Below are 72,089 nucleotides of genomic sequence, written 5' to 3' on the forward strand. Positions count from 1 at the left end.
AGGCCCCCCGCCGTGAGACGGGGGAAGGTGTGGTCGGCCCCGTTCACGTGGCTCATCGAGTGCGTCGCGGCCTTCGCCCTCCTGCCTGTGCCAGACCCTCAGATTTGAAGGGTTTTCAAAAAAGCTTGACTCATCCTGAGGTTGATCATCAACTTTTTGTTGCTCTTTGATGTGTCGATTCTGTCCTTTTTGTACATCAAGTCTAATATCCAGTGTGCCGTTTGTGGAATATGTTCTACAATGTAAAAAAAAAAATCATGAAACACAAAATAAAGACTTGTAACACCAGCGTTGTATTTATGAGGTTTGTTTTATTTTTAATTGTGAAAGAACTTTACCTGTAAAATGAAACGCTAAAGTGACTTTTCAGTATAACTGAGCGTCCTCTGCCTTCAAGCCCGTCTCAGACAAGGTCGTACAGTGCTGATTAATCCGACCGCCGCCAGGTGACGGACCTAATCGCTGTATTTCACAATAAACTGAGGCTTTAAATCTGTCTTGTGGGTCACTTTCTGCTCTCTGGCTGATTTCCAGGGTGGGGAATGTGTATCCGTAGCAGACTGCCTCATGCTTTCCTGAAGCGGAAAATCGAAATCAAAATCAGGTTCTGATTTTTTTTTAATGATGATTGTGGGGTTTTAAGCATGACTGGATAGACGACAGGAGGGAAAAACTAAACAGCTGAACTTTAAATTTAGATGACAAAGTGTGGAGGAGAAGAAAGCTCAGACTCGGAGACAAACCATATGACTACCGACCATTTCAAGGTGAGAAAAATGTCGGCATGAATTCATGTTTAGTGAAACAGTTGTGGCAGAGTTTCTCAACTCATTCCAACCCGTCTAACTTGTGACCAGCTCGCTGAAACTTCAATCGAACATGCGTTATTGACTTTATGGGTGTTATCACTTCAGTTTAGTGTTAAAATCACTGCACAGATTTTAGCACCTTATAAAAACCTTTATGCCTCAGTGAGCCAAGTAAAGTGAAACCTAACATTTTGCGGAACTGTCGTCGGGTGTGATCGAACAACCTGCAGGAGGTTAAAGATCAGAGATTTTGAACTCCTGGTTCATGGTTCTACAGTATTCCTGCTTTGGTAAAGCCGCTGGAGAAGAGCTTACCTCGGTTCCAGATGACCGATCCAGAGGGCTTTGTTGATTTCCCATTAAATCCTAACATGACACAGAAGGATTGACAGATAACCACGCTCGTAGTCATTTGGATTTGTGCCACCGTTTTCATCTGATCTCATCTACTCTTTCAAGCAAACTTCACGGTAGCTGGAGGCCGAGTCACTCCAGATGCGCCTCGTCTCAGTGATGTCCTTTTGCTCTTTGTGGGGGAAACTCTAAAAGGTTCCAGGCCAGATTGTGCTTAGTATATAATCCCTCTAACATTTTCTGGCTCTGCACTCGGGTCGGTGACTTTTACTTGCCTTGAAAACCACCATGGGGGAAGTGTCCAGGAATAATCCTAATGAGATGCTCCAAATCACCTTAACTGAGTGACCTTTTCGTGTGAAGGAACAGCAGTTCAGCTCCGGACTGCTCGTCCCGTGGCTCAGAGGGGGAGCCCCGGCACCCTGCGCCACAAACTCCAGTCCATAGGTGACGGGCGGGAGATAAGACGGGCTGAAATTATAATGAATTAAGTTGCAATTCCATGTTGATGCGGCAACTTGCCTTCGGGTAATGAACTCTCTTCACATTTCCAGCTTCAGCTTGGCTGTTTCAGTCGTGTCGCACCAATTTGTTGTCATACGCGAAAAACCTCAAGTGTTTTTAAAGCAGGACAACGTTCAATAATGTGCATCGGGTGACCGGGAAGAGATAATGATCTAATTGAGGATGCCCATTTGATACAATCGCAGAGTGGCTCCCTGAAAAAGACTGATGGAAATTCAATATTAAGTGTAGAATAGGAAAACAAAGCAATTAATTGTTCCGTCACAGCACTGGCGCATAGTGTGGAGGCGAAGCTAAAGTTTAGGAGGTATATGTGCTTTAGGAGGTCTTCTCCTGGCCATCTCCCAAGATGCCATTTTCAATGGGATTAGTCAGGGATGCACCTAATTGCTATTGATTGCTATGTGCTGCATAAAATTGCTTCCCCTTTCTTGTCCACGGCAGGAGGTGGGAGAAGGCAATTAGCAGTGAGGATGAGATAGAAGCTGGACTGACTTGTAATGAAATGGAATGGAGGAATGAACCTGTGAGTAATGCCCTTGAACTCAGTGTGCGTTTCAAAACCATTAAGCGCCCGTATCTACTTTTTCCTTTCCTTTTTTTTTCCCTTCTTTTGCAAGCCCAAGCTAAAAAAAAAATATTCTATTCATTCTAAAGTGGTCTGTTTACAAACCTTTTCCCCGGAGTATTGTCGTGTCCTCGCTCGCCGCATTGTTTGTTGTTTTCCTCATGCCGACTGCATGGCTGGATCCAAGATTTGTCCCGCAGCATTCCGTTTCAACTGAATTTCACTCCTGCACATGCAGGCCCCCCCCCCCCCCCCCCCCCCCCCCAACCCCCAACCAACGACTCCCGCCGCCATCGATTCAGGTGCTGAGAAACGCTGTGCTTTTCACAGCGAAGACCTGCACATGTTAAAGCTGTTAATGGCGTGTTTCCATGCTTTCTTCAGTGATCTGTTGTCCACAAATGTCAGCACTCTCCTGAGGGAGCGCAAATGAACAGCAGAGGGGAAAAAATAAAAATCCAAAACTCACTTTTGCCGAATAACACTTCTTTTTTTAAAGTCTATTTAACAAAATATTTTTGTCTCGATGAATAATACACATTTTCTTAATTCTTGAGTCATTTTTTTTTTCTTTACTCCACCTCAGTTTTTAGAATACACATTATACGTTTGAAGATATTTACATATGAACAATACACGGAGCGCCAGGGGTCTTTGAACTATTTGAAATTTGGACCGTTCAATATAAACCTGTGTGAGTACGAATTCATATACAATCAAAGAAGTTCCTGATTTTTAAACAAATTCCAATTATCACCAACAGACCCTTGGTGCCCCTTGGCAGAAAAAAAAAAATACATCTGATTGTATAATAACAGCGTCTCTCTCTTCCTTTATCAGATAGTACTCTGGTTTTCAGGCACACTTTATGTAACAGTTTTGTTGCTGGAAAAAGAAGAAAAAAAAACAAAGGAGAGGGGGAAAAACAAAACAAAACAATCTTCCATTGTCTCCAGCTACAGTAAGTCGGTGTCTCGTGGAAAAAGCGACCGTGTGTATCTTTACAAAATGCCCATGTACAAGCCTGCGGTTTGACTGATGGTAGGACAGGTGGAGCCATTCGGAGAGACATTCACAGACAGAAAGTTTCTTGGCAGAAAATGAACAAAGACAGACGGCGCAGTGGATCTGTCCTTGAAACTGTGCGGCTTCGCGTGTTTGCAAGGGGAAATGTAATTTCCTCCCCGGTTCGCCCGGATAGAGCCTCTCGGAGATGCATGCGGCGGAGGGCAGTTGATGTATGCTGGAATAACACTTCAGGAAAAAAAAAAAGAAAAGAAAGACAGCCTGTTCTTTCACATAGCACAAACACTTCTCTACTGTCGGGCAACACACGTGGTTTCAGATCCATCCAGCTTTTTTGTGTTTGGAAAAAAAAAATAAAAAATCAATTGTAGAAATTTTCAGTGTGAGTCATCCAACTTACTAGGGGAAGAACATTTGCACTAATACAGTCCTGCTGCATGCTGGGATCCAGTTTTTATACCGCTCTTCAACTGGGCTGCAAAGTTTGGGTAAACAGTTTCAATTCATGTGTGTTATTTGGCTCCCCACCAGCAGCTTGGATCAAAACTCAGCTCCTTAACGTGCAGACTTCACTATTCAGCTCTGGAATGAAACTCACTTTGCCCTGAAAACAGCTCACAATATCAAAAAATGAGCAGCGTTCGTCCAGATTAGACTCTCGCAGTGGTTGAGAACCGAGCGTATTGAATGTTTAGCACTCAAGTAAAACTGCATTCAGACTACCATGAGCCGCAATGTCACCGTAGCACAATGATCAAGGTGCTTGAAAATCCAGTCTGCCCTCTTTGTAGCTTCATATTCACCTTGTAATAAGTGAGACATTGTATTTCTAGAGCTATCTTTGGATTAAATTATGCACTTTCAGCTGCGATTGAACCCCCCCTTGTCCTTGTTCTCCTCAGTCATCCTGCTTGGCTTTTTTTTTTTTTTTCTGGAATGTCATGGGATAAAATAATAAGCAGTTTTAGATAATGCATAACAGTAAACCCCTGCGCAGAGAAGTGAAACAAAGTAGCACTTAAAGCAGTCTGGGCCGTTCAGTCGGGAGGATGCCAAAGGCCATGCTTTGTGAATCTTATCTGGAGCAGTAGCAATAAGGCATCTGCGGTGGCAGCGATGCCTTTGAGCCCTGTCAGCCGGCGCGCTCGCTTCAGTCTCTCTCTCTCCGTCGCTACTCAATAAAGTAATTCAAATATTTTTTTTCCTCCTCTTTTGGATGCATGTATAGGCTGAATAATTACGTGGCATTTAAAGTAATTAAGATGAACGACGCTCTTTTATTAATTCTAAAATGTGCGGACCGACGAGGCCGTGACTGATAAACCTTTCACGTCAGTTTTGTTTTATGAGCCTGCAGACCTCAGGCCAGATAGATGAGGTCTGTCGTTTCACGCTGAAGGATACTAAATCACTGCAGCTTAATAATGAAAATTATTCAAACCCCTCTGTTGCACCTAAAGACTGAGATTCGCTCGTATTATTTAAATTTTCTGACTTCTCCGTCACCCACGTCCTGCCGTTTTGCAGCGAGCTTTGCAGTTGTGCAAATTCTTCCAAAAATTAGTTTTAGAGCCTTTCAGGGTAACGCAGCTCTTTCGTCATTGGTCTTTATCCTATGTTCATTTCTGTCTCATTACAAAGTGCTGGGAGCTGCTATTAAACAGCTCATCCATCACCGCCCAGGAATCAGGTCTTAAAGGTTAACGGGAGCAGATTTTCTGGAAATGGAAAAAATTCTCGTGATGAATGGCACGAGCTTACGGAAATTCACCTTTGGATTAATGAGTGGTATTTATCATCTCAAAAACATGGTGTTGTGGGACCTGGTTGGCCACTTTTTCTTTCAGACTGGGCTACTTGAGGACTGCTCTGGTCTGGAAAAATGTCAGAGCAATACATTAACCTGTCTCTATGTTGCCGGCTCGGCCGTAGCTACACCAGAACATCTGATCCATTTTACTATACTCAGAAGGAGAGGAACTAAAAAAAAAAAAAAAAAATCTATGTGGTAATCTATAGGAGTGGTGTAATGCAGAAACTCCGGGTCCTAACGAGCCGTGTGGGTTTAAGTGCCTCACCGGGGGCAGAGCGGCACGCTGTGCCTGAGTCGCAGATAAATGGCGTGCTTGTGAACGCTCCCATGCACAATATGTTTGTGAATGCTGCTTAAAAGCGTTTAGACATATGCACCATTTCCTCCCTTTGTCTGCCGGTTCTGAGTGAATGTGCCCAGCATGCCGGCTGCAGCAGCGCCAAGCACCCAGCTGGATGATTTATCACAGAATACTCCTTGATTAAGGAAAATTAAAGCGGGCTGCTCTTGGCTTGCTAATTGCTTTGATAGCAAGTTCAAGCAGTTAGTTAGGAGGAATATTTAGGGGGGATATGGACCTCCGAGAGAAAACAATAAAACCAGTTGAGCTGGAAAAGACGGCCTGAAGTTTTGCTTCTGATGCGGCATTGCAGCAGTTCGTACCCGACTCTCTTCAGGCGATAGAATGAAATCTGCAGAGTTTCTATGAGGTGTTCATGAAACAGGAAATGCGTCACTGTTCCAATGAGTTGATAGTTGTGTGTTTATGAAGTTATCGGACGACATATCAATGAAGCTCCATTTTTTCTGGATGCGGTTGTTTTTGTGTTCTCGTTCCTCATGTTTAATTCAATCTGGGAAGCTCCTGCAACGATGCGTTGCTCACACTGTCGCACTCCACCCCGCCAAACACACAGAGACCTCTTCTTCAGCTCGGTGTTCATACCTGCTCTGCCACGCTGAACTCAATCCCATAACTAAACAGTGCTAACCAGTTAAAAAAAATAAATAAATAGAAAAAAAAAATCCGGTGTGAAAGCATCCTGAATAAAATCAAGTTTTGAGTTTTTATAGCAGTTTGGAAAATAAGACCAGAGCATTAAGTGTTCGAGGTGATCGCCTGCCATAAAAAAGTCTCATGAGGACACGTGTGAATCTTGTAAACAAGCTCTTAGAGTGAAGTTGTGAAACTCAACAGACACTTCTGCAGTGCTTTCGCCGGCGCCACTCCTCTGTGAAAAAGAAAAAGTCGGCTAAGTGTGCTTACTGTTTTGTTTTTCCTGCTCTCGAAATTTTACAACACCTGCATGATTGTGACAGACACGTACAACAAGCCGATGACATACAGACAGAAAACGATGTGAGCAATTCGACATTGCCAGTGGTTAGGAAAAGAGTTCAAGGAGCATAGAAACTTTTTCGTGAGAGAGCAGCAAGTCAAGCAAGTCAACTTCTGAAAATATATAGGACGATTAAAACTGGAGGGTGAAAAGGGCCGAGAGAGAAGTTCCGTCTTCCTCTCACTGGCTAAATTTTGTATTTGTGTGAAAGCTTGTGAGAGCATCTCCTTGAATCTATGCTGTCTCAGGTTGTTTCTTCTTCTTCTTCTTTTTTTTTTAAGGAATTGTGCTCCTGCCTTGTCAATCATACAAAATGGCGCAGTAGGCAGAGCCTTTGCCTGAGCTTTCCCACCATCCCGGTGGAGTCTCTCTATGACAACGACTGGCCGTTGAGGCACTCCCGCCGCAAGCACTGCGCCGGCTTCCACCAGTCTCCGTTGTGGCAGCGGCAGATGGTGCAGTCGTCCACCTTCACTTCGATTCCGGCTGGGATGATCGTCGTTCCAGCAAAGCAATTTGGACCTGCCACATGGGAAGGGAGAGAGAGAGAGAGAGAGAGACAGGAAAAGGGGGAATGAGAACGACAAGAAATGGATGTGTATCTCCTGAGAGCGTCTCTTTGCAGAGAGGGATGGTGGAGTGATGCGGAGAGCTGCAGGGAGTTAGAGGGAGTCAGAGCAGACGTACAGATCTTTTCACGGGCATGCACCGATGGGCTTGTTTTTGCAACACTAAAGCGCTTTTGTTAGTCTCCCCTTCTCCCTCGACATGGAGCGCTTTGCATCCTAATGCACCGCGAGCGGAGAAGCCTGCCAGGCGCTGGCTTGGCAGTACAGAAAGGCTGGAGTACAGAGAGAGACGGAGGAAGAGAGAGAGAGAGAGAGAGAGAGAAAGCTGCTTTGAGAGGCAGCAGGCAGGACGGTGTTAATCACTCCCGTCTGTATGGAAAGGCCACAGAACTTCTTACAGTTCCTACACACATACAACACCAGCAGCATCAGCAGTAAACCAATAAAGAACTCAGATTAATTTTTGACATCAGACAAAAACACAACAGGATTTAGGCATGTCTATCCCCATTTTTGCCGATAAGAAGTCCTTTGACTGTGTGCGCGGTGCGCTGTGCACCGGTACACCTCATCCCCGCGTTTTTGATAATCACGGCGGATAGAGACACAGATTAGCTTAGGTACATTTTAGGATTTGCTCGGCGGGGAGCGAACACACACTGTTACCTTTGAGCAGAAGCGGGGCAGTTACACGCAAATGCCTCGTTAAATTATTTGATCTAATTTGTTTCTTTCTGCCTCCTGGGAGATGCGAGGAGTGGTATCTGTTCCCCTGCCTCTTGAAACAGAAGAGCCAGAAGGTGCGACAAATTCACCCTAGTTTTAATCATTTAAATGAAGCAATCAGCAGCGCAATTGGTGTGACGGTGACTTTGGATTGCTCTCAGTGTTCGGCTCTGTAAAAGCTGCCAGATTCAAGACTCTTCTACGAGCAGTCATAAAAGCTCATATGTCCCATAACTCTTGAAGACACAGTAGCTTTCACGGCTAATGTTCATGGACATCTTAGTGCCCCAGTGAATTTGATTTAGTACAGCCTCACTTAATGCTTGCAACCTAAGCAGGAAACAGTCAACCCGAAAAGCTGCACAGGGTACGATTTGGCACAGTGGCCTGCTGACTGAAAATCTGCACAATCACTCGACTATATATAGCTCATTTTCAGTTTTTTTTTTTTTCCCCCAAATATTATGGAGCTCCACTTGAGAAGCTTTTTGTGATTGTCCTTTTGAGGAAAAAAAAAAAAGCTTTGTATTGGTCCTTTGTGCAACATCTCAGTTCATCATCTGCCTAAAAGCCCACTTGTTTTTGATTGGGTTGCGGCAGATGTCTTACTTTTAACAGCACGGAGCCTGCTGACATTCATCAAGTGATTGGTTGCCTTTGTGTTGTACACTTGTCCAATATATGAAGCACTTTACAGGGTTTTCCATTTTGTAGTTTTGAATTATAATCAGAACTTTTGTATCCTGTATCCTGAAATGCACTCAGAGTAACAGTAACTCTGCCCCAGTGCAGGTTGGGTCGAGCTTGACTTTTACCTAGTGATCACTCTAGTGATCAGTCTGATACCAGATGTCCGCTGTGACGCAAACCCAAGCTGTGGCAGTGGGAATTGAACCACAAAACATGTGGCTAAAAGCTTGCTTCGCATACCCCTGGGCCAATACGGCTCTTGAATTTTAATCTGCTGTGCCTCTGAATAATATATATATATATATATATATACTCTCTTTGTTTTTAAGTCACGTTAACTAACCTCATTCACCTCTGTGGTGGATATTTGGAGAAAGGCACAGCTGCGCAATATGGTGGCAGCATGTGTATCTGGTAGCTTACAATGCATAATTAATCTGGATGGAAATCTGTGTTTGTTTTTGCACCTGACAAAAAGTGAATTCAAATATTAGTAATTTCTGCCAGTCTTAATGCTAATTGTCTGAAAACCCTCTGTTTTTGTGATCTACCCTCATTCCTCTGTCAGTCTGGTGACAGGTGCGGCCGACTTTCACGGTGTTCATACTAATGAAGGACAATGAAGAGCTAAAATCGATGGTGGATAACCTTGTTCACCATTATGAGGACAAGAGGAGTCACTTTAGTTTGATACTTGTTCGTATTTATTGACGATGATGGATGAGGAATAAATCTAATAGAAGACCCAAAAGACCGAGGCCTCTAAGAAAAGGTACCTTGGTGAAACGGTGAAGATTCACATGAACCCCTACTCTGAATATGTGACATGTTAAGGACAAATTGAAGTGAAGTGGAGGATCATTTGTCCGTACTGCAATCAGAGTCGCTGTGAATTGTCCTGGATGAGGCTTTACAATCTCTCATACTGCTGAGTCAGGCTTTGCATCTGCGGTGCTGCTTTGTTCTGCCCTCCTCATGTTTCTCAATTCCCTGTGGCAACGTTTGAAAAGTGGAGCATGCTGCCTACATGACTCGCTCATTCAGGGATTTGTCTTTTGCTTTTGGGGCACTGAACATAACTGGAGACAAAAGCAGAAACCAAAACAAGGTTGTACACTTTGTTTTTCTTTGAAGGTTTTCTGAACTCTTCATCGCTCCAGAATCCTAAAGAAACGACTAATACTACCTTCACCAAATATACAGTAACAAACTCATATCAGCTCTGTGGAGGTTACTGAAAGATACTGTGGTGAAGCTACGTAGCATTAGCACCATTTCAGGTAGCTGATATCTCTTCACCTTTGGTCAGACTCAGGAAGCGAAGGCTTAGAAATGTCAGATGGAGGGCGATCTTTGCCCAAACACACACTAAGACCTGACTTCATGCTTTTCTGAATCAATGTGTAAGAAGTGAAGAGTGAAAGTTAGCTCACGTTTCAGGGATACTGTGTATGAGGGCAAACATCAGTATGATATTAAGTTTCCTGGATTGACACTGAAATATCACTTTCGGCCCGTCATATCTTCGTGCCACTTTTGGATGCCTTCTATTCCCATCCCTTTCCTCTGCATGGATGAGTCCCTGGCTTTATTTGGACCCGGTAAAAGCCCTTTGATCTGAGCTTAGAGGAGATATTGAGAGCACTTGCCAAGTCTTAACTCTCATTGATCTGCCTCCGGACAGCTGGCACAGGTTATAGGACAAATTCAGAGGAGGTTGATGAGGTAAGGGGGCGACCGGCGCCGCTGCCAAGTGTGATTGTTTATGGCCAGATAGGTTTGGAGACACAAGGACACAGTTTCAGTTTCCTGTCACCACGTGAAGGACGTGTGGTCGCTCGTCCAGGCCTCCGATCGTTTGCCGGCCAATAAAATTTTGTGAAGTCAGAAAACGTTTGTCCTGCTTTAAAACTGTCCGAGTACATCAACCTGAGCACAGGTCGAAAAGGCACGCATATTTAGCCTGGTTCAGATCGAAACAGCAGTTTTGCTCGCAGAAATGTCAGCTCAGATATACTGCTTGTACTCTAATCAACACTCAAGGACTGCTTCTCTCCGATGTCTCTTTAAGAAACAGAAATGACAACCTTTGGGCAGATAAGACATGGCAGCTCTAGAAATGGATTAATCCAATTACACTTAGGAAACACTGGTCATTTTCAGACTACCACTCATTATCACTGACTTCCTGAGAATTATGTAATTACATTGTTACTCCCTGATGTATTTACAGTATAGGAGCCATGATAAAGATTACAGCTGAATCAGTTGGACGCAATGAATGTGGAGCTCAGAGATAAGCACTCCCACTTGCTGGTGATTCTGCTATTGTGCCGCTTGGTGTTTTTCAGGGAGAAACATCAAGAAAAGAGATGGGCTGAAAATCTTCGCTCTAATAATGAAAGCGGTTGACAAAAAAACTCAGCAGCCATGAGCATTTCTGTGTGAATGTATAAGCCGAAACACATTAAAGTTATTCCTAGTGTTTGTTTGGGATGTTAAAATCGAGTGATGCTTCTGAAATGTAGCCGTTTCTTCTGTTAAATGCTCTTCAAACCCATGTAACCACATTATACCCCAGATATCCTGCTCTACTTTGACCTTCAAACCAGTGATTAATTGGAGCTAATTAGTTAAAACATTCATCAGTAACGCCTCAGCCTTTCAGCTGCACTTGACGTCTCCAGTTGGTTTCTAAAAAATTAAACAGCCCTTGTCTTTAGGGCTTTACAGACGCAAACCTTTTAAATCTTTGCAAAAAGAAAATGCGCTATTGCGATGTCTTGATACACTTGTACCTTGACCGCTGCAGCTCGTCTGCAGGTGCAGCAGCCCTTTGAGCCACAAAACAATTTGTCATGCATTGTCCTGCTTTCTGTCTGCACTCGAAAAGAAAGCCACTGCCCTGCATGTCTGAAACGTCTTCCTGCTCCAGTGCACCTGATTCGAATGAATGGCTGGATGTCACACTTCTGCAGCTCAACCAGGACTTATCTGACCCAGGTGTGTTCGAGCACAGGGGTTTCAAAAACATGCCGGTCAGTCACTTCAGCAGAGGCTGGAGAACTCTGCTGACGCGACACGGCGTACTACTGGTGGGAATTGCCGGCTCGCAACAACCGAACCAAAGTTCGTTTCAAGGTCAGAACACGGATGAGTGTTTGCTCTGAATCCACGCTTGTTGGGCTTCTGGCGACTCTCAAACCGCCGTCAACTGGTCAGGCGCCGTTTACAAGATGTTATCAGGTGGAAATGGAAAACTTCTGTCGTGTTATTGAAATCGTTTCTCCTCTGTCTCTGTTTAGACGGAAGAAACACAGCTACTGTGCATCTGCACCTTCGCCGTAGGACATAGTTCTTCTGTACATGGTAGATGGAAAATAACAACCCTGAAGGTCGGCAACACGGGAGAATTTTTTCTTTCAGGGCTGGGAATCACGATTCTTCTGACAATAGCTGTTTTTTTAGTTGTTGTTTGTGTGTCTGTAAATGACTGTATGATTGCTTGGAAAATTGAAGTGTGTGTGAAAGTTCTTGTTTTTAACGCCTCAAGAAAACAGAAAAAAATCTTTTTTTTTTTATATCTTAGTTTAAATTCACCGTCAATAATAATTCAGACGCATTCGGCACAGGGACTCCGGGGATGGTCTAATGATGGTAACCTGGTAAATATTATAGAACATGTTTTTTTTTTCTCTCATCCAACCTGATGTGGTTACATCAAATTTGTTAAAACTGCATGATCTGAAAAAAAAAAAAGCGAGGACTGTGAATTTGTCCTTGGCTAAAAGAGAAAAAATGTGAAAATGAAATTAAAAGCAAATACCTACTGAGTAGTTCATTAATTACAAAATCTTTTTTTTTTTTTTTTTTTGGACTCTTCTTTATTTCACTGCCAGGTTTGGAAAATGACACAATAGATAAATTTGAAAAACATTTTGCACAGCAAATTGAATCATTTCAGGGAAATGTGAAGTTTTCCCACAGGAATATTTTGCTCCTGACAACAGGTTTTTCTTTGATTTAATTAGAAATACATCTATTTCCTCTCTTCAGAATGGTCCCCTTTTAGAATGAGTGACAGATTAAGAGAAGTAGTCAATGGAAACCAAATTATTCTGTCAGATAAATAAAAATTGGATGACATGGTCTGCGTTAGATTTTTGATAATGTTTTTATGATTACTGTTGTTGTTAATGTCTTTGTCAGACTTGGTCACATAGCTCTTAGTGCCAGAATTACTGGAGCTCATCAAGCTCCAGACAGGGGTCCGCCGTTATGCTGCTGTGTCGTCTTTTTGCTGGATTTAAATAAAATCTTATCACATCATTATGTTGGCAAGAAACCAACAAGCTTGATGACCTTATTGATGCCTCGTAGCTGAGCTGAACTTTTACATCAGGGGTTCTGGGAGATCTTATTATCCTATTTGAATGAAGTATGAAAAGGCTGAGTTTATAAATAGATCCTGGAGGTGAGACATTTCTGACAGAGAGGTCTTATATTTGATCAATGAACCAATGCTGATATGTTGGAAGTTTATTTTTAAAGTCCTTCAGATCTTATTCTTGCCTCAAGAGCTGACTGAATGAAAGCAGGCGTAATTAAAGAGAACAACAATGACTGTAACTGTTTGCTCTTTCTCAGGAAGTGAGGTTATAAAGTGAAAGGATGTGATCAAAATCTAAGACGATTAAGAGTTTCAACTGACAACAACCAAAAAGAGATATTGTTAGCACCAGTTTTCCTTTGAGAGGTTTGGGAATATTTTTCCTTATTGTTTGGTTTATTTATTTACGGTTGACTACGAAATCAATATTAAAAACACCTGAATAATGCCCCGTGTTTTCTAACGTCACCGTGAGAACAAACCCTGCTTCTGCTGTTAATTCACTGCCATTTGAACCTTGATGACCGAGAGCATTTGGAAACTGCGCCTCAGTCCACCCCCAAACCAACTCCTGTGTGGCGCGATTGAAGAATAAAGTTAACACGGGCCAGTAACCTGTAAACAGACCGAATACGGGACATGACAGCTGTCAGGAGTCTTTTCTCAGGCAGCAGATCTTCTCCTTTAGTGTTGGTTCACACAGGAGATGAATCTCTGACAGTGTTTTGACTCTTATACATTTTTTAAGCTGTTTGTGACCGAAAAACAAACGCGCCACATCTAATCCCACATGAATTAAACTCAGGACCGAAGCACAGCAGTAGAAGGTTTTGGAGTTTTGAGGCACAACATGCATCATACCAACTCCTACCCAGCCTTTTCTTTATAACTAAGTTAAAAATATTAGCGTGGACTGGAGTGTAATGCAAACGTTTTTCAGTTCGAAGAGATAACTTTCTTTCTCAGCTTCAGCTGATCAATAAACATCTTGTGTTTTTCAGGTTTTGAAAAATTCAATTTTGAAAGATTGTAAAGCCCCCAGAAGAATACATTCTCAACACAAATCCGATCACAAATGGACAAGAGATTGTGGCTCAATGTCAGTGAAATGATCAAAGGATAGGTGAACAGGTGAAAGCCAACAACACACAAGACTTGTGAGAACGGCACAAAAAGGAAATCCTGATTTCTCCAAAAACCTTTGATCGATAAGCCAGCGGCTTACTAGAATAATGTTCTGTGGCTGAATGAAACCCAAGTAGAGCAGGGCATCAATTTGTTTACAGGCAATTATACCGATAAGAAATCCAACCGACCAATAATAAACCTTGGTGGAGCTTGTATCTTGGTCTTTGCCTGCTGCGCTGTCCCTGGTGCTGGAAGCATTTTGAAGGAATATGCAGATGATTGCCTGAACATTATGTGAATGAATGAATTAATGAATGCCTCTATTAGCCCCATGAAGGGAAATGTACAGGTGTGTCGGAAAACTTCTGATGGCAATAAATAGCAGAGGCCTCCTAGAAGCAAAACTGACAAATGCAGTTGTGCTGAGCAGCACGAAAGAAATCTTCGAAAAGAACAGATGGATTGTTTTTAACTGTCCGGCCTGAGTCCTGACCTACATTCAACCAAAACATTGGGGGGAAACTGAAACTGAAATCTGCCAGTGCAGAAAGCAGACCTGCAAACCTGAATGAACCTGAAAGCATCACATTTTAAAAATGTCATCAACAAACGAGAGCAAGTCCCTTCGAGACGTAACGTGATATTTACAGGTTGTCAAAACATCAGCAATCAAATCCTGAAGAAGGTTGTTTTTTTAATGTTAAATTTTCTTGTTTCAGTCAGTAATTATTTGTGAAGAAACTAAATCCTGTACTTCAGAATTAAATATGCCACTTACTCTTAAGAGTACTGTAGCTGCTCTGAGGTAATTCAACTTTAATTTGAGGCAAGATCAATATGAGAGACTGTAAATGTACTTCCAATATGCAGAGCTGAGCACGTGTGTGATCTTAACAGACTATCGATCTGCGTCCAGTCTGTCCCGTCTCTTCAAAATCCAAGAATCATTCGTCAGCTGACTGGCTGGCTTCTGAAGGACAATAATGTTCTTCAGTCATCGTCGACCTGCTCATACGATCACTCTCATCTCTCCCATTGGATTGTACTTGAGAACTAATTGATATATTTGAATGCTGTCATGTCATGCAAGACAATAGAAACAATAAAATTCTCCCTGCAATTAATCCACCATGCTCACATTATAATTAGGACTGCAGTGGGATACTCTTAAAAATGAGACAAATGTTGATGTAAAATGAAGAAATACTCAATGCTCGTCCCAGACTGAGAGAGAAAGTCGGCCTGTTATCTCATCATCTTTAATTAGGGACCGAGCCCCGGAGGGCAAGGTGGCCGTAGGGCAAGGTCTCTATTGTATTTCGTTTGTTTATTGTCGTCGTTCTCCTATATTATTATTATTATACTAACGCCCAAATAAACGCGAATTTGACCCCCTAAACATGCACGAAAACTCACCAAATTTGGCACGCACATCATGACCGGCGAAAAATTTGATAAATTACAAAAACGAACACCATCGGCTCTCTAGCGCCACCTATATCCCAAAAAACGTCTCAAACAGTCGCCACGACCCATAGGAATGTCGTAGACAGATCAAACCAACACTCACGCGTTCGTCTCATCATGATCTACATTTCACGCGCTGACACCCCTGACCTAAATCCAACAGGAAGTCCGCTATTTCCCTTTCAAATTAAAATTTTGATCAAAATCACTCCTCACGAAAAAATTATCTCCTCCGAGACCGTTTGTCGCACAGACATAAGAGTCACACGACGTGAAAGAGGACAAATTTCTCTACAAAAGTTGTGAACAACTTTGTCAAAAGTCCCACGGTGTGGATTTTATTAGCGTACAAAGTTGGAAGTCTGAAATCCTGCCTTGCTCCGGCCCTCATCCGTTATAATGGGGAAAAAAGGAAAAAAGTCGCCTTTTTTCAGCACCTCGAACAAGTGGCGACTGCGGCTAAACCGTGACTCCTATCAACAAACCGAGCACACGGAAAGTTCCAGCAGGTTCTCCCGAACAAGATGATGTAACATAAGTGGGGAAAATATCATGTTATATGTATGTTTTCACAGGTAAGAAAAGGTGTGCGCTCTGCATTTTTTTTGCTCTCAGGTATAATGGAGCCGGATGGGGAAAAATCTCGCGCTTCTCACAAACTGAGGCCTCTATAGTCCAAACTAAAAGTCTGACTGCTCTGAAAGCCTCACCAACTGAAAGACAACAAATTTTCCTGTCAAACGTGATATTTTTTGTTCAGTTTTGCCAAACAGCAAAGGAACAAGGAGCAGTTGTTTCCCCAAAAAAGACTTTAATTTTCTCCTCTCTCCACTCTAACTCACATTACCATATATGGGCATGCATTGCAGTTACACAGCTGACAGCAGCTGTCAATCAAACTGCCACTGATTGCCTTCATTCAGTGACTCTCAAAAGCAGCTGGGAGAAGCTAACAACTCCATGTTAGTGGATGGAACATGCTAACAACTCCATGTTAGTGGATGACTGATGCCACCAGCTCCATGTTAATGGATGGAACATGCTAAGAACTCCATGTTAGTGGATGACTGATGCCACCAGCTCCATGTTAATGGATGGAACATGCTAAGAACTCCATGTTAGTGGATGGGAGATGCTAACTCCTCCATGTTAGTGGATGGGAGATGCTAACTACTCCATGTTAGTGGATGGAACATGCTAACAACTCCATGTTAGTGGATGACTGATGCCACCAGCTCCATGTTAATGGATGGAACATGCTAAGAACTCCATGTTAGTGGATAGGAGATGCTAACTACTTCATGTTAGTGGATGGGAGACGCTAACTACTCCATGTTAGTGGATGAGAGATGCTAACTACTCCATGTTAGTGGATGCAAGATGCTAACTACTCCATGTTAGTTGATGGGAGATGCTAACAGCTTGATGTTAGTGGACGGGAGATGCTAACTACTCCATGTTAGTGGATGGGAGATGCTAACTACTCCATGTTAGTGGATGGGAGATGCTAACTACTCCATGTTAGTGGATGGGAGATGCTAACTACTCCATGTTAGTGGATGGGAGATGCTAACTACTCCATGTTAGTGGATGGGAGATGCTAACTACTCCGTGTTAGTGGATGGGGGATGCTAACTACTCCATGTTAGTGGATGGGGGATGCTAACTACTCCATGTTAGTGGATGGGAGATGCTAACTACTCCATGTTAGTGGATGCAAGATGCTAACTACTCCATGTTAGTGGATGCAAGATGCTAACTACGGCTAACAAGTCCACTATTGCAGATGCAAACAGCTACATGTTAGTGGACGGGACATGCTAACAACTCTATGCTAGTGGATGACAGATGCTAACAGCTACATGTTAGTGGGTGGACGTCTCAGTCGCTGGCCGTCGGGGAGGCTCGGTCCCGACCAATGCCGCTTGCGGCTTTAATTTTATTTGAATTTTACTTGAGGTAAAACAGATTACATATAGAGAGGACTGCATTGCAAAAAGGTGAAATGTGAGCCAGTGAATATGGACGTATGAGCATCTCAGCCTCAAGCTCTTTGAATTTTGACACACTATTAAATGGTTTCTGAGAGAATGAAGTTTCAACATTGAGTTGAGCAGTAATTTATCATTTTAGGGCTTGTAAGAGACAAAAGTCAACATAACATCACAGAAAATAAAACCGCTATGCTAGAGAGAAACCTTGCCCTCTCTCTCTCTTTTTTTTTTTTTTTTTTTTTTTAGTTGAGTCATTAAAAAGTTATGCTTTCATTGTGAATCCAAAAACTCTTTTCGATTGACCTGCTTCAGTCACAAATTAATTTGTCTGGAAAACCACACCACACAGCAGCCCTGAAGGTCGGTGTGCGTCGGGATCTTTGGGCGTTTTTGTTTCTCAATCATTTCAACTCTCTACTGCACAGTGTTGCCCTCGGGCAACACAAAGTTTTTCATCCCCATTTTTAATACATGTGTGGTTAAATCATTTACACCCATGTATTTACTACAAAAAAATATCAAAGAACAGTCCAATGAGGTGAGGGTGTCGCTTCGTTGCATCATTTGATGGACTCGACTTTTTGACATGCACCAGATCACATAAACTGAGAAGGTAACGTAGCCACGAATCTTATTTCGAATGATCTGAAGATCTTGCTGTGAAGGCCAGAGTTGTGAGCCACTACAGCACTAAGCGGCACCATACTGGGTCATTACGGGGCTGCAATTATGATGTTGTACCACTTTCTGTTCAGCTCTAATCAGCGCCTAATGATCTGTAAACTGATTATTTTCTCTGTGATTCCTGACTAGGATTGTAGAATAAAAGATGTCCAAGTAATATTTGGGGTTTTTCCCACCAATAAAATGTCCCCACTATCTGGCGTTTTCCTTAATTGTTGAAGAAACCTTGAAAAGAAAAGAGGGAAAAATGCCTTGGATAAGCGTTGAGCCCCTGGCTTAATCGCCACACGACAGAGTAACTCTGAAGTCAGGTCAGCAGTGAGGTACATTTAGGTTTCACCCATTTCTTTAAAGGACCGACAGGAAGCCTGCACAACACAGAAAGGCCACATCTTGGGATTGGATTGTAGGGGAGGCGCAGGGAGCATGTGCAGAGCGTGCACGTCTCCTTGAGCCCGTCTGCACGTCGTCTATCTTTTCATATAGTTACTTCTGTTCTCAGGCTAAAAAATGAGAGCCAAACAGTGTTTCCTTAACGTCCCTTCTAATTAGCCCTCAGCCATGTACTCCCATGGAGATTTCTCAGGCTTCGAGATCCTGACCAGGCTCCCCCAGGGAACAGCGGGCCTTCCCTGAAATGCCAAGGGTGTCACTGTGTCCTGTCAGCCTGGATTAGTTCTCTGCTAGCAGCTTCTGCGGCCTCGTTACTGCAGACATCCGCGTGTGTGCGTGTGTGCGTGTGTGTGTGTGTGTGTTGGAAAAGAAAGAAGGCGACCAAAGAGAAAAAGGCGGAAGTGTGAAAGGAAATGCGAGTAGTTGTGGTGAAATGGCCATTTAGCATCTGCCGCAAACCAAATTGCTCTCTTCAGATTTATGGGTCAGCTGCTGCTTGAATGAAAAAAAGAAAAAAAAAAAAAAAAGAAGAAAAAAGAGGACATTTAGTTTGTCCCTTTTTAAACCAAATCCTCTGGAACAACATTCTGATGGTTCTCATTTGAGGTGAGGTGAATGTAAAAGGAAAAAAAAAAAATATGTAAAAATCTCCAGTTTGGCTGAATCAAACTTAGACCTTGGATTTGATATTACCCAAAGACACCCCATCGCCGACGGTCGTTCCAGTCAAATTCACAATGCAGACGCACAGTTACTGTACTTTTCCTCGTAAACCTCCATCTGTCCCTCAGGATCGGTGCTGGCAAAGGGAAATCTCCCACCTCGCCTTGTAAATAGTCAATGAACCATCGGAATCCTATAATTCTAATTTAGGGATTGGCTGCGTGTGACAAGGGCGTCGGGGCACTGGGAGATAAAAGGCTCTCCGAGGACCCATTAGTCCCTCCTACCATGCCTTTAATCAATGGGCTAATGTTTACTCTGCTTAGTGTGTCATTTATAATTAAAACTAGTACTGCTCATTAGTGTCCAACGGGCCCAAGGTAATAATTTTAATTCATAAAACATCAATTACATCCTCATCGTCTAAAGGCGCGGCCATCAAAGAGGGATCCCACAGATAAACTCGCTGTCACTGGTTAAATGAAAATTTAATGGTGTCCAAGGAATGCGCGTTGAATTCCAGAGGAGACGAGTGTTTACCGTTTTTACAGATGGGGCAGCATTGCTCCGGCTCGTACACAGGGTTGACACACTCTGGGACGGCGCAGTCGGACACCACACAGTGCACCTCATTATTTGGTTCGCAGCGGCACCATTCACAGGGTGACGGCTGTGGACAGAAGCAGCGAGAGAGAGAAAGAGAAAGATGCGTAAATCTGGATAGGGATAAGGTGATTCAGCAAAGTTTCACTCTCTGTGAATGTGCGCATGTGTACATGACTACCACTGGTCATCTGAAGAAACATTTTGCCCCGACACACAAGACTTTCATATTTTCAAAAAGACAACAGGCGCTTTATATGGACCCCGTGTTTCCTGGATAAACAAAGAAAAGAAGTTAATAAATTATTCACAACCCTGGTTTTATTACTCGCATCCTAACAAACATAGCCCATAGGTGACTTTGAAGGAAAATTCCTAGAAATACCTAATGAAGGAGTCCACAAAGTGGCGTTCATGCTTTTTTGGTGTGTTTTGCTGCATTTTGCTGCTGCCTGCCTCAGGAAACGGTTCAGAGGCTTATCTCACCACCTCTGCAACATGTAAATCAGTCCTATGCAGCTCTCTGAGCCGCCTCCTTGGACTCCACTCTATCTTTGCAGTCTCTTGACCGTAAAATGAACTGTAATGCAATTACATGGAGTGGAAAAATACAAACAGTTTCCAAATCACTAAAGGTCAACTGTTCATCATGTTGGATTTTCTTTATGCTCATCAAAGTAAACAGCCTTCCGAGGGCGTCTCCACGCTGGCGTTGTTTTATCATCGAGCCAGTGCTCACGAGAATCCTCAGAGGGCGTGACTGTTTCTCATTTCGTGTCCCCGTTTTTTTACATTCTGGTTCAGCAGACGAACCCAGACGAGTAGCGTGAAAGTGTGAGTAATTCTATTGAAGCATCTGAAATCCCAAACCTTCTTCAGATTGGTACAGTCAGTGTTTTTAAAGCACATCGAGTCATCTTCAAAAACAAGTTTGTGCATAAAACATTTTTTTTTGCATCAAAAGTATATTTGCCTCAAGTTGAGAATTGCACAAACATGTAAGATGTCTAATTGTATTTCTAAAACTCGCCAATTAACAGATTACAATAAATCTTGCATATTTAATTCCCAGATAACCAATGGAAACTTGTTGGTACAAATCTCATAGCCAGCCTAAACAATGATGAACTGAAATGGCAACACTTTCTTCCTCATCATTTGTTTTTTGTCATAAAACAGTTTAGATTTAGAGGTGGAGGAGGAGGAGTTTGTTGAATTTTACAGGCTTCTTGTTAAGCTAAAATTCCACTAAAAGCTCCACTTGGCAAAACGCATGCTTGAAAATGATCAGTAAACTCGTTAAACGCCGGTTGCAGTACTTCTGCAGTCATGCTTTTTTTTTTGTTCCGGCAACATTAGTTCCAGCAAAATTGCTCCAGTTAGATTTGTTGTCACAACAACAGCAGCTCCCCGGTTTATAATCCAGTTTTATGTATAGCTAAATGGAAGAGCCACAGTAATACTTGATGATTCAACATGACTTTATCAACCCATTTTCCAGAATGCATTAAGTGATACAAACATGAAGTGATCGGACTTGTGTTTTTATGAGAATTTATTGCCATCCGCAAGCAATGCAGCCACAAATTGAATCTCTGCAACATTAAACGTGGTAGGAAAACAGTACGCGCTCCTTCTGAAAACTGCATTCAAGAGATTATTATTTTGCCGTTTCTCCTGAAGACAGAACGTATAATGATTTGCTTCACACACACTTGTGCTGATATTGTTGATGGACATGAATTCAATAAATAATCAGAAAAAAATATTAATTAAGAAATCATACTTCATCCATTTATCTATTATGCCAGTTTCTCCGATTTTGGGTTGTAGGGTGCTGATCCCAGCTGACAATTTGTGAAGGCAGTGTACATCCTGGACAGGCTGTCAGTCCATTAGAGAGCAAATAATGACGGACAGATACACACACACACACACACTCTTATTCACACCCACAGTCAATTAGAGTCACACTTCCACCTCAAGCACATGATTCTGAACTGTGGGAGGAATCCAGAGAAACCCAAAGAGAAAATGTAAACTCTCCATCAAGGACCTCAAGCTCTATCAGAACTTGAATGCTAACTGCTACAACACTGTGCTGCCTTTTCATTAAAATGCAGATGAGATTAGTACCAATTACAGTTCAAAAAGCCTCCGTCCAGAGGGCAGACATATATTAATCACCCCAAACGCTGCCTTAAAACCTTCATGGCAGGCATGTGAGAGATCAAAACCTGGAATGCCAAAGATCTCCGCAGGCAGGCAGCATGCTGAGTACAACAGTGGTCGGCTCGGCAAATGCAGTGTTTTAGTTTCACATATTTTTTTCTCCCTTTATTTAGATCTCTTAGTCAATAGATAAATTATTTTAAGCTGTTAAGTTACTCCACATGTACAAAATGTGTGTGCTTATCCGTTGGTCTGCATTACAGCGAATCCCAAGTGTATTGAAAAGCAAAAGCAATATCTGAAAGCAGGGGGGTCAAACTGCATTCCTGCAGGGCCGCAGATCCAACACACCTGAATCTCATGAAGGTTCATCACCGAGGTCAGCTGAATAACGAGCCTCGTCACAATCAGCTGTGTTGAAGCAGAGACAAAACATGCAGCTCTGCAGCTCTCCAGGTTTTTAATTTAGGTGAAAATATGAACAAGCTTATTTTTAAAGTGGCACATACAAGAAAGAGAAACCAAACTCGTCTCTTATTGTTAAGTCTGGTACAGTTTGTTTGATGGTAAACTTGAAGCAACAATAGTTTGTTACAATGACTAACATATAAAGTGTTTCTGACAATGTTTAGATAGATTACAGTCAGAAAAGTTTGCATCAGTGCACAGTGGTAAAGACACAAAGACTGTTCAGAATGTGGTAAAAACTAAATGTTAAAACTATCTACTCACAAGTAAAATGATGCAGTGATAATCACCTGGTAAAATCAAACAGTGATCTCTTCATAGTCAAGGTGGAGTAAAAACTCATGACTCTAAAACAAAGACTTTGCCGAAGCCGTCAAGCCAGGATCAAATGAGAATTGATACGTAAAGACCAAACTGATGCTCAGTGTTTTTTGTGCGCAGGGGAGCGCAGATAAAATATTAAACATAGAGCGTGAAATATGAAAGCAGAACAATTGTAAACAAAGCAAACAAGAAGTTTTGGCAGCGAGCTGTAAACACCTTGGGCTACAGCGCTTTGCCAAGAGTTGAGCTGCAAACAAGCTGAGCTCAGACTTTGATGAAAAAGGAGACAAAGTTTCTTCCATTGTTCTGCTTGTTTCACACTGTAGCGGGTTCAATTCCCATCTGAGAATAGCATGTTTTTGTGGGATCGTCTACAGTCAGTTAATGACTTTGAATCCCAGCCACGTTTCGTCATGTCATGTTTCATCTGGTTGAAATCAGGGTTCGTGGAGAAGCGAATGCTGCCATCTGCCCTCTGGTGTAGGCAGAGGAAGACCTTGCTATAGTTTGTACTTTAATTGAATTCAGTGTGATTGAAATGTGATCGGATCGCAGATCAAACACAGACCCTGGCAGGCCGGAGAATCGTTGCATCCTCACTGTTTTCTGAAATCAATGTGCACAAAGAGGGAATGTTTTAAAGGCTGTTTTAAATCCTTCACACAATTTATTATGTCGGCGAAATCTTAACTGTAAAAATCCCCCCACAGTAACCCGACATCTACTATACAGCATTTACCAGAACACAGCATATTGTAGCTACATTGTAGAATAATGATACAGCTGATATATAGCAGACTTTGGTAAACACTAACACTGATGGGAATAATATAGATTTTTTTTTCTTTGACACAGTATATAATTTATATCTTGTATCTATATAATCTTAGTATTTAACTTTAATTTCATTTGAAAAAATGACAAGTGGGTCTTACTGTGGCCACAGGTATGTTCAAATCAATCAGTTAAGAAAACACAACAAAACAAAGAATTGTCGAATTTAATACGTGGGTGTGCTACACTAGGAACCCGAGGTCTAAAGAGGAAAAGGAGGTATATCCTTATCCAGTCTATCTATCTTTCCCTCTGCAGTATTATTGTCATCATAGGTGAGATAAAATCTCTTCTTCTTTCACTGTATTTAAAGCAATTTCACCAGAAAACACGAGATAATTATTTAAATATCTCAACAAAACAGAGCTGCCAGCTTCCTCACACTGAAAGGAAAACATAACTATAAAATCCAGCATACAAGATCAGCATTGTGTGTTTCGTAATGAAGAACTGTCATGGTTTTCTGAATTCAACGGCAGTTAACAGTTTGTAAACAACTTTTATATTCAAATTTATCTCCACTGTACATGCTGCTGGTTTTACACCACAGCTCATTTTATGTGGAATTTCTCCACAAAAGATTAAATACAATTCTAAGATAAACTTCTATCTTGATAGTCTGACAAACCAGCAGCTGGGGGAGCAGGTGTGGAGCAGGTCGGTGAGGTACGGAGGAGCCAGTGGAGTTATATGATGCAAACAGCTATACCTGTTTATTACTGATAAAACGTCTCATATGTTATGTATTGTTCGAGCAAAGAATCTTCAGCAGCACAAACTTTTGTGAGTTTTTAATAACAATAACGATGGTTCAAAACAAAACACAAATATGAAAGGGACATCATGGTTACTGAGTCTGAAAACTATCTTCACTCAGAGTCTACAGAATTCAAAGTGTTTTTTTTTTTCTCCCTTCTTCAGCTGTGTTTGGTTTTTCCTTGTTGTTGAACAGAAGCAAACTTTCTGAACCCACTGTGAGAAGACATTGATCTTTAATCCTGAAGTGTTTCTTTAACTCTCAGGTTTAACTTTATCCATGTTGTAATAGAGTCCAAACTAGAAAACCGGCTTTGACGGTCATGTTTATTCAATACCACACCTGGCCTTTAAAAAGTAAATCATTTCAGAGCTGTAGTGGCATTTCTCTGTAGGTTAATCTGCCAGATTGTCTGATATACGTAGCTGCTCAAGGATAGAAACCTGCCAAGGCAAACACCCTATGCGACAGAGTATATTAAAAATACAATCTGAAAAGGAGAACTACTTTATGCACCTATGAAACACGCAGCAGAAAATCCTGCGACGTATTCAGCAGGCGCTGGCGCTTTCAGTGCGTCCTTTTGTGTGAGGTCTACCGTGAAGAGGATCAGTCATGCCTTAGCCTGGGCTCACAAAAGAAAATGGAGCACCAGCACTGAATTTAGACGTGCTGCCAGATGTTTTGGTGGAAGAAAGACTCCTGTTGTCCCCCGTCTTATTGGCTGGGTATTAGAGTGAATCGGCTGTCATGCTCTCCGTCCCCACACCGAGACAAACAGAGACGGGGGCCTGGAAGCCATGAATAGTCAAATAACCTTCAGCAGGGCAAAATGGTAATGCAAAATACTTTGAGGCTGGACAACAGGGTCACAGGAAACTCACTCATGCAGTTAATGGGACTGACAAGAATGAGTTTGACAGTCGAACTCCATGCTGCTGAAGCCCGAGTCAAAACAATATTTTTCCGGTGGTCAGGAGAAAACAGAGAAAGAGGCGAGGGAAGATTTCAGGAAGGGCATTCGTACAGCAATCCCGCAACTGCCATTTGGTTGAAAAACAGAGTGTTTGAGCAATACTTGACACCAAATTGGTTTAATTTCTTAAACTCTGTTACTGCCTTTGGCAGGAAATTGAAATCAATTTTTACAATTATTTTTACAGCTTTACTGCTGTTTTCTCCCACAGATAAAAACAGAGACACACTAATGCTGTCTGATGTGCGTGCACGTGAAGCTACAATGCACACGTGCTCTCATTGCACGTTCTTATAATTTCTCCGCTAGATAAATACATGAACTGTATTGATAAACCAGTCTAAAGCAAGCACAGTGTTTTGCAGCATTTGTATTGACCGATACAGCAAAGTGGTAACAATTAATGTGTTTGTGAAATTCTCTGAACGATCAAACATTACAGAGAAGCAGGATTTCACTGCACTGTACTGCTAATCTTTCCAATAACTGGTTACTATTATTTACCTGGCAACACAGCTACAGCTACTCAAGTGTCACTGGGATTATTATTTTTGTCTTGCAGGACAACGGTTGAGCTACAGATTCGCCGTCTCTCTCTTTTCTGCCAGGGGAGACTGAACTTGAGCATCATTGTTAAATAAAGCTAATGGGACATAAGAAAGCATCAGCATTAAAAAAAATATGCACAAATATAAGCAAAGTTACAATCACTTTCTACTTCATGATTACTTCATAGTACCTTCAAAAGGCTTCTATAAATATGAATTATCTGTAACAGCTGACTGTATGTTTGTTCTTCTTAACTTTTTCCTGATTTTTGCTGTTTGCGGTTATTTCTGCTTCTTTCAGGAGCTGCAGATGTCCCAACAGTGCTTAAAGCTCAGCTGTGTCGCAGCAACATCACAATAACAAAAGTTACTTTTCCATTTTGTCACAGGTGTTCAATAGAGAAGCTGTATACCACTGTTCAATGCGGGAATCATCAACATTTTTGTATTAAACTGGGTAAATGTCCCTTTTCTTATTGAGCATCCAATATTATAATGTCATGGTTCATGTTTCTTCTGTTCTTTTTTGAGATTCTAACTCTCTCTTGTATTGGGCTCCTTGACTTCCAGCTGATTGCTGTTTCCTCCATGATGTCTTTCACCTGTGCCTGATTGTGTGATTATCTTCACCAGGTGGCTGTGGTATAAACTGGGCATTTTCTCTTGGTCTGTCTGGGTATCTCTCCTGCCTCAGTCTGTGTTTGTGGATCCTGGTTTTCAGCATCTCATTAATTATCTGCTGTGATTTTGGTCATTTGGATTTTTAGTTTATTTTGGTTGGAATAAATATGAGCTCCTGCTTTACTTACAGCCGTGTTTGGCGTCTTGAGTTTTCCTCTCAGCCAAGTGCAACATACGATTCATTAATATTTATACATCATCCTTATCAACTGACACCGGTGTCAGTATCGGCACTATCTTCCCCCGACTTTATAATCAAGCACACAAGCTGCTGAAATACATGATTCCACTGAAAACATAGAGGTTAAACTAAGGTGGGAGATGTCACAGAATGTGCACTTTTTTAACAGAAAGAAAAGTTCCGTCTCCTTTTATCAATTTTCCACAATAGTCTATTTTTTTTTTAATGTATATTCAAAAAAAAAAGTAGTTTGTTGGGAAAATATGTAATAAATATTGAAGAAGTTGTATAACAAACCAGAAATGTCACACCTCCCCTGCAGTTCCTCTGCAAGCTCCCTCAAGGTGACAACCCCGGTTAAAGAACTCTGTTGTGATGACTTTAGCAAACTCCAAGCCTCTTAGAATTTTTGGATTTTATGTCTGTAGAACTGTCTACAGAAAGAGCAGCTTCCCCTTTTACCTCATTCACTGTTATTGTGCATTTCCGAGTGTCCTTGTGACAAATGTGTGATATGCTGTGAATCAGAAACAATATTTCTATGCTTTGTTGTAGTTTTGAGGTTTTTTCAAAAACATAATGAGTCTATGAGTTATGAATACGAGAAGTCGGCATGCCGGGGTTAATTTACTGTCAACTGTAATCACTGACTTTCTGCGAGACAATGCTGTTGGATAGTGACTGTCTTGAAGGGATTAAAGGAAAGATGTGTGGGAATTACCCATTAAAGGCACATGGTTCCGCTTGCAAATTTACCATTTAACAATTACAAGAATTGCCAATTACTGAAAATGTCAGAGCACTCCCACCTTTCTCCAACTCTGTATCTCTTCTCTGGGGGAGGAGGAGGATCACAGGAAACATCTGAATTCATGTCCCAGCCTGAATATGAATGCACTGTCTTGCATATGAACTCACTTTACATCTCCTGGTTATTGATGGCTGTTGCAGTGAGGCTAAAGACACATCTGATGGGAAACCTGTTCGCGAAACTCCCTCCAAGGCTGAGTGGCATGAAGCAGTCATGCAAAATTTGGAAAACAGAAAAGTTCTGATTTACTGAGACACTGCACACAGTGTGCTAATTTGCACACTCACACAGCAGATTGCACTTTCAGTTTGTATGCATTTTATGGGCGATCTAACACCGTGTGCAGACAGGTACATTTAAATGAGCATTTTGGCTGCTTCAGACTGATCAGCTGGAGACGGGATCGCTTCAATCTTAGTTTGCTTGCAGTGTGAGTGGATGGGGCTGTGAGCGTCTTCCAGCACAAAAATGTGGAGTCGGATAAAGAAGTTATAAAACATATTGGAGCCTTCTGGCATATAAATCTGTTAGATGATCGGCTGCCAAGTCAAATTTGAGGTATAATAAAGCTTAAGCTTACACATTATCCACATATCGTATTTCTATATGCTAAAACATTTATTAGATCAACTCTCCTTTTGGGAATTGCTTATTCTAGTTTGAACTTATTTGATGGATGACTACTTGATGAGCACTTGAATTAAGCAATGACGACCTGTCATTCCACTGCAGTCAGCTGAATTGGGCTGAATGAATACACACACACGTGCATGATGATGACTTAATTCACCAGCATGATGGCACTTTCATCACTGGGAAGGTAAAAATCAAGGAAGCATTAATGGATGCCAATTTATATAATAAAAATCGTATAAAACAGTTCTTAGTGAACATAAACATTCACGTTTTTAGAAACTCAAATCCCCTGCTGCTTTTCCGAGAAGCTGCATCTTTTCCCTTCCGCTTCATCATCGCCTACTGAATATAAATGCAAACGTCTGCACAACGCAACACAATCATCGCAAAGGAAATGCCAATGAGGCCCACACCAAAGGTTAACCTGTCGGCATCTCTAAACAGAGGTCTGCATAGCAGATCCTGACGGCCTTTGATTTCCTTGAACACTGCGGGGTTCCTCGGCTTTCATGTCCTCGCTGAAGAGACCCAACCTTTACTTCTACACTTACTTGTGTGGTCTTAGACGAGGGAGGATGATAATTTTTGCATCGCACATTTTCCCTCTCTGTCTTCCTGTCAGATTGATTTACTAGGGATGATCGATCAAAAACCAAACCTTGTTCTTCTGCCCTGAAGTTCATGCAAATCTGCTTTCTTCCTCAGGCCCCTAGTCAAGGTTAGCTGGTGGGTGATCGGCACGATTGATGGACTTGATCTTTCGTCAAATTCAAAAGCTTTATCCAGTCAGACCGGCCCTCACAAAATCTGTGAGCCTGCATCCCAGGGCAGGACTGAACTTGATTCTGTGTGACGCGCAAACACACCTATCAGCACAGATTAAGTATTCAGCTTTTTAATGGGCAGCTCCCACGCAACCCTTAATGGCAACACTTCAACGCTGTGGTGTCACAATAGATGTTAATTTCATGATTTCTAATTATTATTATTGTTATTATTGTTATTTTGTTGTGTAAAACCTGTAGTTTTCAGGAGAGCCATTCTACATTTGCAAAATACTTGTTTTGTCAATGTTGTAATTTAAACTGAATGCCATTTAATTAACATTAATTTCCAAAAACACAGAAAAGCTGCAATTGAGCCAGTTAGAAATGACAATATGTTGACATTTCTGCACAATGATTAATTGCACAATTTATTTATTCATTTTCTAATGTTGACTGAGGAAACTGTTAATCAGTTGTTTCAGCATGAGTGAAATCAGGCCTCACCAAACCAGGGTGGCTCCCAACGGGGGGGGAAACCCCGATGCAATGCCCCTCTCCTTAAGCAGTACAGTACAACGTGATCAAATATATCCCGGTGAGAATGAACATAAATTAAAAATAGATTTTGGATTGCAGACTACTGACTGAATAGATTTTTTTTCTTTTTGTAATCAGATAAGCTGCGGCAGGGTAACAAAAATGATGTCTGTCTCCCCACCTATCTAGCTTAGCTCACTGTTAGCCCCCCTGCCTGCTTCAATTTGTTTCAGTGACATGACATGCTGATTTTCACAGGTGCACAATGTTCCCAGGTTTCTCCCTTCACCTCGGAGACATAATGAAAGAGACCTAAACCAAACATGTGACATGCTCTCCTGGTGTTTCACATGATGAGTAATAAAACACAGATGATTGCGTTTTCATTGTTGAGGCATGTATAGACTGAAAATGAAAATATTTGCTATGTAAGGCACATACCAGAACTGAAACAGGTTACATCCTTCACCAGAAGCTGCAGTCACTATAAAATTATATCACGGAAATTCAGGAGCTGGGCAAGGTCACATGGAATGAACAGGACAGCCTTTGCGGTTGGTGGTGGAACTTCTGTTGTGGAGAATCGTGTTTTTGCTTTTAATGTCCTTACATTGATGAGAGTATATCTGAAATGAAGCTTGATCCTGTAAATTTAGGATTTTTCATCAGTGTTTTTAACATTCTGCTGAAATATTTCAGTTGCAAATATTTGTTCACCCTCCTACCCTCATGCAAATCTTATAAAAAAGTTTCCCTAACTTAGCAACATTCACTCATCCATTCTTCTTCTCCTTCATTTAATTTCAGTTTAACACATCTGATATCACTAAAAAGCACAGAATGTCTTTTTCCCCTCAATATAACAAATAGGTAGAGTATCTCTAATGAGCAAAGATGGCTTTGGATTACATTATCATCACACAGAGCAAAGTCAATATAGCCTGCATGCAGGAATATGTAGCTGAAACAACAATAAATTATTGGATTCTTGGATCCCAGTGGGAAATCATATACCACAAATAATTGGGCAGCGTTATTGCATACCCATGCTGTATTTATGGGGCTCGAAACTGGGGTAGTTTCCAGCTGGGAAGATCCCATTCCCAGTTCTCACATTTTTTTTTTCCACATGACAATAACAAGCAGGCAACATGGCCGCCTCCAGCAGTGCTGCTTCACTGCGTTTGTCAGAATAGAAACGAGACTCTTCATCGCATACATCAACCCAGAAGGGGGAATAAATGAAGCTCAGGAGATCCCATTTTTCATGCACATTTGCTGTGCAGCCATTTCTTTGTTTTCTCTTGTTAGCATTTCTCACAAACATGAGGACAGTTTCTATAAAGCGTTGTAGTTATAAAAAGCAACTCTGTTTCAATCAAGTGCCATGTGTTGTAATTTATTCTCATGGGTATGATCCCGACTAGCACAAAAATAAGCAACTTTGTGTGTGGAGCAAGTGCATTTCTGAACTTTCACCAACAACTGCTGCAATATTGAGTGAATTCCAACGTGCTTCAGGGAGCTCTTTGAAATCTCCCACTCTTACTGTGGGCTTTCCAGCTTGATCACGTTAAGATGCATCTTTCCCACTGGGGAAGGGAGATCTTTCCCATTGAACTGCAGGAGCTCACAATGGTTACGTACACTATGGTTCACTTCCTTCCCCACATCTGGCAAGAGCACCAACCCTCAAGGTCTTACATGCTGGAGAATGGGAGGTGACACTGCAGCGGCACATGCTACCCTGCAGATAGTATTATTCCGGTTATAGCACACATTGCCCAGAATATAGCTGAAGTGAATGATGGGCTCATCGGCAGATCAGGTTTTGTTCTTTTCTCAAATCTTCAGTGATCAAGGATCTCACAAAGCAGGTCACCCTTTGAGAATAATATTTCAACAAACCACGACTTGGAGTTATGTGATGAGCGACATCAAACTAACTCTGCTCATCTAAATCTCACTTGTGATTAAGTTGCTGGTTTTGAACGAACTATCAGCCACCCTTTCTCTTTATTTTGACAGAACACAGTTTACACTCTGCCTCATTAATAATAAAGACTCTCCAAACCGCGGACATCGCTCCTGCTCTCTTTCATAGCTCTGAGTCATGTTGCTGACACATGAAAACACGTACTACTTGCCAGGTTGTAACTGAGATCTTTTTCTGAGTATAAGTACTCCGTGCAGTGTTGGACCTGATGCTGGTATCCTTAAAATTTTACTTTGCAATTCCAAATCTGCTGCTTTTAAATGGCCATGAAGGGAATAGGAAATGGAAATACGAATAATATTCTGATACTTGAAAGATATTTGCTGCATGTTTATGCATGTGCATATGCTTAAAAAGCTCAGAGAGAGGCCTGAAAAAACTTGCAATTGAGTTTCAGCTGAAAAAGTTCCAAAGCAACTCAACAAATAAGTGTTTTTGCTTTTTTTGTGAGTATTTGTATTTTCCCTTTATTACAGAGCTGGGAAACATATAAGATGACCCCTGAATGGATGTGACACATAAATACACACACATTTGTTTGTCCTGATTTCCAGAGCACTGATATTTACATATCAACACTGCAGAGCAATCCACTAAACCAGTGGTTCCCAATCTTTTTCTTGAGGTGGAAATATTTTGAATTAAATCAATGTAAATGCATAAACTGCATAGCTTTGTGACATAAGTGAATTAAATGATGACTCAGCTATTTTTAGGACATAAAAACATAAAATCATGTACCCCTTAAAATCAAGACGACTCCATGACGCCCCCACATGAATCTTTTGGTGCTTGTCTGCTAATATCACACTATTGTGAAATCCAGAGCAGGATAAATTTGGAGCTACAACAAAATAACAAGAGGCTTCAATCAAACTACCATTCCAGATCCTCTTAATTCAGATCAACACCACACAGCTTAAAACATGCAGATTTTGTATTTTTTATTTTTTTGTTCTGTTGGAGGCTTATCATATTTGGCTGACACAACTAGGATGAAACCGCCTAACCGCTTACTGATATATTTGCACAAACACAAACAAATGCCATGATTACCACCGAGCTATACCCCTGTTTAGGCCATTTTGTGTCATATTATATTTCAATCACCCACAGCCTCAACCCACTGGAGAGGAATCTGAATGAGGAGGTTTCCTCGTGGGCAGCAACAGTTTAAACACAGACTGTAGTTGTCATGCTCCTAGTGTCATTCATAATCATGCTGCACTGTCATGCCTTATATATCTGTGACCGAGACACTGGTCTGATGGGTGGAAACTCTTACAGGAGACACAGAGAAACTGCCAGGAATGAGTCAGAGTCTGCAAATCAGACTATCAAGAAACGGTTATAGCATGTGTCAGCTTGATAAAGCTCGGTGAATGTTTAGTTGATGAGACAGGGAGGGATGACATCACTCTGGGAAGCAGCCATCACGGTGCCCTCGGCCAATAAACACATTTTGATGATACTTTCTGTTCCAGTATGTCAAGTAATAATTTAAACCCAATCTCAAATTCTCTCTTATGTTAACCTTCCAAGGCAGCTTCTTGTTACGGCATTGTGTTTCCTTTTTGGAAGATTTCAAATAAGAAGTATAAGCATAGAGAGTTGCTGTCAACAAGTTTCAAGGCCAAAACAGCAGTGTGTAGGTGTTTGATCTGCTGTATATTCCCTCAGACTTATTTTGTTGCTATGAGACCTGGAGATCGCCACCAAGGTTAGACGACTTTGACTTTTAACATTATGACGGCTGTCAGTTTTCATCATGAGCTCACAAAGATAAAATATATGACTATAACTGTGACTTACATGCTGTGTGGCTACTTTACATTGAGACACTTAAACGGTTCAGTGCTTCTTCACTTATCTTTGCTGTTTCTTAGTGCCATTCTTAGTGTTTCTCCACCATGGACATGCGGCGACCCAAATGTTGCTCTTTAATTTGCTCCATTACTTCAGTCAAAGCCAGTATTAGAGGACTCAAGCTAAGAAACCAGATGAACTCATGAGTTTGAATTGAGGCAGTTTTAGCCCCATTAGTTGACATTTCCAATATTGGACACTGAGTCCCTCATCTTGACCTGTCCATGTGTTGAAGTAAACCCAAGTTGTTTTCAATGGAAACCGAGCACAATGTGTGGCAGTAATTCACAGTGGAGTGTGAGTGTGGGTGTAAATGTGTGAATGTGACTATTCATGTGGAGCATGCTGGAAGTCCATTTATAATTTTTCGAATAACCTTTCATTTCACAATTTTATGTAAAAAAAAAAAAAAAAAAAAAGCTTTAGTCTGATCCATGACAAGATAGTAACATCTGACAGATGATGGGGCAAATTGTGGAGTGGACAAAAGTTGAGATGTATATAGCACCTCTTTGACACCACGCAATTTTTTTTTAACATTGTGTTTTTGTAAAGGGATGATGCATGATAAACAATTTCTCTTTTCTTACCTTGAATTCTTCCAGAATTTTATAGGTCTTCGACCGGTACTCGCAAAAGTTTTTAACCTCCTTGCACTCGGGGCAGCATCCATTGTGCTCCACTTTGGTGCACTTTGGGTGCAGTTTGGGGCACTCGGGCTGGTCGCACACCGGCCCGTCCTCCGTGCACACGCACGGACAGTTCGAGTGTCCAGGGTAGAAGCGCTCCCCGAGTTTGTACACGAAGCCACTGTCGTCCACGCACCCTTTCCCCCGGTAGTCATCGAAGACAATGTTCTCCCCGGCGGTCCGCTCCGCCTCGTCCGCGGTGTAATCCTCTGGGTTTCCCACCGTGGCCGGAGACACGGCGCTCAGGGCCAGCACGAGCACGACAGCGGGCGAAAGGAGAGGGCCCATCCTCCGCCGCAGCACTGGCATCCACATTCAACACGACTGTGTGGATGTCATCCCTAGGCTCCCGATATTCTCTCCGGATCTGTCCAGCGCTTCATTATCACCACCATCATCATCACAAGGAAATGGGCTGCAGAGGAGAAAAAAAACCACACACACACACACACACACACGCACACATACATGGTATGATGGATAATGATTCCACTGCTGTTATTTTTCTAAGTAAACAGACCTCACCTTTCACTACTTTTCATTATTATTCTGTCCCCGGAGACAAATGAGGCTTGCTCTGTTCAATGAGCTAATTCATTATTCTCAGGAGCAAATAACATTGTTTAACATGTGGAGTATGGAGTCTATATGCGCCTTCCAGGTGGTTTTGGTGCGGCGTCGGATGCAAATTATTCCTTTCTTCCAAAATCACAGCGGCAGCAAGACATCCAACAACGGAGGACAGGGTTCTAACATTCATGGTCTGGAGTGGGTGGGGAGGCTCCTCACAGCCATCCTTGTCTTCATACATTGAAAACAGGCTCATCATTCGCTACAAATTAAAACTTTATAAAAGGGGCCAGCGACAACAGGTACCTTTAAGTCTGTCTCAGATTGCTTTCGATCCAATAGCGCATTGATCCATCGGGCACATGTTTTATGGTCACCTCAGTCACCTGCTCTCATCAATTCAACCGTGTTACATGCAAAAAACTGATAAATGCGCCACGATTTAACCCAAAATGAATCACACCTTTGGAATATGACAGTACAGCCCGAATCATTATCCGAAGACATGTTTTTTTAATGTTGGGTTTGAAGGAGTTTGTGTGTGTGTGTGTGTTTAGCAGATGAGTTGAATACCGGCGATTATACGAAGCAACAACTCACCGCGTTCAGATTGCTTGATATCCACTTAGTGTGAAGCCAGGAAGCCCAGCACATACACAGATCACAGATAGTCGTTTACGCAATCGAAAACTTCACTCCATCCACAAGGTGCAAGAAATATCCAGGAGATATTGTAATCCCCCCTCTCTCGCGTCGTGACGAGGGTCTTAAAAGCAATTAAGCGCCAGCCTTTTTGAGATTTGACTCCGGTTTCCCAGCGCAAAGAAAAATGACATCCACGTAAAAGTAGGTCTGCTTCATGATTATCCTCTGCGGATTCACCTTTTGGAGACAAATTCGCAGTTCACGTCCAACGGCATGCAGTGCAGAGAGAAAGACACAGACAAAAAGAAGAAAAAAACAACACAACAATAGTAAGACAAATCCTCTGTAGCGTTCCCTGAGATCAGTATTTCCCAACGATGCAGGTAAATATTAGAAAGCAGCAGTCATGTGTGGATACATCCAGCGGTTGCGTGACAAATCAAAAAAGCAAAACAAAAAAATCCACATCGGAAGAAGTTAAAGAGTGTAAAAAAAATAAAAATAAGATCACTGTAGATTGAAGCCAGTCAGTATTTGGGTGTTGCGACCGAGCCTGCGTTTCGCGTCAGTGGGCGAGACTGAGGAGGGAAGCGCTCCGACTTCAGCACCTTGGAGAGCGACTGTCTCCTGCGTCCTGCGTCCTGCGCGGAGCGGAGCGGAGCAGAGCGCCCCCCCGGTCCCTCCCGTCACCCACTGTCACAGCAGCTCCCAGCAACGCGGCACGCACATCCCCACCATCCGCATATCTGGAAGTCGGAGGCTTAAATAACGACGCAGGCGGACGGCTTGTGTCGGGGTTACACCGGGAGCGGCTGCTACACGGATGGGATGCGGGCTGAACGAGTGCGGGTTTGGCTCGTTACACGGCCCCTCTCGCTGTCTGTGTACCTGCGTGTGTGCTGGTGCGTGGTTGTTGCTTCACACATGACCTGCAGCATGTTTCCCTGAGTCACTCATTACAGTTTACAGAAACCTATTAGTATTCCGTGGTGCAACGCAGAGGGGAGCCTGACTTCTTAGCCCCCGGAACAAGAGGAAACAAAACACAGCGAGGCTTTGCAGAGCAACAACAGCTTTATTTTACAGATGATAGCCCATAGGAGCCACTGCCTGACTGCATTCATTTTAAACACATGTGACCCAGAAGACCATCGCCTAATTAGACATCTCCACAAGGAATCATAAACAGCTTATCAGCTGCAGACTTATGACCCAGCTTCCTCAAATATAACGGTGCACTCCTGATCTTTGCTGAGTAACCTGATATTTTATGGGAGCTCTTTGGACTCAAAACACCTGTTAGTCCTGAGGGTAACCCAATTTCAAACTCTCCCTAGAAACCTGTAGCATGCACCGACATCTGCTGCTACTTGACCCAACATGAGAGAACCAATACAACAAACTGATTTAAACATGCATTTGGGGTATTTTCTTTCTTTCTTTCTATTCTTCACCTTTTTTTTAAGATAACATATCAAGATTGACCCCAAAGTATCAGGGGCAAACGTGTTAGTTGCGGGGCATCACATTCCCATTTGATCTCAACTGGGCTCCACCAGTAAATTAATATACCATGAATGACATTTTCTTTTTTCTTTTTTAGAAAAAAAGATTACTCAGAGAATTGTCAGTACATTCTGAAAATGTTCACATTTGATGCACACTTCACAAAACTATCTTGTTGAAGTTGCTGACTCAATCGTCAGTCTCAATGTTCCATTATACATGCTTCACAAACCAGAGTGAACAAAACAGAAAATCGAAGATGCTTTAAAACATTTTATGCTTTTAGCTGTTTGTATTTTTTTTTTTACAAAATGCAACATAATCTGGTGTCTTTTCGAAACATGTTAACCTTATTGTCAAGTCATCTTTGATGTGAAGCAAAAATAGTTGAATCGATGGATGCAAGCAGTCACCAATATAAAGAGACTAATTTGTGCAAATAGTCTGTCTCTTAATGCTCTCATCACCCATAATTTATTGTCCACATGATGGAAAGACACATTCTTAGTAAATGAAGCATTTCTTTACTCTGTCACATGTCAGAAAAATAGGACTTTTTCTTTGTCTGGAACCCTTCAAGATCCCTTTAGATCTTGGCATTATGACGCTGAATACTTCAACAACAAAGAGAACAACAAATCCCAGCTGTCACATTCTGACATAAGACAAGTTCCACCTGTCACTCCCTGGAAATTCCAATTATAGAGACCACGTCAGCGACATATCATTCTTATCTGATGAACGTGAACTGTGTTTGAAGTGTTATGTTATGTGTCAGTTCACATGTATGTACACTCTTAAAGTAAATAATCATGATTAATTTTTTTCAAGTTATAAAGAAAAAATTAATAAGTAAAATAAAATGGCTGAAGTCACACTCTTGACACAGACTGTTATCCTTTGGGGATCAAACAACATGATCCATTTTACCAGAGAGGTTCAACATCAATAGCTAAGGCTAAAAAAAAAACAGTCTGAAGAGTGACTTAGGTTGTTCATTTAAGAAGTCAGCTGTTGACTTGTCTGAAAGTACCTTATTAAGAAAACTTTTTTAATTGTCACAAATTATTTGAAGATTCAGTTTTCATTTAATATAGTATTTACTTTTCCACATGGCTGTGTAAGGTTTTCAAAATGAAGGAATGTTTTATTCTTTGATGAGATGACTCTAAATTTACTCAACATTTTACATTCATCCCCTTTATCAAATATTTACAAATCGCGGGAGAGGATATAAACAGAAAAGAAAAAAAAAAAACATTTCAGAAGCAGCAGTTTGAGACATTGACATATAGCCTGTGCAAGGAATGCTGCCACTCAACATTAGAAAGATGTCCAAAATAGATCAAGTGTTTACACTCATTAATGCACTGACATATCCTGGGCTTCTCCAAACAGCGAGTCTGTTCTCTGGTGACATTGCTGAAGTAAATTCGGCGTTAGTCTTATGCCTGATGGCATTCATCCTCAGGAAATACTACTCTGTCACAGGAGCAGTGTGTTAGCAAGCTCCTGTCAGCTCAGCTACAGCAATTATTTTCTAATCTCGGGGAATCTAAAAGCGCAGACTAAAGTATATATGATCATTATGATTAGACTTTAATGATACAGTGTCTGAATGAAGCACGGAGTCATCCAGGTTCGCAAGACAGTGAAACCAGAGATGACAGAGATCAGGCGGGGGCTATTTTTTTTTTTTTTTCGAAAAAGAAAAACATGGCAGGACTTTGAAATGCAGATACTGGCAAAGCTGTAATCATAACAAAAGCTGTGGCAAGCAGGGCTTTGTCAAACTCCGGGTAACATGCACAAAGTGGATAATTACTGTTCCAGCTGCAGTGCTTAGCATGCACACATACAAGGGCGAACAGAGGTTAACGTAAGTTAACTTTTCTCTTTCAGCAGATGCACAAATGGAGAAGCCTTCTTCACTTTAATTTGGACAGCGCTGTTCTCTGATCATTAACGTCATAAAGTTGCATGTGTGGGTTGTGTTTTTCCTCTCACTGACCCTGTTCTCGTTCTGACCGTTTCCACTTTAATGTCACCTCTCTCCCACACACACACACACACATGCATTTTGCAACAGAGGAGGAAACACACGGCTCTTTGTGGGTTCCATGTGCTTGTTTTGCTACCAGACATTGTGCGACGGATGCATTTTAATCCAAGACAGAAACATGCACCTTCTCGCATGCACATCGCTGTCTGTTCAGTCATGCACCACAAAGCCCATCCCCTCCCACCCCCACTCTCTGAGCAGAAGCTTCTTGGCTGTTGACCTGGTTACGAAAAAAAGAAGAAAAAAAAGGAACACTTACGGTTTGTGAAGCCTCTCATGTTCCTTTCTCTTCTCACACCACTCTCCACAACAGTCGGTACAACTATATATAAATATATATATATATATATATATATATATATATATATAATTTATTGAATCTGACACCGCACTTGAGTAAATGTTGGATCCTAATGTAAGATGTGTTGTTTAAGACAGCCGGCCTGCTACTCCAGCATGCTATGGTCCATTAGGCCTTCACTCTGGCTCACGAAAAACATGGGGTGGATGATACAAAACATCACCAGTACTGAGAATTGTACTAGAGCAACCACTTCGGTTGACAGACTACCTCCGTGTCTCTCTCTGCCAGGTGGGGAAGTAGTCTTGTTGGTGGAACGATGGGTTCATATGACATTTTCCTGAGCTTCCTATCAGAGACGTTTACATCTCCCCCTTGTATTTGATGTCAGCCAAGCAATTGCCAGTGCACAGGACTGGGGTTTCAATTCAATCAGCTAATGGAGAGGGACCTCTTCATCCCTCCCCTCCACTTCCACCTCCAGCCATCCACCACCTCCGTTCTCCTGCAGCAACATATTCACTACAGCAAAGTCTGAGCCGAATGTTATAATGGTTTTGCCATTAGGGCTGCATTTATAGCCTGCTAGCAGGTCTTAGGCATTATATTCGGTCACAGCTATTCACGCTAACTTATTAAACTGAATGCCAGTGAGGGAGAGAGAAGAGTGAGCAAAAGGGAAAGAGGAAAGAAAAAAAAAGAGAAGACAAGAAATAGCCTGTGGTTGGAGGGGGAGGAGGGTTGGGGGCGGGTCCTCGAGTGAATCAAGACCTTTGTGTATGTGCGGCATGTATTTTTCTTCTTCCATGGAAATTAGGGTTATGGTTGATAAACGGGAGCTTTTTGTTCATGTCTCCAGGAGGGCATTTTACATTTCACAATGCAGTATGCCTCTCAATTCTTCAGTATTCTGTTGGAAGGGAAATTAACACTAGTAGTACCATTTCACTGTGACAAATGTAATCCTTGGCTTGAGCTCCTGCAATCCTCTGCTGATTTGACAGCATAATAATACGAATCCACGTCTCTCTGTAAGATCCACACACTACTCTCAAAAAAGTTCTCCAAAACCAGCTCTGAGTCGTTCAGTCTCCGCTCTGTGACGAATGCATTAGAATGATGATTAATCTTGATTCAAACATAGTAGGTGCAGCACTTTGAAAATGAAAAGCCTTCCTATTTATAGTAACTTGTTTTAGCAGTGGTTAGCTCTTATCTCACAGTGAGAACATTTCTGGTTCAATTTTGAGCTTGAGGACCTTATGTGGAGTTTTCATGTTCTCTCTGATATTTCCCTCAATTTGCCTATAGATGAAACCTGTCCATGGTACACACTGCCTTATTATCGGCAGGTGTTGATTATCTCAGGCTGAATGTGGGGGGAAATATGTAAAATGCAGTTACTTACACATGTATTTATCATGAAACTCACAACGCTGACTCTCAACTGGCAAAATTAAGGCTTTTCTAACATTGAAGCTGCAGTTTTCAGCTCAATTCACATTAAAGGATGATGGTTTAAGTGCAGTATTCAATCGAGTAAAACAGCTATTTGAAAGCTTTTTTTTTTTTTTTTTAAGAGATGGTCTTTCTGCATTTATTGCCCGCAACAGTCATGTGAACAACACTGATGATAATGGCTTATTTTATGGCTTTTAATATGTCCTCGCTACGCTTTTATATTTCTTTTACTTGCAAATAATTCTGATTTAAAGCAGTGTGTTTTATTAGAAACAAACATCAGTCCTACCCTGCAGTTGAAACTTATTTAGCATGACTTCTTCTCGTCAAGAGATTTCATTTGGTCAGGAATTTTGTGCGCTTGTGCGTGTTCTTGTTCCTCGCTGAAATGCCAGTGTACAGTAACATGAAGGTCCACAGCATGGAACAAGCACTGAACCATTTCAAAGCCATGTAATGCATCACAAAATGTATAAATTCAAGCGTTAAATGGTTTAGAACTGTAGAACAGCGCAATAATTTAAAAAGACTAACTTTCTGTGTGTGCAATATGACGTGCGCGTCTAAGAGTTTCAGTTCAAGCCTGATTCACGGGGAGTGCGTCCCACAGCTCCACATTGTTTCACCCCATTCACTATGCCCTGTGGTCCTATAAACCCCATCCTGTATTACATGGCACAGTGATTCAGACATTCAAATAGCCCCGTTACAGCGCGGGGAAAGAGATTCATTGGCTTTTTGGGATGAGTCAGCTTGGCGCAAATGGTGAATGGGGAAGAAATACGCACGGTGGTTTCAGTTTGCTGGTGGATTGTGGGTCTCCCTGTGATACTTTATGTCCCAGCTGTGTGTAACAGTGCCCCTGTGGGTGCTGGCATTTTCCGCCAAGTTAGAATAAGAGCTCTTTTCTCCTCCCATAGGGGACCTGTACAGACTCTCTGATTCGCTTTCTCCAAAGGCTGACGATGCTTCAGCAGCTCCAGGGAAGTACTCAACACTGAGACTGTGTCGCTGTGGTTGGTTGCCTTTTAATGACTCTGCTGCTTTAGACATGCAAATAGAGCTGAAGTGGAGAGAAGGCCTGGAGGGACACTTTGGCATATGAATCAAATGTAATATAGAGGATTTTATGGTGTAATATGGTAGTGAGTTGTTTAAATGAATGACTGCAATAACTGAACACCAATAATAGCAGTTTTGATCGTGAATAATGAGATTATGTGAGATTTCACTTCCTTAGGCTTGCTCTGATGTTTATAAGTTGCGCATGTTTCTTAATAGGCCGGTACAGCCAGTTGAAAAACACACAGCAATGTCACAAGTTAACAAGGAGACTTGGAGGAAAGTCTGCATGACATGCTCAACAAACCTTGACCTGGAGGTAAATTTTTACTCAAAATGTTGACATGGGGTCAATTTTGTCTTTTAAAGCGGAAATAATGTTTGGACCCAAAATGTGCAAGACTCTCTTACTGAATTATAAATGTAAAAACGTGGTGTCACAAACTGATTCACCTTGGACTTTGACGAGTAGAGACGAGACGCTCATCACAGTGAGCTCAGGAACGACTGCAAGTAGTATCAAAAATGTCCAATTTATTCTGTAATATTTTGAAATTTCTGTTCGTCAACAAGCAATGATATTATTTACCTGCCTGCCTGTGTGAACTTCAACATTTTGCACATTTTAGTCTTTTCCTTCAAACGCTCCAAAGTTTGCAGGGCTGTAATTAAATACCCTGTAGCATTTTATACACAGACCTGTCATATAACAGGTTCTGACACTCGTGTTTCAAGAAGACAGATAAAAGAAACGCTACAAGAGAGATTGCGCTGAATTAACGACAGCGGAGAAGCTGGGTGTTTGGCTTTCTGAGATAGGGAAGTCTTGCCATGACATGACAGCGCGAGCCAGCCAGGTTTTATCGTTCATTCTGCCTTGCTTTGAAAAACATTTGCAATTTCTTCATGCAAACAGTTGCTGATGCGTGGACACTTATCTTTGTTTGGGCTTTTGGCAGTCCTGATATTTATGTGGGGGGAAAAAAAAAGCATACATTAAACGGCTAACACTACGCACTTGCAGAAAAACATGGTGCTACTGCACCATCGCTAAATGTAACTGTAAATAGAGCAGCAGCAGCTTGTTAGACATGGCATGGAAGGAAGGAAACGCTTGTGTCTGTCAGTGACAGTTGGGAACGGATGAGCATTTGGTTCAAACATTGACTGCAGACTTGGGTGTAAGTTGCAGTGATTTGTTGTGAAAAGGCAGCAGCCAAATATTCAGCAATTATAAAACAGCTTTCAGAACATAAAGTGTAGCTCAAAGTTATTTGCAAAGAAAAACATTAACACACATACACAGAGGAGTTAAAATACTCATTAGAATGGGGACAGTATGAAATAACACATTTTGAAAGTCTTAAAACCAATTTCATAAAGCTAGATTTGAAGCAGCTTCTTAATAAGGTCAGTTGACATTTCCTGTCTGTTATGAGGAACAGTTGTGCATAATGATACTGGCAATTAAAAAAAGAGGAACAACACTGGCATCACCCATATAAACATTCACACATGAAACGATGATCATAATATCTGAAACCATCTGCACGTCTTTTTTTTTTTTTTTTTTTAGAAACAAACTATCTCTGGCCTTCAACACAAATAAAATGTGGTTATTTAACTTTAACTGTGGTGGTGATGACGGTTATTTGAATTTTTTACATTTGAGTGGTTGTTTATACAATTATAATTGTGTGAAAACTTCCCTCTTCCTCATTATAAATTCCAGATATATTTATGCATAAATATTCCCGAAATAGCAATTTCACAACAGATTTCATCAAGGAGTGGACCAATGACTATCCTTTTTTTTTTTTAATTTTTCTGTTTTATAGTTTGATAAAAAAGAGAAATAGAAAAAAAAAGACAATAATAAAAATTTAAATAATCACTGAGGTTGTCTCAATCCAAGCTTTACATCTGTCATATGTTTTAAATGTAATGGCTGCTAACTGAAAGCTGCCTGCACTTGCTTTGTTGTACTGTTCCAATGTGCTTGAGTGGAATTCAAAGAGGAAAGTTCTTTTTCTGGCGTTGAGAGAAAAGCTCTTTGAAAGGTCCCTGTGCTTTGAATAAGCTGCCATTTTTCCTTGGTCATTCAACTTTCACAGATTTTCAACTTTCGAAATGCATTGTTCACGTTCAGAGAAATGTTCTGCCAGCCATAACTGCTCACCTGTGTAAATACAGTCATTCCTAGTATTTTTAAAAAGTGTCTTGCTACATTTGCATGTTTATATCCACTCCCTGTGCAGTCCGAGAACACGAACAGCACAGTTCTGGATTGCTGATCTTCACTGCTGTGAGTCAGGAATCAAATGATTCTGCTTTGAGTCAGCTTTACACAGTGACACGGTGTCATATGACATGGACTCGGTTCCCACAATACCCATAAGGCACTTGGGAGATGCAGCAATAACAAGGAATTGACAGTGCTTACAATGACTGTCCCTTCAGGGTGTCATTCTCGAGTGTAATCTCAGCACACTGTAAACACCTACAATTACACCGACCCTCAGGGACGAGGCGAGTCAGTGACGGCCTTCCTGTCTGTGACACCATTCTCATTGTCGCCACAAAAATGTTTAATTGCCTCAAATGTAGAAATAGATCCAACAAAGGTTTTACTGAAATCATAACTTTGGTAAGCAACTCTGAATGTTACCAACACCAAGATATGAGTTACGGCTTGGAAAAAAAGGCAAAAGCGATCATGGTATGTGATTTTTTTTTTTCTTTCTTACAGTTATTGTTTGCTACATGTTTTCTAGAATGCCATCTGTGCCATATGGGACGGTTTGTAACCTCCCAATGAACTGACATCTGATCAATATGGGTCCATATGGGTCCTCTAATAGGATGACAACATTAGACATGTGCTCTCTGGTAGCTGGCAAAATACTGAGCAAACAACAATTAGTATCTACAGGGGCTCCATATAGACACGTTGCTGGCACTGCCAATAGAAAATCAATCTATTTTGATGTATTTGTTAATGGATGAAAAGCCATCTACATTGATCTGGAAAAACAGGGGATCGCTTTTATAGATGGATGTTGCGCTGAGAAAAAGAACATTATACCTTCTGACCTAGAAAATAAAGCAAAAACACCTATCTTATAAAATAAAAAGCTGCTTCTGACTGGAAATTGAAGGCATGCCTGGAACTGTTTTAACAAGTCCCTTCCTGGCAGACCCACTCTTCATCCGCAGGTCTTAAATGCGTATAATCAGGAGAACCACTTTGATACTATGGTATAAAACATGATTAGAATCTTACCTGCAGGCCTCCAGTCAAGACTTGTGATGTAAATACACCCATCTGTTACAAATGCATCTCTTTTCTAAGTTACCAGTTGAACGTCGTCCATGCTAATGTGCGATATTAGTCTAATGGTGTGTGCTGGATGTGAACAGCTGGCTGCTGCTTGCTGGACCGATAATTAGCTAGTGGTGTATACCGCAGAAGAGTTCCTGCACCCTCGATTCGCTATTTTTGCCGCTCAGAGACTGTTTCTCCGGGGAGTCGCCAGCCGTATGAATCCTCTGTCACTGCAGGGATTTCCACCTCCTCCATCTCTCATTCCGCTCATCCCCCTCTTCATCTACTCTCTTTCTTCTATCTAATATCACTGATTCTGGGAGATGTAGAGGTGGGAATAGTTACCCACTGAGGTGCTGACACGACTGCTGCAGATGGTAGAATGTGGATTTGTGCACTATACTAATAAGACCAGGTGTTCCACCACAAGAGAGACTGCATTCTAAATGGGCCTGCAAATGAAATGCAAACCAATTTAACTGGTAAGTGCGTGTAAGGTGCAGCAAGCGGAGCATCTGGGATGCATTTAAAATTCATGCCCCTCTCCATTTATGAAAGTACTTTCCAAACATACACACCCACAGATTCCTGACTTGTTGACTAATTGTTAAGCAAGTGGAGCAGTGACAAGAACTCGGGAGCAAACTGCGACAAATAGAAATTCCCTCGGCGCAGCGTAGCCTATCTACATAATGAACAAGTTCAACAGAAATCCAGATTTTTTTTTTCCACATTATATACTTGCAGTCCAATGGATCACAGACTCTTCTTCACATTGACTGTGTCTACAGTTAGAATTAGCTTTAAAAAGCCAAATATAAATATATCTGGCTCTGAGAGATTTTTTTTTTTTTATTACTTAAAAAACTAATGATATGCATATTTTTTTATTCATTAAGATCTATCTGGATTATTGAGAAACTGAGTCCACAGATGTTTCAAGGTTCTACTGGATTCATCATAAAATTTCATCATCGTGAAAGCCGCAAAAGTTTCATATACTCATTACCAGAGGGCCATAATGTGACGACCACTTCCAACGCCAGCATATATCAGTAATGGATGGCATATATTGGAAATTTAAAGCTGATTTATTACTGTACCTGTAGGATACATGTGGCTGAAATAACTTTTTTACATTTAATAATCTGAAAATATTCCCTTTTGGAAATGGTTTTATGTGCTATAACGAACGGGAAGGAAGACCCACATGAGCTGCTGCTCATGTCCAACTTATACAGGATTTAATTTGTATGTCACGACAGCATACCGTTTATAATACAGCATAACAGTTTTCCACGTTTGCGTATCTGCTCATTATTCCTCTCTGAAATCAAGTTTGAACATTAAAATTTGAATTCTTCACTGCTATTTCTTCATTATGTAGCCATAACTATCAATGTAAAGTCAAGATTGGTTTACTTAAATACACCACTGACAAAAGTTAAGCACAAAAGAAATGAAGCCGATTCTTTACAACAACAACAACAAACATGTCTGTTTCATTATACAAACATATATATTTTTAATAATAACAAAATAGCACAATGAAGTCTTGATAATGTTGTTGTTGTTTTCAATTTACATTTGCTAATGAGATTTACAGTCGGTGGCTCTGCAGAGACTCCATGGGAGGCACGTCCGTGCTTCATGATGATTCATGCAATGATTACACAACTCATTAACCCCTTCACATTTACCTCCTGTCTCCTGTTGAATTGCTCAGGCACCAACGGCGTGCTGTGGGTGAGAGGAAAGCAAAGAAACTATTATGTACTTCTGTCTGCATTTCTACGTTTCGTCCTCTGCCTTCATTGTGCAAGTAATAAATAGTCACGCAAAATGGCACACATGCACACTAAAAATTCAGTCATTACTGGATATATGGAGTATAATGTGATCTACTTTATCCAATGATGGTAGTCATTCAGTTGTGAAAAGTGTGATTAGTACATATACAATATCCATACTTTTACAATGATTTGTGTATTTAATTATCATTATTCAGATATTGAATTATATTAGATGGAAAAATATGCTTGTAAAGAATACAAAATGCAAGTGTGATAGTGAATAAGAAAGAAAACCATCATGAGGTACAGCAGAGGAAAGTGTACAGAGTATCGTTTCTGGAGGAAAGATGAGATCATATTAATGAGGAAATGAAAACTGTCATCACCACATTCAACAAAATGATGACATTTTGAAAGTTTTACAATGCTACCTATGTGTAATCTGATAATAGACGAAACATCTAAACTGGGCTTTTTTCCCCCCCAACATATGGCCATTTATTAAATGATAAAACATGATCTGATTACTCCCTGCCATTGGACTTAAAGTGCTCACCAGGGAGAAGCTGTCATCCAGGCAAATATTGCTGGAGTTGTTTGCAATGTTTTTTCTTTGTGGAAAATTAATTATTTTTAGAGTTGTTTGAAATAAAAATGGCTTTGTAGCATTGCTCAAAGTAAAAATGAGAACTGCACCTCTTGGCTCTCTCACTGTGGACAATAATTAAAAGCACAATGTCCCTGCAATCACCGTGCAAACGCTTAGCAATATTAACTTTATGCATGAACGTGCAAATACACAAGCCTTCACTGCTGCTACAGACATTTACACGTGACAATCGTTTACAAAGGTCGAATAATAAGGTGTCATTGAAAATACACATGTTTCAACGATGTCGTAGCCTCAATGTGTAACGCAACCACTTCCCCTGGCTGGAAGAGTCTTTGTCTGGAATAGCCTTTCACAATGTGCAGTTATAACCATCTGTGCCCCTCCAGTTGAAAAATAGGAACTGACACTCTTCAAAGAGCTTCGGCTGACACGTTGAGGCACAATTCCCCCTTTTCAAAACTCTTATTGCATGCATAATTACACGCACTGTGCTCAGCACTTGCAAAATCATACCTTGTGCCATCCCAAGCATGACAACAACTTGATTGATTTGTGCAAGTGAGGATACAAACTGCACTCCTCAAACTTTAATTGCAGGTTTTATCATTAAAACCTCAGAATATCAGGTCAAAGAGAGAAAGTCATAAAGCAGAGGATGTGCATTCTGGTTTGCACATCTTCATTATAGTGCCTATACATTCCTTTACCCCCGTAATATATTCTGAAAACATTTTAACTTGTAATAATGACAGATCATAGCCAAATATTAATCTTCAAATAGTAATCTCCACTAAATGTGTTGTAGTCAACAAATTCTCACTTCCTGAAAGTGATATTTTTTTCAAACCCATTGTGCAACAGTTTCTGTTTATTCACAGTGTTTAATAGTTTTAATTAAAAGACATTTTCCATTTACATTTTCATTTGGCAGTTTTTGTACTTAAAAACAAAAAACCAGTGGGGAAGCAGGTGCTAAATGGAATAATAATGGAAAATAAAAGTCACAATAGCTTGATGTTTAAAGATAATACACCCTGCAGGGCAGATTAGTCATAACTGCCATCTCTTTAAAAAATGAGTCTGCTTTGGTTGGGTGAGAATAGGCATTCTAAGATTTAATTGTAGATTCATTTAGTGAGGAGCTCATAGAATAAAAATGAATTTTAAAAATGGAGCTCAAGCTTATATATGCATACAGTTCCAGTAGCCAACTTGTCATCAGGACGCCCGACGAACCTTGTTCCTCTGGATGAGGTTCGAGCTGGTACGACTCTGTGTATCACTCATGGTTGAGATAAAGGCATTCAGGCCAAAGGGCTTTACCCAAGAGCCCACCTGGTTTTATTTCTTGCCTACTGACCTACTGACACCAAAACCAATGCAAAAAGTTAAAGGGGCGCATTATTACTTTCTTGCTTCTTTTCATGAAGATGACTCAGAAATTATTCTTGTGGTTAAATATTGTGGAGTGGATTGTCTTCTGGTGCCAAAATAAATAGTCTGATTTCCATCTGCACCCATCCACATGTAGAAATGTCCTTGGTCGTGACATTGAACCCCAAATTGCTCCGACTGATCCGTGACTGGTAAACATGACTGATCGTGTAAAACTAATCATTTGGGCTACAAATGCACCGTGTAGCTTCAGTCCATTCCCATTTTGCCACATATACAGAAACCTTTGCTGAAGCTTACAAAGCCCGAGCCCTTTGCTTATCGACTTTTAAATTAGGAGAACAGATTCTTGCTTTTGTTTATTCAGTGGCGAGGATCGCCAATCAGCGAGTTCAAACAGGCTTTATTGGCATTACAAAGTAAAGACCTATTTTGCTGCAGCAGGACAGAAATTCATTAACACTGACTGATGGCAACTTCTAAATATATAATGAGAAGAAAATATCTTGAATGAAATACTTCATATAACCTGCCCATAAATAACAATTCAACTTAAACATTTCTCTGTCCAGGACAGAAACATACATAAAGATTTGAGTATATAATCGTGACGCATGCAGGTGTATCAGTTGTATAAACTGGTTTTGTGCATTTTGCAGCCTTCCCTGCTGACATCGACATTGATCTTTGAGGTTTGTGGGGATGGATCAACTTTGGAAAGAGACTCTTTCTTCCAAAGAATATTTCTGAAATCTAGAGATTCCTCTCGCTCTGTTTCAATACTACATAGTGATCATCCACCTATAAGTTTGAGAGAAAAATAAAACATGTCTCAGTCATCTTACCGCGCTCTAAAACACATCATCTGATGTTGTTTGCTCAATAACTGTGTGTGCATCCATTAACATAACTAGTAGAGTGGACATGGGGTTCAATTTCTCAGTTGGCTGTACAATTTATTCCTAATGCTCTCTCCTGTGGTGTATCTTTTACGCCTGACTTGAATACTAATGCCATACAAGAGAGACTTTCTCGTAAATCAAGCATATTAATTGGAAGTCCACCTTTTTTCTTAAATACAGGCCCTTGTTTGGAAGTTTTCTTCGGCAAAGCTTAATTGAATTTTGTTTTCACCCTAATCTCAAACCACCAAAAATTGCAAAAGCGTTCCCGTTGCTCATTACTCAGAGGTGCCGGTGACGAGTGGACTGCTTGCTTCAGTCGTCAAGCGCCCCTCAATGCATCTGGGACAATGCTCCCAGATTACATGCATAGCGAAAGTAAATCTCATTTTGGGAGTATACATCTGCTTTAATTTGCATGACAATTATCCAACAAATGAATTCTTAATTCCTATTTAGGCATTCCACAGGTTCTGTGTTTGCGCTGCATAAATTGACGCCCAGCCATTACCAGGTCTCTAATATGAGGTCTGCCTGTGAATAGGGCCTCTCTAATGTTTTGAAGTTGGTTTGAAATGTGTGTGTACGCAATATAAAAGCCAGACAGGCCTCTTAATTATTTACAACTTTATCACCATATTGACATTAAAGCATCCAGTGCTCCAATGACATAAAAATAATGAAAAGAAATTAATCAATTGTTCTCTCTAGAAACAATGTTGAGAGAGTATCACTGAAACAACTGCCCACATGAGTCATAACAAACACTGGAGGGAAAAAAAAATGAGAGCCAGCATTCCATTATTGACATAACACACCTTATATGAATAATTTGCATATTTAATGTGTCCTTAAAAACATTCAAAGAGTAATGTGAGTGCAATGCTCATGTGGTGTAAATAGCTCAAAATAGTGCTTTTATATTCATTAATTGTTTAAATTGCATTGCTATAAAGGACTAAACATGAATTTTATGTGGGGAAGAGTAATGATTTATGAGGCTGCACAACTGAACAGCCATTATATCTTGGAAGTCAAAGGTTATAGCTCTAGGCTTTTTTTTTTAAAGAAAGTCTAATAAAAGGAAGTAAGTGGAATTATAAGCTGATAAACATTTAAATAATCATTTTCTAAATTGCTCCAGTGTTTGCTCCAAGCTTTAGCACTGTCATGGTACATGTTTCATATCTTGTGTTATTTTGAGATGTTTCATCTCCTTGCCTTCCTCTCCTACTGTCTGATTGTTGTTTCCTCTCCTAATGTGTTTCACCTGTGCCTGAGTGTGTGATCGTCTTCACCTGGCGTCTACGGTGTGTGTTGGATGTCTTTAGTTGCTTCGTCCGTGTTCTCTTGGGTTGAATACCAGTGTGTCAGCATGATTCTTCTGTGTTCTTGAAGGTTTAGTGTTGTTGGAATTTTGGTCGTTTGGTTTTTAAGCAGGCTCCTGTTCCAGCAGTGGTGTTGTCTGGCGTCTTGAGTCCACCATCCAGCAAACGTTGACAGTTAAATCAATTCCTGTGCCTCATTTATAGAGATCTCGCTTTTACAAGTGCCCGTCCTCCAACCACTTGCATTTTTTACAGACATTTTTATTACTACAAATGTTAATATATTATTTTCATGAAAATGCAGTAAGTTTTACACTCAGCCAGAAATCACTGGTACAGCCTTGCCCTTTGATTGGTGTGTAATTTTACAGATTTCAAACTGATGAGGAGGATCAAATTGAATGTTTGGAAAGAGCTGAACTGAAATCAAAAGACGGACAGAACACAAGCAACAGGCTCATCGAAACAACAAAGGAAGATTGGCTCCCGGTCTCTGAATGACAAGCTCCATGCTTTATTGCTGCGTTAATTCCCAGCAGCCTCTGGTGGGACGGGGGTCCTTTCTGCAAGTGAATTCAGCTTGAAGGGCTGTTAATTATATAAATGTGATGACCAACCGAGGACTCACAATGTTGGACGAGGCTGCCCGAGTCACTGGAGGGAAACTTGCTGAGTGAAGTCTTTTGACTTTAGAAACTGTTTATTGATTGAAACCAACTGAGAACAGAATCAGACAAGCCAAAAATGCAGATTTTTTTGTGTATTAACATGTGGAAGCTTCGGAGGGGATTTATGTCCGCCATGAATTTAGTTTTATTGAACAAAGATTCCTCAGGCTCACACTCTGCACACACTGAGTTGACAAGAAAACAAAAAGTGTGGCCCCAAGAAAAGACCTCCACCTTTTTTGAGAAGTGTAATAAATAAAACCCCTTATCACATTTTCAGTGCTGCATACTTAATGTAATAGCTGCGTTTCAAATCCATCAATTTATTACACAAACATATACATTAGGAAGTGTTCCCTGCAGGGCTCTGGGAGAATCACTCTATTACTCACAGTGGCTCAGTCTATATTTGTGAAGGGAGACGACAGAGAGAGAGACTTAGCCCACATTCACATGCATAATACATCTCACCCCCATCTTTCATTCTCTTGTCTAAATAGGAGGTTTGCCCTCGTGACACACAGAGCAGCATGGAAACAGGCTGAGCTGGCAGGCCTTGACAGTGGACGCCTTGGATCTATCTAATATATGCCTGAACTGTGATCCTGTCAACTTCAATAAGCCTCCCAGGTATGGGGAACGATGCACACCGAAATGGACGCTCACAGCTGGAAGCCTGCAGCTCATAATTACTGAAAATCTACACAGACACCAAACATAAAAATAGTCGTCACCTGGTTTGTGTTCAAAAAATGAGTTTAAGCTGACGGTGAAGTGAACTGTAAAGATATACACTTATGTGATAACTTCTTCTACGCATGACGCTGTTAATTGGATGAACACAAACTCTTTAGATGAGTCGGTAAGAAGCAGCCGCCTAATGTGATCTCCAGCAGATTGAAAAGCATTTAAGGCAAAGTACCAGTGACTGCTCAAATGGGATTGCAGCCACTGCTTGGTCCCGCCAGCATTTAGCTGCTCCACCCAGAGCATTGTGGCTGACCTGGGGGAAAAAGACAGAGTGATTGCTGATGAGCGCTGTAGGCCATTCGATAACTGAGTTTTTAAATTATTTATTTGCCCCCATATTCGAACCAGGGACACAGTTGTTATGTGGCGAGGGTGGTAATTAACCACTCAGCCTATTTAAAAACATTCACTATTGCCTCTTTCTAAAAGTCGACAGCAATTATATCTCATTAAAAAAGCATGGGTATGACATGTTGTTCTTTGCGATACTGTTTGACGCACTGAACTCTCTGGATGAACATATGTGCCGCTGAGATATAAATGAGAAACTGTGATATCAACATGCCTGTCACTGCGTATGAGTCAACACTGAGATCAAATGATATTCAAAACAGTGGCAAGTAGGTGTGTGGCACGCGGAATTACTGTGATTACTCTGGAGAGTCACCGCCTGCCACTAAAGACAAGAAACAAAACTCTTAAACCATGCTGATGACTCTGTTTCCACTATTTAATCATAAACACCAGAACAGCTGTGTCAAATGATGCAGTTAAACATTCAATAGCATATTTTACTGAAAGCCAAAAGTGTCAGCCATATGTTAGCTCTATGTTAGGAAGAACAACCAGGCATCCTCAAACTCTGAAATCTGAAATCCAATGTCTGCGGTTTGCGAAAGCATTCAGTGCCAACTCAAAGACAAGAAACCAAACTGCTAGTCTGAGACAGGCGGTTGTTATTTAAGACATAAAATGCCCAAAAGTTTTTTTCGATCAAGGCAAACAAAAAGATATTAGTTTAGGAACACAACACAGTATGTCCCAAGTCACATATGTTTTAAGAATACGTGACATTTTATCAGATGAATGATGTTTCGGGGGAATTTTAAACACTTATCCAGTTTTTATTTGATGTCTTTGCAACATCAGCAATTGCTGTCGTGAAAGCATCTTTAGTCAATTATTTAGACTCTAGCTGTTGTTCCAGTTTTGTTTTCAGTGTGAAAATCTAAAAGCAGTTGCTCCTCTTTCAGAGCTGTAGAACAGCCAAACTGCAACATTCTATCAAATAAATAGTATTACGACTTAGTTATTATGGATTGGTTAGTCGCATGTTCTCCTTGTGCTTGCTTCTGTTTTAGTCCTGGACTTCCTTGTTTGTTTGATTAATTATTTTGATTGATTGATTGATGACACTCAGATGCTCATAGATGTAAGCGTATTTGTAGGTGAATCTGTTTGCTCTGTGATGGACTTTAATGGACACATGTTAGCTTGGATGAATTAGAATCCTAAATTGGGCAAAGTATATAGGATGGATAGTATTGATAGTATTTTCACATGATCAAAGTAGCTTTATCATCAAATTCCACAATCACATAAAAATATCAGGGTTTTTTTTTCTCCATTGAATAAAATTGAATTATGTTTCAATCAATTTTTATTCACAAGGCAAACAAAAGTAGGCATCACATCAGGCAACCTATAGTCTACTGACAAAATCTTTACTTATCGACATTCAAGGCCTATTCTATACCATCATACACAGTAATGGACTAGCCTTGAGTAAGATGCTGGAGCTAAAATGGGTCCTAATGGACTGTGAGCACCTTGAATGGTGGCCGTCATCATTGTTTTTTTTTTTTTAGTTTTTAAGTGGATCATGTACAGACTTTTGTCTGTCACTCAAACTCAACAATAATCCTGACTGAAATGTGACATTCAAGCAAAAAACATTATGTCTTGTTTGTCTGGGGACAGTTTGGTTGAAAGAATCATTGCAAAGACAAGTAGTTGAAACGTGTGACATTTGTGCTGCATCTTTGGAGTTGAAAAACGATGCGCAGGAAACCCAGAGTGTTTGTAACTCATGCCTTCCTGTTTGCTCGCTCCCGATTTCTTTTGCCGATTATTTGTTGATGATCGTGTCCCTTTTTTCTTAGCGCTTTTCTTTCAGTGTTGTGCTCAGCTCTGCCTTCTGCAAGAGTCTCCTTTTGTTCACCCCTTTGGTTTTTTTAGTGTTTATTGTGAGCCGCTTATCTTTGTTATTGCTACTAAGTTGTTTTGGTTCTTTTTTGCAGCAGTTTTTTTTTTTTTTTTTTTGTTATATTTGTAAAAACTTTTGCGTTTATTGTTCGGAACAGAGGAAAACAAATGACTTTGTGTTAAACCAGCTCCCATCTGTTTTTTATGTTGCATCCTCTCTTCCCACATCAAGACAGGGTCGTAACACTTTGTCATTGAGAAATACCTTTTATTTTTGTTGAAAGCCTTTTACCTAATTTTGTCTATAATTTCAGCTGTATTTGCTACAGCTACACAAAGTCGCCCGCTGGCCTACTAAAAGGTTCAATAAAAACAGCAGCTTCCAAAGATCACAATTGAACTTTATTTCAGTGAACCACATAGTGGATAAACAAAGAACAATCTCAATATATTGGAAGATAAATAAAGATCTGGTAGAACTGAAACAAGGCTTTTAGCAAACAAGGCACCGTTCAAAAAGCAAAGAACTGGGATTGACTGACATCTGATACATCCGCAGTCTGGACTGGACGTCATGAGTTAAATCAAAAAAACGTCTCGGTGAAATGAGATGACAAAGGCAGGACAGAAATCTAATCCGTGATATTATCACTGTGACAAATGATTGATTTGCATGCTTGTTTGTCTCTCTGCGGGAAGCTGCGCGAGTGTCTTTGTGTGACAGCTTTGCAGCCTGTCATCGCGGACGGTCAGCAGTGACCCCCCGTTCAGATATATCACCTAATCCACAAAGAGTTCACCCTCCTATAGAGAATACATCCCAGCATGAATCAAAAACGTCACGCTGACGAGATACGTTTCCAGCTATATAGAACCGTGTTCTGTTACTGTTAGTTTTACAGTTAACCTGGAAGTATTCTTTATTTTGTCTGTTATTTTCTAGAACAGAGTCATCAGCATGTCATTACTGGTTTAAATTAAAAAAAAAAAAAAAAAGCTATCAGCTGTGTCCAAACTATTTAATATTATTCTCTCTCTGCTGCGTTATCTTATCTGCTGGTGTTTCCCAAATTGGAATATAAGTCTGGACAATTTGAATCTATTTTATCTCAGAGGTGCTCCATGAATTAGAATTGGTGTGTGTGTGTGTGTGTGTGTGCGTGTGTGTGTGTTGGGGGGGGGGGATTATCAAACAATATGGACGGTGGAGTGTTGTCAGGGCGGCTGAGTGCTCGTGATAAAACTGAGTGGCAGCCCACAAAAACACAGACAGATCTTCATTTTGGGTAGTGCCGGGGATAAATCTTAGAGACAGAAGGCTGCGTACGCGCTGCGTTGGAAACCGAGGCCTACTCCCTCGACTCCGCCGCCGTAATAGCAGTTTTAAAAATACTTCATAAAATGTGGAGAAGGACAGAGCAGTGCGAGAAGGACATTTTAAAGACCGCGGTTTTATTCATGAAGCATGCAGCTAAGGCTGTTACTCTGAGTGAAGATGAGCACTTACATTGCTTTCAAGCACACTAGAAGAGGTTGTGTAAGAGAAGGCCTGTTCAGATGTCTTTTCTTCTTCAAATATTGATGATTGGATGACTTTTGGATGGCAAGAATATTTATAATAATTCCTGGGATTTATTATTAAATAAGTATGAAGGAAATTTGATATTTCATTTTATTCAATGGGACAAATTGAACTTTCATTGAAGTTTAGCCTTCCTGTTTGTAAACTGGTGTTTTTAATGAAACTCGGCTGGTTTTGGGCATTCATTAAACTACTTGAATTACAAACATTTAACCATTTATAGCTTTACAGTCTAACTGAAACTCAGTGAGAGGTTTCATATTCCCGTTTCCATATAATGCACAGAACTGAGTAGCCTACTACTGAGGCATGATATAAAATCAGTAAGCTTTATTGATAGAGCACCTTCATCACGCAAAATTCAGCTCGGTCTTTTGTAAAAAACCTTATCTCCATACATACACACATGAAAACAGAGGAAACTTTATTTATTGTATTTGAAGAGTACAGAGAAAGTTGACCAAAACTGACTTTGCACACATCAGGAGCAATTTTTAAAATGGAAAGATTGTCAGTTGATCGATGCTTAATGTGCGCAGTCCATCCATATGCCCAGACATAATTTGATGGTTTGTTCCATATTTTCGAGGTAGATGCATCCGTTAGTGTGGGAGGAAGATTTGCATTGACACTGCTTATTCACCTACATGTGCCAAGCAGAAGTGTCACACACTGTCAACATTTTCATTAATTCCATAAATTCTTTACAAGCAGCACCAATACTTTGAGCAACGGTTTAATTAAACATTTATTCTGATTGTCTTCAATGTGCAATTGCCGGTTTGGAAGAAATGCAAGTAAATGTGGAGGCGATTAAGTAGTTTTATGTTACTTGCATGAGCTTGAACATTCATTTCAATTGACTTCTGTTTGTGAAAAATGATTTTTTTTTTAGTAATTTATTTAATTATTTGATTATATTCTGTTTGAATCAGTAAAAAGTTGATAGTGAAACATTAAAGAGTGGTGCATGTTATTCTGAATTTAGCTTTTTTCCGGAAATTCTATTGTATTTTGCTGTCAGTGTCAGAAGTAAGTAACCATAATCCATCACATTTGTACATATTTTTTTAACGCAGTACTCAAATTTGTACGGATTATCATCACACCCGTTCCTAAGCATGCGCGGTTCCCTGCAAAGTGAGAAAGTACTGTTCTAATATTTATTACTGCATTAGTGTCAGCCATGCTGGTGGGACTGATCTACAGCGAGAAGCCTGAGACGCCATTATTGTTAGGCTGATGGCATTCCATTGATATGAGTGATGGAAAGTGCCGTGGCAATTGTGTGGAGATGTAGTTGTGGTGCAACAACTTCTCACCACCAGGGAGTGTGGGGTAATATTTCCTCCTCCCGGATCAGGGATGGTACATTCCTCTATGCTACGCTGCCTCCTCTGCAGGAGCTCAATAATAAGGCTGTCAGCTTGATTTAAAAAGCGTGTGGCGGTATTATGAGAGACACCATCAGATTTACAATAATTCATAAATCTAAAGCAATAAAGGATAAATCAATAGAGGTGTGAGTTTAAACTGTTTTCGGTTTCCTTTTCCCCTCTCTGTCATTGCTCAAAGGAGAAACACAATTCAATTGCTGAGGCATTGCCTCACATTTCTTAACATAGTTATGTTGTTGGTTGTGCAATGGAACGTAGCCCATCGCTCCAATAATTGGCAGTTTAAAACTTTTCAAAATGTCCTAATTTGATTAGAAAGGAAGTGATGATTACTTTTCCTGGACCATGTTCAACTGAACTGAAATATCACCTGTGGCAACTGCAAATAAACTCCCAGCTGAAGTCAAAGTGGAACATTTTTCTGTCTATTTCTATTTCTGCTTTCAGTATTATAACCTTATAATATCGAAGACACTAGAACGCATATATTAAAAGTTCTGATGTCAATATTAGAAACGCCAGAAGTTGTGACACCACCGTCTGACAGTATCAGAGAGCAGAGAGTTATTACAGCTGTCCAGCTCACACACCGTCCCACAGTCTCTACTGCCACTCCCTGGAGTGAGCTAATATGTTGTGTTTTGGACTCCTGACAAGCTGTTATTGAGTTTAAGCCATGGGTGGTTAGTGATGTGTGCTAGCATCTATGTGATTATGAATGCTACATTTCACTGCCTGGTAATTGCTTTGAAAAAAGAAGTCATATCATAGCTTCTCTCCGCCTTTGTTTATTTCATGCATCAGCTCCTTTTTTTAATTCCAGAGGTGCAGTAAACGCTCTGATCAAACACATACATACACAGTCATTACTCCTGTTGATGAGTGAGAGGGAGAGGAAGTGAGAGGTGGAAGATAAAGAAACAAAAATAACCCGGCTTACAGTCATTCTCACAGAAATCATGTCAGCGTTGAAACCGACACATCAGTGAGGAAAAAAAACAACACTAGAAATAGTTTGTTTTGCACTCTTGCTTTAAAGTTTCAGCATTTATTTAGCATTCATATCGGAAATTCAGTAAAGGTTAGGACTCGTAGTTGCATCCCAAAAAAACAAAACAAAACTTTTTAACAAGAGAAGCTTTAAATTCTACTTTGACCTTCAGACTTCATATGAAAAACAACAGACACTGAACAAATGGTATTTAAAATGGGATGCAATGATTTTCAAATCACAGAAACAAGGTCTATTTGGCATTTTTAGTAAACAAATTTTCATGTGGCCTGAACAGCAGTGTGCAGTTTCGCCTCACAGGGAGCATGTCTCTGGCTCGAACCCATCCGCCTTTCTGAGCGGAGTTTGTCTTAAAGCTCCCAAACATCTCTTACTGAAGCTGGACTTAAAAAGTACATGTGGAGATGTCAGTTTATAGAAGTCCAACGTTTTCAACACTGTGCTGACACAACCAGACAGTTCGATGGAAAGTCCGTTTTCTTCTGCATGCGTGTAGAGTAGTCAGACTGAAAGAGGAGCAGCCTTCCAAATTCTTCCTGGATGTTGAACAGCCAGTAAATGTGACTGACTGTTGATGTTCCGTGATGTTGTGTTAACTGGAAATGTCTCAAAATCTGATGAGCTGAAACTGTACATTTCAACACCTGGTGAGGTTGTTTAAAAAAAAAAAAAAAAAAAAAAAGATTACACCCTGCAAGTTTTCCAGAATTGTCTAACTCTAATAAGCTTGTAAACTTAGTGAAAAGCAGTTGATGTACCAAATGAGTACAGCTACTGACTTTAGCTTTTCTGGTTTTTTTTTCATCAAACATCTGGCATCAGTAAACATCCACCATTCGCTGCTTCGCTTGAGGCGATTGCTGCTTAATTCTCAAACTTGTCTTTTGTTTTTGAAACCAACACAAACACATGGAACTGTTTTTCTTTTTTCTCAACTTTTAACAAGTTAACCTCAACATTTACCTGAACAGTTGTGAAATTTCTAGAAACTAGAAACATCAACCCCGTTTGACTGAAACTGAAAATTAATATCTGAGTATAATTCAGATATTGAAAATATGTATTGCCACACACAACTGCATCTGCAGCCTTTACAGAATTCTTAAGAGTTGCTGGGGAAGGGCTCTTCACTCTGGAGACTGAAATAAGGACAGCGTTGAGTGTGAAACTGTTTGGATGAGTGGTGATGATAACCTTTACATGAGCAATACTCGAGACACCCGCAAGCAGCGATCCACCCATTACAAAAGGCCGTTTTTGAAACGGGCAATGACCTGATCTTTTCAAAAAAAAAAAAGAAGAAGAAGAAAAAGGAAATGGTGCGTTTTGAAAGCAAATTAAAATACTTCTTGTGATTCTAATCACCTTGCCGTTTCATGTACATGAAAACGGGCCCACACTATAGACAAAATCAAAATTGCAGTTGAATTATTTTGGGGTCGAGTGAGCTGCCACACATATCTTGTGATGGAGAACAACAGTGGAAAAGGATAACCTTTATTTCTTTTAATCATAGAAAAGTATTGAATATTTATTTGATAATTAATCTCATATCCAGTTTCTGTGGCAATCATTAAGACAGTAATCTAATGCTTTTCTTTTACCTGCTAATACAATAAGGCAGACTTTTTTGTTTCACTCATGCGTTCGATAAAATAATGAGACGTCTTCATTTGCTTGGATCCCCTCCTCATCTGAATAAATTACGATCCATTGTTGATTGGAATTCTGTCAGAGACTGAGCAGGAAATGAAAGGCTTTGCTTAGGAAGAGGTTACAGTTGGGGAGGAAAATTGTGTGCCATTATTAATGGCTGTAAGCTATTTATACAGTCATTTTGTGGCCCTGCAGATACACGGGGTAAACAAGGCGATGGTGGGGGCTGCTAATCTTCTGCATCATTCAGTGCTTGGTATCTGTGAAAGAGTCAATGATTGACTCTGATTGAGCCCTCTCCCGCTACAGAGGAAATGAATAGATGCCAATCAAACTCCTGCAATTCTGTTAGCGCGACTGCCCAGCTCTGAATACAGGCTCCATGTTTTTATGCCAACCCTGAACTAAACTTTCCTGCAACTGTTGAATCTCAACAGTCATAGGGCGATTTTGCATATTTGTATGTACATTAATACAAAGTTTAGAGAAACATTTGACAAAAGCACAACGTTCAATCCAGTTTTTTATCCCAAGCTTTTAGGTTATGGGATGTGTTAGGAAACAAATTAACATTTTGTTTTCAGAGTTGGAAGTTGGGCAAGTTCACGTGGCGACTGACATTCAGATGGTAGAAATGTGACTTCAGTGTCCAGAGCATGCTGGAAAACTGTTCTGTCATTTGCTCCCAAGTAACCACCAATAAGTATTTTTTTTCTTTATAACTGTTTACTCAACCAAACAGGACAAATGAAATAAGGTTACACTGCTGATGCTCATATTAGTTTTCTTTTCGCTTAAATCTTGTGTATTGGTGGTAGTATTGTCTAGGAAATAGCTTCAAAAAAGTGTAGTTGAACGACTGGTGGCCTAATATCCAGGTACTGGTGTGATGCTGAGTTCTGCACATGGGTTCTAGAAAGAAGAGGAACTGGCTGCATGTGATCCATACACAACTGACAGCATAGGACGAGAAGGTGGAGGTGTTAACAACACATTACGTTGTTAAAAAGTCACTAAAATCTTGTACAAAACCAAAAAGGCAGGAAGTCTGTCTGAGGATTCGAGACAAGGAAACATCTGAGAAGTTGAGCAAACTTAGTGTGTGTGTGTGTGTGTGTGTGTGTGTGTGTGTGTGTGTGTGTGTGTGCGCTTCAGATTACTTCAGGAACTGATGTGGGTTTTTACAGAAAGGTGTCAGTATACACAGTGCATCGTAGTTTGTTGTGTGGCTTTCACCCATTGATCTTCACCAAAACACCCCGGTCGTGGTGTTTTGGATCTTCTTTTCCCCGTCTCATGCACCAGTCAATTTTAGGAGATAACATGGACTTCGGTAGACAGACTCAGCCAGCCTTTAAGACTGAGCTTCCCTCCTTTTCATGTCGATCAAAATATCAAATCAAGGCAATTCAACCACCGCTGAATACATCTTTCAGAAAACAGGTCTGCATCCAGTGATGCATCGTCGTAATCATATGTTGTACTCCATTCATCATGCTGGAGTATTATCTTGTCATGAAGTGGGGGCTGTTGGGATAACGGACAGCTGAATCCTCGCTGTAATAGCGGGACTGGAGACGAAGAAGCAACAACCAAAATCTCCTCATTTCACCTTGTTTGGAAAAGCAGGACTGCCATGTTTCTGTCCAGGCATCCTCATGGCACATATGTTATATCAAACTGCACTGCTGCGTTTTTGCTTCTGCTGGAGCAGAGCAGTTCTTTATTTGAACTTGTAGGTTCTGAAATTTTAATTGGCCAAGCTTTTTTCTTAATGCTTTTAACTTGGTGCTCGGGTAGGTCATGTACTGTTACAGAAAAGTTGAGCAGTTGATTGAAAAAGCCAAGACATAGTCCCAGGTGGACCACGAGGAACATGGCGTCTATAGAACACGAATCACAATGAGGAGATTGTCCAGGCCGGGTAAAAGGAAAAGGCATTTTCACCATGCAAACCTGAAAGCTTTGCCAAATGGAACTGAACAAGGGCTCAGCTGAATGGAAATCTATTGTATTCAGTCTATTCTATTAAATGTCTGAATCATAAGAAGTGAAAAAAAAAATGCATCTGTCGAGGCTGCATGTGCCATGCATTTGTTTGTGCACACAAAGGTCCTGAATAGACCTTCTATCTGATTCAGAAAACAGTTTTTAACGAAATAATTTTACAATTTGCAGTGGCTGTTTGATTTTCCAACTGTATGTGTGCCGGCGTTGCAGCAGTGAGTGTCCCACTCATACGCTCTGCAGTCTTTATTATTAATCCCGCTTCATCGTACCCTGTGAATTGAATGTCTAGAAATGTATTAGCAGTTCAAACTTGTTTCAAGAGAAATCGGGCCTGATTAAACTCGGAGGAAGAAGAAAGCAGTGCCTGAGAAAATCACCTTGTTTATTTTCCGTCAGAGCCACTTTGTCTTATCAAGAAACATCTTTGCGCCCAGTGAGAAGCCGACTTCATACAGCCCTTATTAGAAGTCTCATCACTGTGTGTCTGCAACAGCTTTCATCCCACTGTGATTCTCACTCAAGACCATTGTGTTCCAAGTATTACAATATTTTGCATTCAGGTCCTGCCAAAAAAGCTCATGCATACATTATGCCCTGACAGTTTCAGGCTTACATATTTGAATGAAAAATATTCAAAGTCTGAAGCTGATCAGAATAGTCAGTATTTTCTGAGAACTTGTTTCTTCCTCATGAAGCGTCTTTGTGCTGCAGATTTCTGAGTTCATAATACTATACATTAACGGACATTACCATTAAAAGAACATCAAGCGAATGCATCTCTTTTTTTATACTTGCACTTAGAGATAATTATTTCTAGTACTGAGCAGTCCTGCAAAACAATTAAAGGAATAAAATGGTTAATTCTTGTTAAAGGTCTTTAAAATGTTATTTTTGTTTTCCAGTAGATTTCTGTAAACCACCAAGAAAATATGTGAAACACCCGGAAAAGCAAGACTTGCCGCTCAGAGTCATTATCCTGCTACAATAACGTAATAAGCACTTATTTTTCACCACTAATGTGACTTTTGTTGGTGCGGTGCTGGTTGTGGAATGGAATAACTGACTGGATTAGGGTCATAAACCTGAATTGTGTTCACCCAACTGTGTTTATCCAAGCCTGCTACCATTTGGTCCTCAAGGTTTTGTTTCAGGCTGAGAATGCTGTTCAGAAGCTCATTGAAATATCTTCCTTTCTTGCTGCGCCCTGTCGAATGCTTTGTCTGCTGCCTTCATTATCCTGCTCTGATTAAGACACTAATGAAAGGGAGATAAGAATGAAATCACCGTCATTCATGTTCTGTTTTTCAACAGGATTTAAAAGTGCAAAAATCTGACAGTTGTTGTTGTTGTTGTTGCGGAAATTAGACAGCTTGACACACACACATACACACACACACACAACACATGAAAGTCTTCATATTTTTGTGTGGTGGAAAACATAAACATATCTAAAAAAAATATTAATTTTGGATATTTAAGCAAGGTTGATTTTAAAGCACAGTGAAACTTCGACATGGAAAATTATGTTAAAGCATTGTTGTATTGTATATAAAATTTGACACACAGGAACCAGTCTTGATATTTTTAAAGCTTGTCTGTTTTGATGCCTGAGTAGAATAGTTGACAATCTGAAACTGAAACAGAAATCTTTCACATGATGAAAAAGTAACACACAATATTAGAATCCTTTGGACGAATGGTATTTCTTCACTGAATAGAACAACAAAAGGCCTGCCTGAGTCAAGGTCAAGGTCAGTGTCAAGGTCATGTAAAGTATTGAATGGCTGATGTTCCATTGCAGCTGATTTCACAATCGAGGACGTAGTTCTGAGGGAATCATGAATCCACATTTGAGTCTCACGGTCAAAAAATGTGTAAAATTCTTTGTGGACGTGACTTCAAGAAGTCACTTTTTAAGGGAATTTTTGTGTGGATTTTGATGAAACACCTCACAGGACATTTGAAAAGAATCTGACGAATCTGTAACCATTTGCTGTTATGTATTCAGCCTGTACCACACACTGGAGTGCAGCCGACAGACAGAAACCTTGGCGATGATATTCTTACAGTTATGATTACAACAAGGAGAGACATAAAGCACAAACCAATAACAGAAAAAGGAATTAGCATGAGCAGTAGGTAGAATGACTAAAACATGCATTAATAAATAAAATATAAATAATGGATACATAAGTTATAACTAAAACATTTTGGTGGGCAATAAGGGGAAACTAAATTAGTGAGTGTGTGGGTGTGTGTGTGTGTGTGTGTATGAGGTTTGTCCACTGGGTGATTGGAACTTGATGTGAGAGGCAGGCTCATAGTAAAAACTATCAGCAAACAGGGCAGCAGGCCTGCTTGAAAGAAGGTTGATATGTGCACAGTTCCTGTACGGAGGGAGAGAAGAAGATCCCTTAATCTTCTCAATCATTATAAAAAATGTTAGTGAGAATACAGGCCAGAATTCTTTGGCAGGGGTCCATCAGGTCCTGGAATTTACCATCAGGCATATGATGGGCCATCTAAGATCTGATCTATTCATCCTTTAATTTTGTGAGGTCTTCAGAGAGGTTGGATTTCAGATCCTGGTGGCTGTAAGGAGAAGTTTATTTTTTTTTCCATACATAAAATTATCTGATGTCTTTTCACATGACTGATCATGAGTGATTTTAAAATTTAGATTTTTGACCGAGGAGAGTATACGCTTTCTTTTTGGTTCTGTTTTAACTGATTGGCAAGCGGTTTGTGAGATTTATTGTCATGTTCTGAGTTTTCCCAGTGTGATCTCTGTAGTTGAAAATCTTTTTTTATGTCAGTTATTTTTTAAATCCATTTTTCATTTTCTTAATTCAATCAACAAGTTGGTCTTCTGAGAAGCAGCATGGAGCTTCTCCAAGGCTTTGATTTTATGTTCCGAATTCTTTTTTAATGAAGTTTTGATGATGAATAAGAAGTTACCTGACCTAACTATTTCCCGGAGAACACAGGGCAGATCATTTTTGTTTTGGAGGACAATGCCCACTTTGTGAAGAATGTGATAAAATCTGGATCCTTGAGCAAATCTCTCTGTTAAATCTCCAGTCTGGTAGGTGGAGTGATTATTTGATGAGTGATCATATGGTCACTGATAGTGAATGTGTGTCTGAGATGTCCTTTGCACATAAAAGAAATAATCAAATCGTGTGTAGGATTGTAGGATTCTGAGAAGACTTTTTTTATTGTGTGTATTTTTTACGTGTAGAATAAAATGTGCACTAATTATTTTTATTTTTGTAACTGTTTAACGATAGCTTTGTCTCTCTGGAGATATTAACCGGATTTTAGTGAAGTCATTCTATGGTGACTTGTTTAGTTTATATGTCTGCTTGTAGTTTGTTTAAATGTTCAAGATATTTTTTTTGTCTTTTTGTTCCCATTCCACACAGATTCCTCATGACAAACCTTTTTTTAAAATGAATGGAATAAAAGTCCTACAGAAAAAAACGAAAAAAAAAAAAAAAAACCCCATCCCTCTGAACCTCAGGTCTCTTTCCCTGAAAGTGTTTGGCAGCCTGCCCCTTCCATTAAACCACTGTTTTATAGACAGAAGAAACCAAATTAAAGCTGTTCAGGGGATCAGTTTGTTTAGGGACACTGAAATGACACCAATGAGACGGTCTCTGGGGAAGGTTTAATTTTTCCTCCCATGGAGGCACTGTGAAAGTAGGGAAAAGAAATCTGAAATGTACAAGGATATTTCAGAAAGGCATGTCTGAGCCAGCGTTTGAGTTGAAGGTCTTCATTCTTTGAGATGGGCAACGCTACGTACTCGTCTAATGGCACAAAAGATTGGCTGAAAAGGAAAATATAGAGTTTTTTTTTAAACTGGCCAACAATATGTCCCGACCTGAATTCAAATGGAAACCTGGCACAAAGCCATGTATGAGTGGCTTTTGATTCATTCATGCCAAAAGGAATATATTGTTTTTGTATTTCAACACAGGCTTCTTCACTTTGGACTTTTCTGGGACAAATAGTATATTATGACTCCCAGTAACAGTGGATGAGAGAGCATTCATATCTGAAGCTTCAAACGGTGCTTGCTGTACATACACCTCAATGAGAATAAAGTAAGTTATTGTATAGTTGAATATGAGTGTAAATACATTTTTTTGTCATCATGACGGCAAAAAAAAAAAAAAAAATAAATAAAATCAACTGAATATTCAACTAAACTGTGGAGAAGTAAAATATAGTGCAGTATTGTGTGGTTCACATTTCAAAAATGCACAACCATGCAGTCAAAAGTTAGCTAAAATAATTAGGTCTTTCTCTGTAGAAGTGCCTTGTGATGGCAATGTTGTTATTGGTGCTATTAAAATGAATTGCATGAGAATTTTTTGGGGAAACGCCAAACCTAAGTCTGTAGTTATTAGTCATTTGCAAATTATTCCAGTCATCCATCTGAGCTTAAGGCTCAGGCTTCAAGTGCTATCAGTATTTGTGGAACTTACAATATATGTACGTAGTTTTATCGTACCTAAAAGAATTACATCGTTTATCAAAAGTTAAGACAACACAGGGCAAGATAAAAGTTCATTAAATGGCTGGAAAATGACTTGAAATAGCACAGATATTCAATCCATGTAAAAGAAAACAACAGAATCTCTGAATAATGTGCACCTCCTCCACATGACTGTATTGTTCAAGTGCTGTGTCTGTAAAAAGACTGTGATTGTGAAAAAATGTTTTGAGATAAATGAGATACTTATTGATGATTTGCAGTATTGTCATAGCAGAAGGAAAGCTGTATGTTGTAAATGTAAAAAAAGAAAACAAAAAAAGGAAACGCTATAAACTCAATAGTTGTTTATCTTTTCACCTGCTTACATAACCCCCCAAAACAGCATGTGAGAGCTGCATATCCAATTCATATGGGTCACTACCTTCGCGTTTCAGGAGAGTGCAGGAATATCACAGCCGTTTTGCTTCTCTGCATCGTCCTGTTGTGTTTGTGCAATTTTTCTCCTGTGGTCGTCGGCATATTTGCCATCCCATATCTCCTGTGGCCGGGCCACTGCTTACAGGCAGACCTCTGGGAAACTGGAGATTTGAAACGTGAACACACTGACGGGACTTCAGAGGTTTGTGAGGTCTTGGTTTGGGCGCAGGCTCCTGTAGAGGGTGATACATCAGGGCACCAAAACACTACTGTGTTTATAACACTGCAAATGTACTCTGTGGACATTATTCAAAGACAGTTAAAATAGGAATGAAATACTGCGGATTAAACAGTCAAACACACACAGCAGCCTGAGGATACCCTGCGATAGAAATCAACATTAAGAAAGTGACATAATAGGTCTCTGGTATCCAATTATTCATATATCCAAGTCTATATGTGAAATCCACCATTTCCACAGGATCACTTTAAAGTGCTCACTTGACAGTGGGGGGGCGAGTGGTGGGGAGGGGTTTTGGGGTCTCGGCTGAACAAGAGAAAGAATTGACCTCATTCCCAACAGCTGCCTGAGCTGAATGACGTGCTGCGCATCGCCCTCAACCTCAAGGATGTTTAAAGAAAAGTTTTTTACCGCAGCCTTGGCTTTGACACTAGATTTCTTTGGGATTCTGATTTGTATGCAAATGGGATAAATGTTTGATACCACAGCATTGGTGCTGCATGGAGATTAATGACAGCTTGGCAGTGCACAGGCTGGTGAATTAATACTCTCTTTCCTCTGGGCTCCGTCCGGTTTATGTCTGCCAGCAAGATGATAGGTCTAGCTCTGCAGACAGGGACAACCCTGAAAATGTGGAACCGGTATGTCTGCATTAACTGTTAATACCCAACAAAGGTTCAGCTTGGACTTAGCGTCTGGAATCTATAATCATGTCGTTGGAGCACTCGGCAACATATTCAGACGTCAAAAGATGGTCTGTTCCAAGCGAGCGAGTGCATTAGCAGCATTATTCCTGAATTACAACCAAACTGCATTAGGCTGGCTTGTCATCTGCCCCCCCCCCCCCCCCCCCCCCCCCCCCCTTTGGAATTCCTGTTTTGTAAAATGAGATTTTCCAAGACAGCTTTCAGTATGGAGAGATGCAAGTTCAGCAATTCTAAAGCTTTTTATAACTGAAGGTAAGGAAAGACGGTGGCCATTGCTTTGCAGTCTGTGAGACACTATAACAAACTCTAAACCGTCCATTTTCAATTATTGTAAAACCTTTAGCTAATACCTACGTGTTTTTGAGTTGGCTGGAGGTTTGTGTTCCCTATGGAGGCAGTCAGTCAATCACTAAACGCTTCTGTAATTAAAAGAGCATGAAACATTACATTAGTGCTGTAGGCTGCCAGAGGGAGAAAATCTGCCTGTTGTTCAATAAGTTTGTTGGTGATATTTTATTGTTTTGTGGTGCACAAAATATTATTATACTCCTGTGTGTTGAAACTGAAAAATGCAGCAATCTTTCACAGCTCAAATAGCAAAAACACAGCTAAAATAATGAAACAGTTCAATTCCTTAACTCAGCTGTTAACAAGTGTTGAATAATAGTTTGATACAGCTTTATTTTTTCATTTAACTCTATTAGTAATGAGTGTGTTTTTGGGAAGGCTGGAACAAAATATTACTATTGAGTATATCCACCTTTTGGCATCCCGTGTTCATCAAACTGCGTATTCTGACATTTTCCTCTCAGAATCAACATCACTTTTGCAGCAGTTAACACTGAAAACTTCAGGACAAAATGATTTGGTGCTGTCAAATATCGACTCTTTAACATTAAGCTTATGGAATTTCTTCTACCTGTCAGCAGTCATAACATTATGGCTGAGTGACAATGCTTTTTGCATGTACGACAAATTGTAGCTCAGCTGCCGTTTTCTGGTGGCCATTTACAACGGAAGCAACACGTTACGAAACAAACTAATTTTGTTACTGTGTGAGAGCGGCGGCCTGTAAGATAAAGTGGCCCTCTCCTCAGCTCCTTTCCATTGTCAGGACACATGACTGCTACTCTGTAATTGCTTAATATGTACTGAGCAATTTGAAAAGCACTTGCAGTGTTATGTCGTCCTCACTCCCCTTTTGTCGTATGTTTGTCAGTCCAGCTTTTACAGTATCCTCCTTTATAGGCATTTCAAATAGACAAAATGTCTGTGTGCAAAGTCATTGCACTGAAATTTAATGATAATAGCTTAAGCTTGACCTAAATGCACTCAGTTGTTTTCATTCATCTTGCTAAACACATTGGAAAGTAGTCACCTTAAGATATAACATGTTTATGCAGAAACCGTATAGCTGGGCCAATGGGCATCATTCAAAGCCAACAGTGTGATGGAATTTGTGGTTCTCTATCAGCTGCTGATTTCTTTTCTCATTTCCAGCAATATGAGACTCTCTGAAACCATTGTACTCTTTAATTACCCAGTCAGTAAAATCCTCCCTTCTTTGTTCTTCATTAAAAAGGTAATTATGTGCTTAACAAAAGAATTCATGTTACAAACATCATAGCACTCAAACAATGTGGAGTGAGTGTCACTAAATTCAAGGAAAACAGCCCACGCTTGTAATCACTCACTTGTAATCTTCAGGGTTTTTTTTTTTTTTTTTTTTAAATATCGTTAGACTTGTTTTTTAAATATTTTTGAGAGTGTTGTATTGTGTGTTTTCTTTTTTGGTGATAAGATTTTTTTTTTTAGAGGACAAAAAGCCTCATATTTCCATCAACATTTGTGATTAGTTTTAGGGGAAATGGTCTTGTTCATTTAATGATCAGTGCATTATGCTGTACATTCAAATCTTTAACTTTGCCACTCTTACATTTGCTCATATGTAGCGTATTGATTATTGGATAAAGTGATAAATACACTTGTGGCATGCCATTTTTCTACATAACATTATATTAGGTCTGGTTGTGTTCTTATGCAGAAACCATCTTTAGCCTGTTCTGCAGATTGTGGCATTTAAACAAGCCAAACATGACAGAAAGAACACTGTGGACCAATTCTGTTGAGTTAGTTACCTCCATGAATGAGCAGCACATTTTTGAGCCTATATTGTGGAAACACTGGTTAAAAAAAAAAAAAAAAAAATCATTTTTTCTGTTGGAGCTGCCCTCAATAAATTTGACATTCAGTGCATCAAACTGTGCAAGAGTTTTCAGGGACTGTGGTTTTCTGTGAAAATAAAAGACCTTCACTCCATACCAACAGCTTTCATTAACTACTGATACTGTGCTTGTGAAAGAGCGAGGCTCGTCTTTGTGTTGCAGCTTCGTGAATGATAATTGGTGTTGACTACTGGATCTGGTCAGTCAACATAAAATGTATTTGGCTAATTAGAATGCATTTACAATCTTATTTGATTCCCTCCGAGTCCTAAATAATGCCATACTAAAACAAATATATTTACAATATATCTCCCCTGGTGGAACATCCAGAACATAACCTGCTACTGAACAGGTTCAGGTTCACTCAGTATGATTCAATAGGATATGGATTACTTTTTGCATGCATATTTGATGCCCAATACCAATACTTTGAGTGATTTTTTTTTGTTCTAAATTAAAATAATACACTTAACAGACAACATACATGACTAACATTGGTTCTTTACCAGCTTTAATGTGCATTAACTTAGGTGGCCCTGTTCATCCATTTGTAGAATATCAGAATTCTAATATACAATTATTTTACTGTCATGACCATTTCAGTTCTGGTCATTTATAAATGGCATAAAAAAATGAGGTTGCATTGAAATTCCCTGACAGAAAAGCTTCAAACGGCCCTTTTTACCATGACTGCTGTTGACAGAATGACACTATGATCATGATAGCTCTGAGTTTGGAGACTGTTACACACCTGGATAGACTCCAGGATATACTTTTCCTTCAGTGGAAGTTTATCTTGGTACGTGTTGCGGAGAGGGCAGCTGATGCAGCCTTCTCTGCTTCTTGTTCTTGCCTTTTTCCAGCTTCCAGGTGAGCCTCGGGATGTGCATTTTCCGAGTTCTTAAAAAGGCTGCTTGTACTGCTGCGGCGTTGTTCCTGTGTGCTACGCACACTACACCTTGCTGCAGTTTTATCAACAGGCAAACAGTACGCCCACGCCACACTCATCTGTCTTTCAGCCATGCTTTTGTTTCAGACACACACATCCGCAGGCTCAACTCTTTTCTGCAGGCTAATATCACGTTAACTGGAGTGAGAGAGTCTTGGCTGCAGACCGCAGACTTCTGGTCGTGTCACATGAATGGACGAGTTCAATTCTATTTCGAGTATGCACAGCAACAATGTCATCTGTGACCCCTGGGTGACCCTTGAAATGTAATAAGTTCTGGTGTCGACCCAGGTCTTCTTCTCGTGTGCAGTTTGTATACAGCTGAAGATGGTGGGGCCAGCCTACACAGCTTCATACTGCGTTGCTGGGATCCTTGAGACCGTGCTGGTCAGAGTCGCGAATGTTCCCCTCCAAAGGCTGCGACAGCAGTTTCCCCTTTTTCACCTTCGATAAGGTCGGCTTCTGGATTAGGGATTCATTCATTCACCTCCCGGCAGACAGTAAGGTTGCCGAATTTCTTATTTTTTCTGGATTGAGTGTCGGGTGGGCAGTGCCTACCTCTACCCCGGCTCCCAGTTTGGGATTAATAAAGTAAAGATCTACTCTACTCTACTCCATTGACGTGCCAGCCGTGGCTGTTTGGTGTTAGCTTGGCCGCGGTGGTGGAGGCGCTGCTGGTGCATCCCTTGCCAGGCTTATCGGCGCGATCCTGGCTGCTTAGCAACGTGCCTAGTGTTAGCAACTCTTAATTGCAGCCCGCATTGTACTAGTTCCCCGGTTGGACCGTACAATGGTCGTTACCACACAGTGAACATTAG

At 40.5% G+C, this 72,089-nt stretch overlaps 2 protein-coding genes across 2 annotated transcripts in view; one reads left to right on the forward strand and one right to left on the reverse strand.

Annotated features, from left to right (window-relative positions):
- Positions 1 to 339, forward strand: part of bard1 (BRCA1 associated RING domain 1) — a 22,081-nt gene extending 21,742 nt beyond the window's left edge. Inside the window, exon 11 of the mRNA XM_030112046.1 lies at positions 1 to 339. This exon is cut by the window's left edge and continues 234 nt beyond it. Coding sequence (XP_029967906.1) covers positions 1 to 108 — 108 coding nt within the window. The 3' untranslated portion in view covers positions 109 to 339.
- A 6,364-nt stretch (positions 340 to 6,703) lies between these two features.
- On the reverse strand, positions 6,704 to 35,170 carry vwc2l (von Willebrand factor C domain containing 2 like). The gene is made up of 4 exons (XM_030111980.1): positions 35,156 to 35,170; positions 33,887 to 34,400; positions 19,680 to 19,809; positions 6,704 to 6,957 (listed from the first exon to the last, which is right to left on the reverse strand). Exons 2-4 carry the CDS (start codon positions 34,298 to 34,300, stop codon positions 6,806 to 6,808), a joined length of 696 nt encoding a protein of 231 aa, XP_029967840.1. The 5' UTR covers positions 34,301 to 34,400; positions 35,156 to 35,170; the 3' UTR covers positions 6,704 to 6,805.
- Positions 35,171 to 72,089: the final 36,919 nt, after the last annotated feature.

This window comes from Salarias fasciatus, chromosome 16, assembly GCF_902148845.1.
Source record: "Salarias fasciatus chromosome 16, fSalaFa1.1, whole genome shotgun sequence".
NCBI classification, from domain to species: Eukaryota; Metazoa; Chordata; class Actinopteri; order Blenniiformes; family Blenniidae; genus Salarias; species Salarias fasciatus.

Excerpts from the sequence above, each read along its gene's own strand:
- vwc2l (XM_030111980.1), bottom strand. The coding sequence starts at position 34,300 with ATGTGGATGCCAGTGCTGCGGCGGAGGATGGGCCCTCTCCTTTCGCCC. Across the intron at positions 19,810-33,886 it reads AAATTCTGGAAGAATTCAAG|CCGTCACCCTGTGAATGGTG; the intron begins GTAAGAAAAGAG and ends TTCTGTCCACAG. Across the intron at positions 6,958-19,679 it reads CTGCCCCATCTGTAAAAACG|GTCCAAATTGCTTTGCTGGA; the intron begins GTAAACACTCGT and ends CCCATGTGGCAG.